The sequence below is a fragment of the Populus alba genome, chromosome 2 (assembly GCF_005239225.2).
Source record: "Populus alba chromosome 2, ASM523922v2, whole genome shotgun sequence".
Classification (NCBI taxonomy): Eukaryota; Viridiplantae; Streptophyta; class Magnoliopsida; order Malpighiales; family Salicaceae; genus Populus; species Populus alba.
Window position 1 is genome coordinate 9,860,372 of NC_133285.1, and position 59,672 is coordinate 9,920,043.

At 34.3% G+C, this 59,672-nt stretch overlaps 6 protein-coding genes, 1 long non-coding RNA gene and 1 pseudogene across 14 annotated transcripts; 4 read left to right on the forward strand and 4 right to left on the reverse strand.

Moving 5' to 3' along the window:
* Positions 1–4,177: 4,177 nt before the first annotated feature.
* LOC118063517 (uncharacterized) lies at positions 4,178–8,685 on the reverse strand (annotated as a pseudogene).
* A 3,629-nt stretch (positions 8,686–12,314) lies between these two features.
* On the forward strand, positions 12,315–18,646 carry LOC118063433 (U-box domain-containing protein 24). Of its 2 annotated transcripts, none has more exons than XM_035077461.2 (5): positions 12,315–12,481; positions 13,302–14,546; positions 15,303–15,606; positions 16,082–16,572; positions 17,169–18,646. In XM_035077461.2, exons 2-5 carry the CDS (start codon positions 13,311–13,313, stop codon positions 18,162–18,164), a joined length of 3,027 nt encoding a protein of 1,008 aa, XP_034933352.1. In that variant the 5' UTR covers positions 12,315–12,481; positions 13,302–13,310; the 3' UTR covers positions 18,165–18,646. The 2 variants fall into 2 exon arrangements, with proteins under 2 accessions (XP_034933352.1, XP_034933351.1); XM_035077460.2 differs by having other exon boundaries at positions 12,316–12,481; positions 13,197–14,546.
* Positions 18,647–18,770: 124 nt separating this feature from the next.
* Positions 18,771–21,238, forward strand: LOC118063495 (pentatricopeptide repeat-containing protein At5g08510). The gene is made up of 2 exons (XM_035077547.2): positions 18,771–20,391; positions 20,496–21,238. The coding sequence occupies exons 1-2, from the start codon at positions 19,465–19,467 to the stop codon at positions 21,111–21,113; spliced, it is 1,545 nt and encodes a 514-aa protein (XP_034933438.1). The 5' UTR covers positions 18,771–19,464; the 3' UTR covers positions 21,114–21,238.
* A 1,113-nt stretch (positions 21,239–22,351) lies between these two features.
* On the forward strand, positions 22,352–26,723 carry LOC118063498 (U4/U6 small nuclear ribonucleoprotein Prp31 homolog). Of its 2 annotated transcripts, none has more exons than XM_035077552.2 (9): positions 22,352–22,549; positions 22,713–22,788; positions 22,922–22,987; positions 23,097–23,237; positions 23,559–24,451; positions 24,540–24,610; positions 24,994–25,096; positions 25,263–25,338; positions 26,256–26,723. In XM_035077552.2, exons 2-9 carry the CDS (start codon positions 22,786–22,788, stop codon positions 26,361–26,363), a joined length of 1,461 nt encoding a protein of 486 aa, XP_034933443.1. In that variant the 5' UTR covers positions 22,352–22,549; positions 22,713–22,785; the 3' UTR covers positions 26,364–26,723. The 2 variants fall into 2 exon arrangements, with proteins under 2 accessions (XP_034933443.1, XP_034933442.1); XM_035077551.2 differs by having other exon boundaries at positions 22,353–22,549; positions 22,749–22,788.
* A 197-nt stretch (positions 26,724–26,920) lies between these two features.
* LOC118063497 (putative pentatricopeptide repeat-containing protein At5g65820) lies at positions 26,921–30,254 on the reverse strand. The gene is made up of 2 exons (XM_035077550.2): positions 27,656–30,254; positions 26,921–27,331 (listed from the first exon to the last, which is right to left on the reverse strand). The coding sequence occupies exon 1, from the start codon at positions 29,697–29,699 to the stop codon at positions 27,765–27,767; it is 1,935 nt and encodes a 644-aa protein (XP_034933441.1). The 5' UTR covers positions 29,700–30,254; the 3' UTR covers positions 26,921–27,331; positions 27,656–27,764.
* Positions 30,255–30,409: 155 nt separating this feature from the next.
* On the reverse strand, positions 30,410–34,485 carry LOC118063499 (uncharacterized membrane protein At1g16860). Of its 6 annotated transcripts, none has more exons than XM_073407534.1 (6): positions 33,772–33,951; positions 33,550–33,662; positions 32,968–33,025; positions 32,331–32,486; positions 30,797–31,005; positions 30,410–30,711 (listed from the first exon to the last, which is right to left on the reverse strand). In XM_073407534.1, exons 1-6 carry the CDS (start codon positions 33,859–33,861, stop codon positions 30,498–30,500), a joined length of 840 nt encoding a protein of 279 aa, XP_073263635.1. In that variant the 5' UTR covers positions 33,862–33,951; the 3' UTR covers positions 30,410–30,497. The 6 variants fall into 6 exon arrangements, with proteins under 6 accessions (XP_073263635.1, XP_073263636.1, XP_073263637.1 ...); XM_073407535.1 differs by having other exon boundaries at positions 33,790–33,949; XM_073407536.1 differs by adding an exon at positions 33,123–33,216 and having other exon boundaries at positions 33,550–33,915.
* Positions 34,486–35,182: 697 nt separating this feature from the next.
* LOC118063500 (homeobox-leucine zipper protein ATHB-12) lies at positions 35,183–36,795 on the reverse strand. The gene is made up of 2 exons (XM_035077557.2): positions 36,179–36,795; positions 35,183–36,083 (listed from the first exon to the last, which is right to left on the reverse strand). The coding sequence occupies exons 1-2, from the start codon at positions 36,533–36,535 to the stop codon at positions 35,724–35,726; spliced, it is 717 nt and encodes a 238-aa protein (XP_034933448.1). The 5' UTR covers positions 36,536–36,795; the 3' UTR covers positions 35,183–35,723.
* A 15,774-nt stretch (positions 36,796–52,569) lies between these two features.
* LOC140955224 (uncharacterized) lies at positions 52,570–55,735 on the forward strand. The gene is made up of 2 exons (XR_012169024.1): positions 52,570–54,330; positions 54,933–55,735. It is a non-coding gene; the product is annotated as an uncharacterized lncRNA (long non-coding RNA).
* The last annotated feature ends 3,937 nt before the right edge of the window (positions 55,736–59,672 follow it).

Genomic DNA, 59,672 nt, shown 5'->3' on the forward strand with positions numbered 1-59,672 from the left:
TAAGACTAAAATAACTTCATAAAAAGCAAATCGAAATAGATTACGAAGTTTAATTCTTAATCAGACCAATATTAAAGGATGAGATTACAAAAAGAACATGAAAAATGATCTAAGTCAACTTGTCAAACCCATGAGACGAAAATAACCTCATCAAAAAGAAGAAAAAAATGATATGATTTAACTTTTCAAATTTGTAACTCTAGTCATGAGACTGAAATAACCTCATAAAGAACATATCAAAATCAATTATGAAGTTCAATCCCCAATTGACCTTCTTAAACTCAATGTTAAATGATGAAATTTGTAAAAGTTTTAATTTAAAAAATAACAAAATAAATAAGTTAAGTCAATTCGGGTTAACCTATTAAGCACTATTTCTAAGTCATGAAGCCAGGATAACCTAATAAAAAGTAAATCTAAACAAATTATAAAGCCTAATTCCAAATGAAACACAATATTAACTGATGAAATTAAAAGAAAAAAGTCAATTAAAAAAAAAACTGAGTCAATTGAGTTAACTTGTTAAACTCACGATCTAGGTTATGAGAGGGGGACAACCCAATAAAACAAAAATTCAATGTTTGTGACCCGGGTCATAAGATGAAAATAACTTTTTAGAAATAAATAAATAAAAACAACTCAATTTAACTAGAATTAAAATGCCAAAACTTGCTTCCCTGATTACGAAATTAAGATATCTTCATAGAAAACAAATTAATATAGATTATGTAGCTCAATTCTCAACCGATCTAATATTGAAAGATAAAATTAAAAAAAAAAACTCAATAAAAAAACACAAAAATAAACCCAAGTTAGCTCAAGTCAACATGTTAAGCACTATTCCCGAGTTATAAGGCTGAAACAAATTACTAGAAAGCAAATAAAACAAATCATGAAATATAATTTTCAATTAATCTAATGTTAAATGATGAAATTAAAAAAAAATTAAAAAAATTGAGTCAATCAGGTTAGTCCATTAAATTTATTATCAATGTAATAAAAATAAAATAACTCAACAAAAAAATAAATATAATATTAAATAATAAAATTTTAAAAATATGATAGAAAAAATAGGTCTTCTACAAATAAGTTAAAAGTGGATTCCAGCCGTTAAAACTACACGTTTTTTGTGTGTTGTATAATAATAACAATTACCCGCGTCTGCTTAGTGGGAACTTCTTTAAAAAAATCGAACGCGTAAAACGAAGGTTGATTTGAAAGATGATTCCGGAGAAAACGACAGTGATTTTACGAGATAGCTTCGTTCGTGGACACGTGGCAATAAAGACTTCTGGTACATAAATCCCCAATAGCTCCAGTATAATTGCATTGCATGCCGAGATATTTATTTCAACTTGTGACGTGCTGCTAATAACGTGAGCCACGCAGTTTGCAGCAAGGCAAGCGTTTTTACGTGGATATTTTTTATTTAAAGTGTTTTTTTTATTTTAAAATAATATTATTTTATTTTATAAATTTATTTTTGCTATTAAGATGTTAAAATAATTTAAAAATATAAAAAAATTAATTTAAAATAAAAAAAAATTCAAAACTCTATGAAAAGCAGTGCAACGACCATCACGGATGTTGCTAGATATTGATCTCTAGCCAATTTGCATATCAAACTCAGACTAAGTTTTTTTTTAATTATTAATCTAAAAAATAATAATAATAAATTATCACAATAAACATAAACTAATTAAAAAATACCCTAATTCTTGAAACGAATAGAAAAGAAAAAAGCATTGACAATGTCAAGCATGTAAAAATTAAAAATTAGAAAACCTAAAGAGCATTGATAAAAAGAAGAAGAAAGAAATAGAATAACCAAAAATAAAAATGTTTAAGTTGTGTTTCCTATCTCTATATATAGTATTTTTATTTTCACCTCTGATTTTATTATTTATTAAGAAGATGCAAGAAGAATCATGAAGACATGTTTATCAAATATATATAAAGTTTTCAAAATAGAAAACAAGAGCTTTATTTGAGTTAAATTGAAAATAATAAAATAAATAATCATAAAAAAAGTTTTACATCTACCTTTTAGACCTAGGGTTTTCTTTTGGGGCCCACGACTTTCCTCCTGTTTAGCAAGACTTTTCAAGAAGATCATCCATTACTGCCAAGTGCGACCTCGTCCAATATTCCCAGCTGTAACGTGCGTGCATTCCTCAAGAGAAAAGACTTGGTTCTTTCTTTGTAATTGAATTGGTCAATGCACTTGTGGAATTCAAGGGGGCACCTTTCCGGTGTCCAAGAGCTTTTAGGATGCCCATGTTGACCCCATCAATTCTCAGTTTTTTTTTTTTTAATTACTCGACGAAGTTATAAAAAATTGACATTGTATCTAGGCTTTCATGGTTGCGTCTGAGTTGGTGAGACATGTAAAATATGGTTTTTTTTTTTTTATTATTAAAACAAGACCTTCTCCAATGTTTAAATTAATAAATATAAAAGGAATAAAATGAGAGAATGAGTAGTAAAGAAAACAATGTTGTGTTTGGAACAATAAAATAATATAGTCAAGTGAACTTTTCTTAGCTTTTGACTTAGTGACTTATGATATTTAAATATACCTTACTTCTCGAAAAGAGAGAAATGATGAGGATTAACTGATTTTTCTAAAAAATTGAGTTATTGATTGATATATCTTGCTTATCATTAGGAGAGTTGATGCAAAATTAGACTTCAAGATAACTATTGTTTAAGAAGTTGGCATGAGATAATTTGAGAGATGTAATTATTGACAAAAAAAAAATAGTTATTGTAGGTTAAGAGTGTTAGTATAGGAGTCAGCATTATTGATAGCTATTGGTTAAAAGATTGGCCTAAGATAGTTTGAGAAAGCTTTTATTAACGAGAGAGAGTGGTCATTGCAGGTTAGAAGCGTTAACGTAGGAGTCAGAATTATGGATAGTCATTGGCTAAGAATGTAGCCTAAGATAATTTGAGAGAGGGTGTTATTGGTGAGAAAGGGTGGTTAATACAAGCTATGTGCAAGTTTTAGTTAGGTTGACATTTTATATTTTTCTCCTTCTCTTCTCCACCTTTGGTTGGGTTTAGAATAAAGGTCGATTAGGCCAAGACTAAGCAACCAATCTCGTCCTTCTCATTCATCCTTTTTTGCCCATGATTTGGCTAGCTAGGGTTGGTTGGGCTTGCATGGAGATGGTTTGGTTGGGCCAACCCCTTTTCTCCTCCTCCCGGCCTCGGTTGGATCTTTGGTTTTGGTTTTGGTTTGGGTCAACCCCTTTTCTCCTCCTCCCGGCCTCGGTTAAATCTTTGGTTTTGGTTTTGGTTTTGGTTTGGGTCAACCCCTTCTCTTCTCTTTTTCTTTTTTTCTTCTTCCCTGGTCTAAGCCTCAGTTCGACCATTAACAAGCAGCCTTAGTTGAGCTTCAAAAGGGCTCAACTCAGCAATTCTAGATCTTTTTTTTATCATCATCGTCATCATTATTATTTAATGTAAAAATTACTTTTGTAATTGAGATTATTTTAAATGCATAGTATTATTGTCAAGTGTAACTTTTACTAGCCAGCAATCTCCCTTTCACTTACTAGTTCAAGGGTACAACAACTTAATTAAGAGCTTGTTGGTAGTGTGGTTTCAGTTGCTTTTCAAATAATTTTTCATGTTAAAATACATTTCAATGATATTTTTTATATTTTTTAAAAATTATTTTTAATATCAGTATATCAAAATGATTTAAAAACATTAAAAACATATTAATTTAAAATTAATAAAAAAATTAAAAAAATTTATTTTTTTAAATACTTTTAAAAATATAGAAACAAACAACCCCACGCCAGATGAATTGATGTTTATATTTTCCTTCTTCCCAGGAAGAGTGTCGGGATTAAAACTAACTATACTAAGAGAGTGTTTGTTTTTTGCTGGAATTGTTGTGGTTGCGGTTGGAAAAAAGTTATTTTTGAAAAAAGTGCTTTTTCTGTGGTTTGTGTATATAATTTGAGTGTTTGGTTAAAGTTGTGGTTTGACTTTATTGTGGTTAAAAAGATGTTTGGTTAAATTGTGGTTGCGGTTGCTTTTGGAACTAAAATGACTAAAAAGGACATAAATAAAATAAGTTTTTTTGTTAAGAGGAAATAAAATATTGTTTGCACATAAATACCGGCTAAATAATCAAAGTTTGTTTTGTTATTACAATTACATATTATTGCCCCATCAAACAATTTGCAATGCCATCACGAATATCATCCATACCCGACGCCCTCTGGTGTGAACTCGTTTGTGATTGTGGAACGACATCGGGAAAAATATCTTGAGGAACGAAATCAGGGTGGTTATCAAAGTTGTTGAATGCAACATCTTGCCTCGACTTCCGTCGAATATAGTTGTGCAGCGCCATTGATGCGACAACAATTTTAACCTGTGATTCGTAAGGAAACTCAGGCATGGTTTGCAAGATTCGCCATATTTTCTTCTAAACTCCAAATGTACGTTCGATCACACATCGTAATGATGAATGGACTCGGTTAAATAGTTCCTTTCGACTTCGGGGTTGTCCTCGTCGACGAAATTCTGGAAGATGATATCTTTCCCCTCTATATGGACCCAAGTAACCGTACTCATTCGGATATCCCGAATCAACAAGATAATACTTCCCTGCATAGATGTCAGAATTTTTTCCCACTTACAAAAAAACTTCATAAAAAAAAAATTAGAACAGCTGAACAAACATATTTTTTTAAAGAAAATCTACCTTCCGGTGGCCTCGGAAATTGTATGTTTGTATTTCCAATCGCCTCATAAAATATTCTTGTATCATGAGCACTACCTTCCCACCCAGCCCAAACAAATGTAAATTGCATGTCAAAGCTACATGCTGCCATTACATTTTGCGTCGGTATACCTTTTCTACCAATGAATGGTATTTGATTTTCTTGTGAAACACATGCACGTACATGTGTTCCATCAATCGCTCCAATGCAATTCTACAAAAACATAAAGTTTATTGCCGAATCAATTTAATTGCACGTAAATATTTGATTATAAGCTTTTGAAATATTCAACTACTTGTACACAATATTGCTTACCTTGAAATAGGGCATGTATCTCGGATTCATTGCAATTTCCAATGGAGTTGTTTGTGAATTCTGGATCGACTGGTCTTATTATATGCGTTGCAAGCAAGCACACAGAACGAAGCACCTCATTGAAATTTCTTGAAACAGTTTCACCTGAATGCTGAAAACGCTCCTGCACTTTCCCTATTCGATGCTCCTAGAGCTAAAGTGTAGACAAACATGCCTAATTTCTCAATAACACTCATCCGTCTAGACGGTTTCAACCCATACATCGTTTCCAACTCCAAAGCCAAACTTTTTAATGTGTCAGAATCCATCCGAAACATGTTCACACAACGTATCCAATGACCATTTAGAATTTCCATCAACCATCGCATGCCAGTGTTATATGAATTCATACATGGCTCTTTATAAATATACGCTTCGTGATATAAAGCCATTGCTCCTGCAGTGCAGATGACTAATTTTTTGCGATCACACTCTCTACGCCAAAATAATTCTCCACTGTCATCGTCATCCTGTTGATTTATGTCGTCATCCTGAACCTCACTATTGTAGTTTCCATAACCATCACTGAAACTTCCTCCAAATCCACTTACAGAACTTGTACCAGCAAACCCATTGGACACATGCCGACCAACATTATTCATAACATTTTCGTAATGTTCATCAAACAGTGCATTAAACCAGTTCGCATCCATATCTACAAAAAAAATTTTGAATCAATTTTTAACCTGCATTGTACCGATACAAAATAAATGTTCATTGACTCAATTATTTTGAATTTTTTTGTCGTTCATGACAGTCTTAACATAAAACATCTATATTCGATCAAGCGGTACAGATCGAGCATCTTTAACGTATACGTAACGCATCCACTATTTTTTAACACAACAATAATTGTAATGTACACGATTATCACCGCCAGGGTAATATCAAATTTTTTCAATTAATATATGAAGAATATAGAATATCTTTTCAATTGATAGCAGAAATTAGCCAACTTTTCAGAACAGTTGATGCAAAAACATTAGAATCCCTTTTTATATAATTAAGACCTGCACTATATAGGGCCTATATTCATATCCCTTGTATCCTATCACAGTGTTCCTTTAGAGTAGTATGCATTCAGAGAACTTGGTTCTGATTTGAAATGCCATGCAATCCCGAATTGGTAGCAAGGTGTAAAACATTACTTATATAAGAAGAGTCTTCAGCTACTTTCTTATAAGCCATGACTTTTTCTTTATGTTAATGCAGTATTTTCCATTTTCATATTACAACTTAATTATCCATGACTTGGCCAGAAATTAGATAAGCTTGTTATGTGAAAAAAATGTTGCTGATTCTGCAATATAAAAAGACCCAAAAACAGTAGGGAAATGCACTAGCAGACAAGAGCACATTGCGCATGTGTATAATCTTTCCAAAGAGGCTTCAGAACTGCCTACTCTCAATGACTCAACCTTAATATCAAAGCACTTTTGACCACTTGAACTGCACATTAACATGCACATGCATGAAAAAAAACTTAAGGATTTTCTCAAGTACATGCACAAGCAAGCTCAAAAACCATAAATGCACTTATTTAATTGACAATGACAGCAGCCATAAAGAGAAGGGGCTGCTGTCAGTTGAAAAAAAAACCATAAATACACTTGTTTAATTGCAAGAGCAGCAGCCATACAATTGTTTACACCAACATTCTGCTAACAAAACATAAATGTAAAGCATTATTAACTAAAAAGCATCCATAAAATAAACAACCAACCTTCTAAAGTCAATGCACTTCACGTTGCAGTGTAAAAACAGCAACAAAACTTCCTGAAACAGCCCTCAATACACGTTGGAATGCTTGCAAATTTTGTGTCCAGCCAATGAAAATGCAAAGAAATTCTAATGCATCTTAAATAGAAACACACACACCAACATATATTTACTGCTGCCAAACCCAGCAGCAAACATTTTTACCATCACCAACCATTCAAAGGTACCAACTCCCATTCAACCAACTTTCAAACAGTCATGCAAGGAACTATAGTGCAACCATTTAGCTACCTTTCAACTCAACATACATTCAACCAATCAGCAGCCATTCAACACATAAAACACAATGCAATCCATTACGTTACAATATAAAATTCAAGGCTGAAAAAAGCCAACTGAAAACAGAATTATCCAGCATTGAAATTAGACTATTAAACCTACAATAACAGCTTCTAAAAGGAACAACAATAGCTGTTAACAATTTCTCAAACATAACAAACAGCCGACAACTACAAATACATAAAAAGTGTTCAACATATGATACGTTACAAGTTACGAAACCTGGGAAAAACAGCAAAGGCAGAACCGTTTGCATAACCCATTTTACAATTCTATAGCCGTAGCAACACCTCATGAACCTCAAATTTGAGCTGCACTTTAACCTGCGAAGAAACACATAAACATTGAAATTTTTTTGACACAAAACAGAATTTCATTGCTGCAATATACAACATACATTAATGTAAGTTTTCCATGTATGAAATGTAAACTTACTTGAAGGTCGGTAGTTTGCCCTTCGATCGAACATTAATTTCAGCCACTGAAATTTTCGGTCCATATCACCAATTGTTGCCCACATTTCCCTCCTACTTCTAACCATAAAAAACTCAGTTTCAAAACAATACAACTCACTACCGAACACCACTTCCTCAATGGAGTGAAACTCCTTCATCACCTCTTCTATGCTACAACCTTTTTTATCTAAAACACTTGACGTGCATTCACTCTTGGTAGAAACACTATCCACTAACTTATCTAATCGAGTAAATAATTGAGATCCCCTTCCGGCACTCCTTTTTTTTTTTTTTTTTTTTTTTCTCATTTTGTCTAGAACTTTGTTGCACACCTTTTCTTTTCCCACTACTACCGGTGGGATTGCTTGTGCTATTGGCAAAAGTCACACCAGCCACCATATTCTCCACATCGGCAATGAAATTGGGAAGACTACCCTCCTCGGAATCTCCACTACCTTCATGAAGATGAGGGTCATCATTCATTGCGTTAGTGTGCATTTGACCACCACCATCTTCATCAGAATTCAGACCCTGCGATGGAGCCCAAGCATACTGACCGGTTGCAACAGTGTTTGTAAACATGATATCATATTTACAACACAAAGCTGGATCGATCCCAGCATGCCTAAACTTTCTTGCCCCGCGTATCTCCTACAACACGGGACAATGAATGAAAAAATGCATAAAAAATTATGTGAAAGCATGCAACCAAACAGTAAAGAACAGCTGTAAAAATACAGAAAAAAACAGACCTGGTTCTTAGCTTTCCACCATTCATCAGGAGCTGCAATTGTTCCAAGTTCAGCACTCCATCCTACTCCTGTTTCGGAAATCAACTTTTTCCATATTCTCCAATCCTTTTTAATTCCATCCCACTTATTCTTTAATTGTGCTTTCGTTAATGCATGGCCAGTTTGATTCTTAAAGCTATTCATAACAAACTTCCACCCAGCTTTGTCGAAATGGGTGTTGGGTCGCATACCTTACTCAATTGCTTTAATACATATGTCACAAAAAGCATGCAACATCTCTCTAGTCCAACAAGCCTTATCTTGTGATTGAGAATCATCCATGTTCTCGTTTTTGCCTAATTTGTGTACATATAAGAGGGTGAGATTAGTCTACAATTGATCCCTACATCCCTAATTATGTGAAACCTTGTCATCCAAAATGACAGATTTTGGACATGAGAGTCATGTATGAAATCTAAATAAAATGTTAATGACAAAATTACCACAGCTCGTATGATATGCATGAGCTATAAAAAGAAAATACATCATTTTGATTAAACTAAAAGAAATGGGAACAAAAACAGGGTTGCCTTCATCCTGAAAGTTGCAGCCTCTTTTACTAACAAATTGAACTGTTTTTCACCACCAGTTCAGACACCATCAATACAAAGTGTAAATTCCTCTAATAAAAAAGACATTTCCTTTAAAAGTGAGGATAAAAATAAATCGTAAGTAGCTATGACTTAAAGAGACCAAAAGTAGAAGGGACAAGCAAAAGAGACAGGTTTCTGTGGAGCAATAAACCAAAACTTTCCTTCCTATTGTATTTTGGATTCTGACTTGATAGTAAGAGAATTATTCAGTACAGAACTACAATAATTGTATCAAAGTTGAAGATGATTACTTCTAAATTCTACATGTACTTGACATATTAATAATAATAAAAAAAAAACACTCAAACTCATGAAATTAATGTATTTGTGGAGATAGTGCAAATGAATTGTAACCATAAAGCATACCTCCAAATTCTTAATGCTGGATGCAGAGGAAGTATAATTGAACTAGTTGTGCTTTACAATAAGATATCATAATCTACACACTTTTTAGGTCATGCCAAGTGAAAACTATGTTGAACACAAATAATCATTCTAGTAATGCTAATTGCAGAGAACACACAAGATAATACTTGAAATCTATATGTATGATCCATAGAAGCATAGCATTGAGGCAGGCACTCAGGGACTGCAACTGCCAGTAAGAGCACTTGGTTGCATCAAAAATAGAATTGAATTTCAGCTTCAAAACAAATTCAATTCGGAAGGAAATCTAACTAACAACAGATAAGACTGTATCTCAATTGTGTTTGGTGACAAGAAAACAAAAAAATAGTGATAAGAGATTCAATAAATAGTCAACTCGGTTTTTAGTCTAAAACTACAGCAAAAGAGACTATAACTCCTAAATAATGGAATCTAAAATAGTAAGTTGGCTAAATTAAAAAATATATATATATACTGAATTTGAGCCAAACTAAACTTAATCCATGAATTTATTTTTTTAATTTGAGTACCTAAAACTATTTTTTGTTAATAAAAAATAGATCCTTATGTTAATTTTGACAATATATATTAGTTTAGGAATATGACACATTTCGTAAACACAAGTAATTTGAAAAAACAAACAAAAACCTGGAGAAAAATAAAGTAATGCATGACAGAAGAGATTAAAATTGAATTTTAGCAGAGACAATGAAGATAATGACCGGGTAGCTCCATTTAAAAAAAAAAACCCACATCAAAACCAACAGGATATCAAATGTATTTGTGCTTATGTATGCATAAAAGTGTAAGCAAATATTCACATGTCAAATTTTAACACAACGCAGAACCACAATCACATGCAAAATTTCCAATGAGACAGATACAGTAATTGTTGAACCAATACAGAGCAACTAACCTGGTAATTTCGTGTGCAACCGAGAATGAGCTTCGTAAGATGCTTCTGCTTCAGCTTTCCAGGAAGATAATATTTCGATGATCTCGTTGGTTCTGCAAATAAAAGTCACAGGAAGAGATAATTTTTGTTAGGGAAAACAGTTAGTTTAAGATGATACAAAATGATCTAAAAATTTTTTTAGGTCAAGTGGGAATAAAATTACCTGGGTCAGTGCATGTCTTCTTCAAACGCGAGATGAGTTCCTCACGACAGCAGATCGGTGGCAGATGGGCTTGATTTACAGTCGGCTAACAACAAATTCGGTGTCTTTGTTAGAGAATGGACGACGCATCACAATCAATCAAACAAAAGCAGGATTAAGTGATGTCTAACCTTGTTTACAACAGCAGTAAACTGTCTCTCTCCCTCACAGCCAAGAGAGATGATGAGGAAGAAGCCCAACTCTCTCCTTGTCTCTCTGTCTCTCTTTTACCTTTTGTCTTGAGAACGAGTGTGTGGGTGTGTTTTGTGGGTGTGTTTTGTGGCGAGGAGGAGAACTAATTTTTTGAGAAGAGGATAGCTGTGGATCGAGAGCTCAGGGACGAATATTGCAGAAGAGGGGAGACGATGGTGTGTAGTTGAGGGCAGATAGGGTGGAATTTAATTTTTTGGTGTGAAATTAATTTTTTGGTAAAGTTTGCTGCGTTTTCTGAACAGCAGCAACGGTAAAAAGCATGTGAGACATGCTTTTGTTTACCCTGCGTTTGAAACTCAATTTCTGTGGGCCCCATGGAGTTATAAAACGGTGGTTACAGTTGAACCAAACAGGTTGCATCAACCAAACGCTGGAAACGTGGACGCTTCCACGTTACCAAACGGGTTCTAAATTATTTACATAGTCAGAGGTTTCAATAGGTTATCTATATTTATGGGTTTGTGAACAAGAACATTCATTTGATACGCATCAAAAGGACTGGCACCTCACGGCTCAACCAGAGAATTAACAAGTACTTATCTTGCTTCTAGCAATCTCAAAACTGCTCCTCGTACATCAAAAAATTAATTTACTTTACACCATTTCGTCGTTTTAACCTAATTTTGCAATAGCTGTTCTCTCTCTCTCTCTTTAATTTTTAATCAGCTTTCAAAATAATTAGAGAAAAAAAAACAAGGCATCCGTTAAAAGATGAGAAAAAGAAGAAGATTATAAATTTGAAATGTGTTGTGCGTAGAGAAAAGGGGTTAAACTATAGAAAGAAGACAAAGAGTGAGTCATTTTACAAAGTCAAACCAAAAGACCACCAAACGAGTAGAGAGACGCATGATTTCAGATAGGGAAGTGAGAAGGAGAGAGAGTCTTTAACGTGATAGATAGTTTATTAATTATTGTGTTTTTTTATAAATGTATTAAAATAATTTTTGATATTAATATATTAAATTGATATAAAAATATTAAAAAATTATTAATTTGAAATAAAAAAATTCAAGTTTTTTTTTAAAATACTTTTAAAACACAAAAACAAACATATTTTGTATAAAAAACTAGAGTAACAGTTGCTTTCAAAATAAATTTTTGTTTTAAAATATGTTTTAAATTTATTTATTTTTATTAATACATCATAATCATATGAAACATCAAAAAATAAAAAAATAATTAATTTAAAATATAAAAAATATAAAAAAAAAAAATTTTCAAAAAAAATTTTTAAAATAAAAAATAAACGATCACTCAAGCCATTTTATTTTCAAAAACCTAAAATTAGTTTGGTTAAAAATTAATATTTTTAAAATATTTTTTATTTAAAAAATATTTAAAGAATGTTTTTTTTTTAATTTATTTTTTATATTAATATATTAAAATAATTTAAAAATTCTAAAAATAATTAATTTAAAGTAAATAAAAAATTAATTTTTTAATTTTTTTAAATACTTTTAAAATACAAAATACATGTACTCTAATGCTTTTTTATTTTCAGAAACCTAAATTAGTTTTACCATAAACCAATATTTTTAAAGACGTCGTCTTTATTCCTTCTTTATTTTGCTTCCTTTTTCTTCTCTCTCTATACACATGCTACCTCATTTTGTACCATCACTATTGTTTTCTTTCGGGTCTTTCTTATACTTTCCCCGCAAAATCCGTGCATTTCCCGGAAAATCGATCCTTCTAGTGAACTTTCATGGGCATTTACTAACTAGACAGGTCCTTCTCCTTCTCCCTCTGCTTCAAAGATAATTATAGTTGGATCTTTTTTTATATATCTAATTTAACGTTTCTTTTGACTATGTTTATTTGAATTTCATTTTGAACTTTTAATTGATTACAGAAAAGATTAGCTGAACCTTTCTTTATCTCCTGTTGTTGAATTTTGTTTAAAATTGGTCACATGTTCCTGCTCCAAGGCTATGTCTCAACTTCAAAAAATTGAATATTTCTGTTTGGTTAAAGAGATAATGTGGGAAAAGATCATCAATTATGATGGAAACTTGCATTTTGTTTTTCTGGATTTGCCATGGAGGCTCAGCTCAGTGAATTTAAGCACTTTATGTGGTGGCTTAAATAGAGTTGGGGAAAAAAATGAATGGAAAACACCCATCTCAGATACTTTTTGAATAAAGAAGTTGTCTAACCTAAATTCTAATAATGGATTTAAGCACTTCATGTGGAGGCTTGAAGGGATTTCAAATGATATAAAAACTAGTATAATTGAATCCGTATTTCACCCAACCAAACAGATTATAGTCATATGGTTTAAATTTGTCTGCATTTCATTTCTTTTGTATGCTTAGAAACCAAGTGGAGGCCATGATTTCAATTCCTCTGAATATTTGTTTTCATTCTGTTCCTTGTCAATATGGGCTCTAATATATATAGCAAGTAGTTCTGTTGATCTGTGCATAATCTGAATTGAATGCAGGCATTTTATGAAACCTGATCTGGATCAAAATGTCTAGACGGTTGCTATGCAACTGGGTTTTATTACCTCATGGGAGTAGAGTGTTTTGATTCTTAGCTTTTGTAGGAGTGATACATGATGGCACTAGATGTTATTACTAGTGCATGTTCTTTTCCAGCTGATGAGTGCCTTTCACAAATTGTGGAGGGGATGATGGAGGTTGTTTATGCTACAAACAATGTCCTTGTTAAGAAGGAGAGTTTTAAGGAATTTTCTGTCTACTTGGAAAGGGTCGCACCTGTTCTAAAAGAGCTGAATAAGAAAGACATTAGTGGTTCTAGGAGCCTTAACAGTGCCATTGAGATCCTAAATCAGGAAATTAAAGCTGCAAAGCAGCTGACTGCTGATTGCACCAAGAGAAACAAAGTGTATCTCCTAATGAATTCTCGGACGATAATTAAGAACCTAGAGGACACCACAAGAGAGATAAGCCGAGCTCTAGGTCTTCTTCCTTTGGCCTCTTTGGATCTTGCAGCCGGTATAATTGAAGAGATTGAAAAGCTTCGTGATAGTATGCAGAGAGCTGAGTTCAAGGCTGCTATAGCAGAAGAAGAGATTTTGGTGAAAATTGAGTCCGGAATACAGGAGAGGGTTGTTGATCGTTCTTATGCCAATAAGTTACTGTTTCACATAGCTGAGGCTGTTGGGATCTCAACTGACAGGTCTGCATTGAAGAAAGAGTTTGAAGAATTCAAGAGTGAGATTGAAAATGCCCGGTTAAGGAAGGATCAGGCTGAAGCTATACAAATGGATCAGATAATTGCTTTGTTAGAAAGGGCAGATGCTGCTTCGTCTCCTAAGGAAAAAGAGATGAAGTACTTCACCAAACGGAAGTCTTTGGGTAGTCAACCATTGGAACCTCTCCAGTCTTTTTATTGCCCAATTACACGGGATGTTATGGAGGACCCTGTGGAGACCTCTTCGGGACAGACATTTGAGAGAAGTGCAATAGAAAAATGGCTTGCAGACGGCCATGAAATGTGTCCTCTGACCATGACCCCTCTAGACACATCAATTTTGAGGCCTAACAAAACTCTTAGGCAATCAATAGAAGAATGGAAGGATAGAAACACCATGATTAAAATTGCTTCCATGAAATCAAAACTAGTATCTGAAGAAGAAGAAGAAGTGCTTCAATGCCTAGAACAGTTAGAGGATCTCTGTGAACAAAGCGACCAACATCGGGAATGGGTGATATTGGAGAATTATATACCACAATTTATCCAGCTTCTTGGAGCAAAAAATCAAGATATAAGGAATCGTGCTCTAGTCATTCTTTGCATGCTTGCAAAAGATAGTGATCATGCCAAGGTACTTCAAGCTTGATCTATTATGGTGTCTTCTCTCTTTCTCTATTTATTTCCATTCCTGATGAAGGACAGCAAGATACTTAAATAGTGATTATTTGCAACTGCAAGTTATAGTTTGCTTATTTCAGCTCAGCTCAACTTCATTCAACAATACCTCTGTATGAAACTAGCCGGGTTGGCTACATGGATCCATCACCTCCAATCAGTTCTTATAGAGGCTAAACTTTCATTGCAATGATAGATTTTCTTTATCCTTGCGCTCATGTTATTTTTGTTCCACCTTCCCCATCTTCTCTCTTCTAACAAACATAAATTATGTGCACAAATACTGCAAATATGTGGCTATCAGATACAAACAAATGTGGACAGAGAACATGGATGCACATGCACAATATGCATATACGGAAATAGGAAAATACAATGCAGGCTTAGAGCCACTTGCTTAATTAAAATTCGGATCAGTTATGTGTGTGTGTGAGAGAGGGAGGGGGAGAGGGAGAGGGGGGGAGAGAGAGAGAGAGATGTTATAGCTGATTTGTTCATTGAATTGAATTAAATTAATTGATTTATTCTTGATAATTTCAATACTTCATTAATACTAAACATAAAGAAACTTTTCAATTTAGATTGAAATCACACTCATAAAATTATTCAAGGTATTGACCAACCTAATTATATTTGACATATAAACTTGGTAGATAATCAAGGAGGTGTTTCTTGATAGCAATTCTTTCCTAAAATCTGAAACATGTTGTAGGAAAGAGTTGCAAATGTTGATAATGCAATCGAGTCCATTGTTCGATCTCTTGGACGCCGTATTGGGGAAAGGAAGTTAGCAGTGGCATTACTGTTGGAATTGTCAAAGTGTAACTTGGTAAGGGATGGCATTGGAAAGGTTCAGGGTTGTATTCTCCTCTTAGTGACCATGGCAAGCAGTGATGACAATCAAGCTGCCACAGATGCCCAAGAGCTATTGGAGAATCTTTCGTTCTCTGATCCCAACATCATACAAATGGCTAAGGCAAATTACTTCAAACATTTGCTGCAGCGTCTATCCACAGGTGATTTGCATGTGACAACTGTATTAATCTTCTTAATGTAATTTTGATTAAGCCTGTCATCTATTTTGCCCTTCACAATTTTTTTTTTTTTTAATTCTTGTTGGTGCGAGATCTTCCTAGAATAGTTGCTGCCCTTTGTAAAATGAGCTGAAATCTTTGTCACAATATGGAGTCAAACTGGGCCTAATTAATCATGCTGAATGTGTTTGTGTCAATTCATACAATTCTGGACGTGTCAATTCATACAATTCTGGATGTCCAAGTGACATTTGACATGCCATATTAACAGCATGCTGGATGTGTGGTCACCAACGTGCTATGTATGAATTCAACAATGTAACCTGGAGTTTAAATTGTTTCTGCCAATGAATGCTAAGTGTAATATTTATATGATAACAATTTATGTTCTAGCCTTGGAGTGATTGAAGAGAGACATATTCATATTTCAAAAGTGCTTATTGACCTGTTTTTGCAGGACCAGAAGATGTGAAAACGATCATGGCATCAACTCTGGCAGAATTGGAGTTAACTGATCATAACAAAGCATCTTTGTTTGAAGGAGGTGCTCTGGGTCCTCTTCTTCACTTGGTATCATGTGGTGACATTCCAATGAAAAAGGTGGCTGTCAAAGCTCTTCAGAACCTATCAAGCTTACCTGAAAATGGCCTGCGGATGATTAAAGAAGGTGCAGTTCAGCCATTACTTGGCCTTCTCTTTCAGCACATCTCTTCGTCTTCAAGTTTACGTGAGCAGGTGGCTACCACAATCATGCACCTTGCTGTATCAACAGCATCTCAAGAATCCAGCCTGACGCTGGTTTCATTGTTGGAATCTGATGATGACATTTTCAAGCTCTTCTCATTAATTAACTTAGCAGGGCCTGATGTGCAGCAAAACATTCTTCTAGCTTTCCATGCCTTATGCCAGTCCCCATCAGCATCAAATATCAAGGCCAAGTTGACAGAGGTACACAAGAAGTTCTGTCTGTGTGTCCAGTTCTAGGATGATATTACTGCATATTCAAAGGAAAGAAAAGTCGACCATGGCTATTGTGCATAGTAGCTATTTACAATTTCTGTTAATATAGTAATTACTTTCGCACAATCCACATGCAATAAAATGTGCTAAAATCTAATACCAAAAAGATTGTGATAAAACTAGATGTAATTTCTCCTGCAAAGAAAACAAGAAATGTCGGTGCATAAATGTAATTAGATACATAGATGCAATGTTATGGCCAGAGATTGGCTACTAACAAATTTGGCTCTACACTGCTGGTGTTCAGAATGCCATCAAGATCCAATTTCTTAATAATGTTCTTAAAAGATGAATCTATTCTTGCTATGAACAAAGTACCAGATAAGATAATACATGGGATGATTATTTACTGTTTAATAAACCTGTGTCAGACCAGGAAAATTGCCAAATGCAAGCACCTGAGATTTTTTTTCCATCTTTTATTGTCTTATCCTGCCATTCAGTTCCTCCAGATTCTTAAGTTAATCTATAATGTTTGTTAGATAGGGTTTCATCATATTGTTACTAACTTGTCTTGATAACAGTGCTCAGCCATGCAAGTTTTGGTCCAGTTATGTGAGCACGACAACCCTAATGTGAGAGCAAATGCTGTGAAGCTGTTATATTGCTTGATAGAAGATGGCGATGAAGCCATCATACTAGAGCATGTGGGTCAGAAATGCATCGAGACCTTGCTCCAGATTATCCAATTTTCTAATGTTGAAGAAGCGATTACTTGTGCGATGGGCATTATCTCAAACCTCCCAGAAAAGCCCCAGATCACCCAGTGGCTTCTGGATGCTGGGGCACTTCCTGTGATCTCTAAATTTCTCCCTGATAGCAAGCACAGTGATCCCCGTAAAAATCACTTAGTTGAAAACGCTGCTGGAGCCATGCGGCATTTTACTGCTTCAACAAATCCAGAATGGCAAAGGAGAGCTGCAGAAGCTGGCATAATTCCTGTGTTAGTGCAGCTTCTGGACTTTGGAACTACCAGGATGAAGAAATGTGCTGCAATTTCTCTTGCTCGTTTTTCGGAGAGCTCACTAGCACTTAGTCGCCCAATACCCAAGCACAAGGGATTCTGGTGCTTCTCTGTTCCACCAGAAACTGGCTGCCCGATTCATGGGGGAATATGTGCTGTTGAATCATCATTTTGCCTTGTGGAAGCTGATGCGGTAGGACCCCTTGTGAGGGTTCTTCAAGATCCAGATCCTGGAACCTGTGAGGCTTCTTTAGATGCCCTACTGACATTAATTGATGGAGTTAAACTTCAAAATGGTAGTAAGGTGCTTGCAGAAGCAAATGCCATACCACCAATTATTGGATTTCTTGGTTCGTCATCCCTCAGACTGCAGGAAAAGGCTCTAAACACTCTAGAAAGGATCTTCCGGCTGCCAGAGTTAAAACAAAAGTATGGGTCCTCTGCGCAGATGCCTTTGGTTGACCTGACACAACGGGGTAACAGCAGAATGAAGTCTCTTTCAGCCAGAATACTTGCTCATTTGAACGTACTTCATGAACAGTCCTCATACTTCTAAAGAAATTCAATGTTTAATGCCTCAAAATCATACAGATCTACTCCAGGTCTGACAAGTAATGACTAGGAATGAATCCCATCTTGATTCTCTAGCAAGAAGCTTCTGCATGGCTATGATTAAGGCTTCACGTTTTCAATGCTGGATGGAAAGTGGCTGTAGAAGGGCATCTTCTCACTTCTAGATGATGCCAGATAAGTTGTCTTGTGCTGAATTCGTAACATTTTCTATCATTTTTTTTGTGAAGATAGAATATTGATAGAGAGATGGATTTGTAGAAGTGGCTTATGTTAAGTGCCACATAAATTGTTCACTTTGTACAGTTGAAAGTTGAATTAGCTATTGATTTGTCTGCAGGAGAAAGTGACAGATCAGGATTAGGTAACCATTGATAGACTGGTTACTGTACCCTCCCCGATCATTTTTCATTATTTTCCCAACTAGAATTGAATTCTTTGCACGTATTTGTGGCATAGCTTCTGATATTCTTGGTTGCTATTTTATTAGACAGAAAGAGTAGCAGTGAAATAAAGCCTTGGGTGGTCCAGCTTCTGCTGGGAATAGTGATGCACCTGTTTATGTTTACCTGCAGGAAGTCGCATCATTTGGTTGCCTTCTTTATCTTGTTCGTTTTGACAGTTTAGTGAAGTCTTCTTCGAAAAACCATTTGGTAGTTTTTGTTTTTTCGACTAACAACTTTGGTTATCTAAATAACTGTTGTTTTATTTTATTTTTTAATCTTGTTGGTTTTGTAGAAGTTAAAATAACTTGTTTTTTTTAGAGATTTTTACTTATTTATTTTGCAAGTAAAAATTTATCTTCTTTTCTACAATATCGCAACCACAAAAACTAACTACAAAACTAAACACTAACTAAATCTTTTCTCTTGAGGTTTTATCTAATTATGTATGTGAATTTGATGTATTCATAAGAAAAAATAAATTATAATCATGTTTTTTCTTTATAAGCCATGTATCATGAAGGCTAACAAGCCCCTTTCATGGTGGATTCTTTGCTTACCTCCTTCACGACGCCCCACATTGCCTAATCAAACTAACGTAGTAGTGGGCAATTGGGCATCACCAACCCTGAAGTCGCATGTTAAACTCTCATTTTCAGCCCTTTTCGAAAATTTATATGTTCCTCAAACTCAAACCACTGTTTTTTAAGGACCTTGAAATAATCAAATTCCACATTTTAGCCCCAATCTATATAGTATATTGAGATTCTCATTGCTGTATTGTAATTTGCATCCCCTGATAAATGCTGTTTATATATATATATATATGAACACTATCTTGGCATGAGCCAATTGAACAGAATTCATGCCCATACCCTTAAAAAAGGCATAGATTACTCGAAAAGTCTCATAGTAGAGCTCCTCCGAATCCCTGACATCCCTTATGCCCACAAAGTGTTCAATCAAAGTCCTTACCCCACCGTCTTTCTCTATAACAAACTCATCAAAGCCTACTCCTCTCAGAACCAACCTCGCCAATGCCTCTCTCTCTACTCCCAAATGCTCCTCAAAGGCTGCCCGCCAAACGAACTCACTTTCACTTTCCTCTTCCCCGCTTGCGCTTCCTTTTATTCCCTTCTTCATGGCAAAGTAATCCATACCCATTTCATAAAATCAGGTTTAGACTTTGATGTCTATGCCTTGACTGCTTTGGTTGACATGTACGCAAAATTGGGTGTTCTCGTGCTGGCACGCCAGGTGTTTGATGAAATGATTGTGAGAGATATACCCACTTGGAATTCATTAATTGCGGGTTATTCGAGGAGCGGGGATATGGAGGGAGCGTTGGAATTGTTTAAATTGATGCCTAGTAGGAGTGTGGTCTCTTGGACCACAATGATATCTGGGTATTCACAGAACGGAATGTACACCAAGGCATTGGAGATGTTTTTGAAGATGGAGAAGGATAAAGAAGTTAGGCCAAATGAAGTGACCATTGCTAGTGTATTTTCAGCTTGTGCAAAACTTGGTGCATTGGAAGTTGGGGAGAGGATTGAAAGTTACGCAAGAGACAATGGGCTGATGAAAAATTTGTATGTAAGCAATACTTTGTTGGAAATGTATGCTAGGTGTGGTAAAATTGATGCAGCGAGGCATGTGTTTAACGAGATTGGCAAGAGGAGGAATTTGTGTTCTTGGAATTCTATGATGATGGGCTTGGCTGTCCATGGAAGAAGCAATGAGGCCCTGCAGCTTTATGATCAAATGCTGGTAACCATGGTTTTTCTTTGTTAGCTCTTTGTATTAGCAGTTTATTGGAAAACACAATTTCGGATTCTCGCTGACTTGTTCCCATGATGTTGATGTCATTGCAGGGAGAAGGAATTGAACCTGATGATGTCACATTTGTAGGACTTATTTTGGCGTGCACTCATGGAGGCTTGGTTGCAAAAGGCCGGCAACTTTTTCAGTCAATGGAGACAAACTTCAGTATTGTTCCCAAATTGGAACATTATGGCTGCATGGTCGATCTATTAGGGCGTGCAGGTGAACTGCAAGAAGCTTATGATCTCGTTAAAAGGATGCCAATGAAACCAGATTCTGTAATCTGGGGAACACTTCTGGGAGCCTGCAGTTTCCATAGTAATGTTGAATTTGCCGAAATAGCTGCCGGATCTCTCTTTCAAGTTGAGCCGTGGAATCCGGGAAATTATGTAATTCTTTGCAATATATATGCAGCAGCGCAACGGTGGGATGGGGTTGCGAAGCTTAGAAAGCTTATGAAGGGTGGGCAGATCACGAAGGCAGCAGGATATAGTGTTATCGAAGGAGAAGGTGAAATTCACAAGTTCATTGTGGAAGATAAATCACATCCAAGACATTATGAAATATATGCATTACTGAATGAGATTTCGACAAAGATGAAGTTACAAATAACCGAGGATGATTTTGAACCTGAACTTGAAGAGTTATTGTTAATGGAAGAGATGTGATATGTTTGTCATTACTCCCTCTTTCAAGTGAACCATGAATTGTTGGTTCCTATTTGCTGCATACCTGGTGGTGTATATTAGCGACAACTGCAGCACGATATTCTACATATTCCCCACTGCATCAACTCGTTATCGTTATCATTTCATTATCCATTATCACCAGATAGGATGTTCACGCATTGCTACGGGTTATTTTTTAAAACAGGGTACTTTTGAAAATACTTTGTTGTTTTTAATTGTTTGACAATTGAAAGATAAAAAGGTGCCTTTTGAGCCTGCAATCAAGAACTGACACTATTTATTAAAATGTATATGAATTAACTTTTAAGCAACGGATAAGTAATATGTAAAAAACTTGTTTAGATTGTTAGAATTTTATATAAAAATTAAATTATAGAATATTAAGGGATATCAATTTAACATAAATATTATTTGAGTAACTAAAATCAAAAAGTCGAATGATGAACTAAAAAAGTATGAAAAATCTAATTTTTAAGTGAGAAGTAAATTCTAAACAACTATTAATAAAAAAAGATTAATTTAAAGTTCAATCACTAGCAACACAAATATTGAAGGATTAATTGAAAAAAAAATATAAAAAAATCCAACTCTAGTTAGCATGACAAACATATGATCAACTTATAAAGACTAAATAGCCCTATACAAAAGAAATTAAATAAAACAAAAGACGTCAATTCTTTGGCAAACAAAATAAATAAAGGCGAAACTCGAAAAAAAATCAATAACAAAAATAAAAAAAATCAAGTCAATCCACATTAACTTTGATCAGCCTGTGACTCAAGATATAAGATCATAATAATTCTATAAAAAGAAAAGAGGCAAAACTCATGAAGCTGAAGGTCTAATAATATAATACCGAATAATAAAATAATTATATATTTTTTTAAAAAAATAAAAAACCAAAGTCAAACTGCGTTAATCTTTGAAATTTGTGTTCAAGGTCATCAAACTAGTTAATCCATAATAAACACACCCAAAAAAATCACAAAGAAAAATTCCTAATCATCTAAAATAAAAATTAAAAAAATAATAATCAAATTTAATATAAAAATTAAATAAAATAAAACAATAAAAAATGAAATTGAAAAAACTGTCAAGAAGTCCAAGTTATAGTGATCAAAATATCTTGGGCCATCGTCGCTATTTGCATCATCACAGGTCACATTGTGGGCTCTTGTCCCTATTTCGATCTGCGCCAGCACGATCCATACCGTTGCTTTAACGTATGCCCGTGCTCTAGTCTCTCTCTTTCAAGATTTTTCTTCCTGAAAATAAAAAGAAATAAGCCCAACCTTTTCTCCACTTCCTTTTTAAAATCGAAATATATATAAGTGCTCCACCGATTTTGAATTTCTCTTACTGTAAAATCAGGGCAATCTTCAGAACAATCACTGCTAGTGGAATCAAATCACTAGGCTAGTATCAAAGAGAAGAAGTTTTTCTTTGCGATTTCAAGGCTTTCCTATTTTCATTTTTTTTCTTTTACGTTTTAATGACATATCTTTTGTTTGGGCAATTAATATTTGTGTGTTTGTAATTGCAGCCTGCTTTACTATTTATCTTGTTTTGATTCTCCAGCTTAAAAAAATAAAATTAATTCCTGTTTCGTTACAGAATATTGGACGAAGGCCGACGCGATTACATCACAAAAATGGTATTGGCAGCTTTCTCCTTTCTCCTTTTTTTTTTTTTTTATTCTTTTTATTAAAACTTATAAAGAAGAAGAAGAAGAAGAAGAAGATTACTGTAGTACTTAGTATCTGTCTGCTAACTGCTTTCTTTATTAGGCAACACTAGCTGATTCTTTCCTTGCTGACCTTGATGAGTTATCCGACAACGATGCTGATATTGTCGTAAGTCTCTCACTCTCTGTGTGCCCGTGTTATATTTTTTATTTTTGTTAGTTAGAGAATTAAGTTTGTATTTTAGTTGTTTGGTTAACCTTGTTGGATAATTTTGTAGGATGAAGATGATGATGTAGAGGCAGGAAACATGGAAGAGGATGTCGATGGAGACTTGGCAGACATTGAAGCTCTTAACTATGATGATTTGGACAGTGTGTCAAAATTGCAGAAAACACAACGATTTAATGATATAATGCAGGTTATCATTTTTTATCCATTTATATTCACTTCTCTCTCTCTGTACTTGTTGGTTTGGCTAAATGGTATAAACTTCTCGTCTGCTCACTCTATGCATGGTTCTGTTGCCTTTTCATGTTCCTACCTTTCCCTTTTATTTGTTGTTGAAGGCTTCTCTATAAGAAATAAAATTCATGTTGGTGCTCTTTTCTTAAAAGAAGTTTTTCGATCAACCACTAATTCTTCTAAGGCTACCTCTTTTTTTTTTTTTTTTCATTTGATTTAATTTGATGCTGTCCTCAGTAAACCTGATGTTGTGTTTATCCTGTTGTTTAAATGGTAGAAAGTGGAAGATGCACTTCAGAAGGGCTCAGATGTCCAAGATCATGGAATGGTATTGGAAGATGATCCTGAATATCAGCTAATAGTGAACTGCAATGCATTGTCAGTTGACATTGAGAATGAAATTGTTATCATACACAATTTTATTCGTGACAAGTACCGGCTGAAATTTCCGGAGCTTGAATCACTTGTCCATCACCCAATTGATTATGCTCGTGTTGTGAAGAAGATTGGAAACGAGATGGATTTGACCCTTGTTGATATGGAAGGGCTTATACCTGCTGCTATCAGAATGGTGATTTCTGTGACAGCATCCACAACAAGTGGCAAACCGCTTCCTGAAGAAGTCCTTCAAAAGACAATTGACGCATGTAATCGAGCTCTTGCACTTGATTCAGCAAAGAAGAAGGTCCTTGATTTTGTAGAAACTAGAATGGGTTACATTGCACCGAATCTTTCTGCTATTGTTGGTAGTGCTGTTGCTGCTAAACTTATGGGGATGGCTGGTGGTCTCACAGCCTTAGCCAAGATGCCTGCCTGCAATGTTCAGCTTCTTGGTGCCAAGAAGAAGAACCTTGCAGGATTTTCTACTGCAACATCCCAATTCCGTGTTGGTTATATAGAGCAAACAGAGGTGTTTCAGTCCACACCACCTTCTTTGAGAATGCGTGCTGGTCGACTATTGGCCGCAAAATCAACACTTGCTGCACGAGTAGATTCTACTAGAGGAGATCCATCAGGAAACACTGGAAGAACCCTTAGGGAAGAGATTCACAAGAAAATAGAGAAGTGGCAAGAGCCTCCTCCTGCAAAGCAACCTAAACCACTTCCAGTTCCTGATTCTGAACCTAAGAAAAAGAGAGGTGGGCGGCGCCTAAGGAAGATGAAAGAAAGGTAGTGTAGGTTTTTGTTTTTATATGTTTGTTATTAGGTGGGTTTTTTCTTTGAATCTTGGGTAACCTCATAGTGCATGGTTTTCCAGATATGCGATAACAGACATGAGGAAGCTTGCCAATAGGATGCAATTTGGGGTACCTGAAGAGAGTTCTTTGGGTAAATTCTTCTCTTTAGCTTGTTGAGATTCTGAAATAGTTGTGAATCTATACCTTATAATATATTCTGATATAATTCTGAGTAGCTAGCTCTTTCGTCACTTTAAGTGCTCAATAAGCAGGAAAATAGACCTTTTGCCATCACTGAAATATATACAAACATAATACCTCCTCCTTTCCACCTACTGGTTTGTTTTGGAAAATTATGTTGCTAAACTTCCTACATATCGTATTCTTTATTTCTTTCAATTCATTGTAAGAATGAAAGTTTCAAGGAAAACTAATTGGCAAGGTTTTTTTTATTATTATTATGTCTGTTGTTATAGATCTAGAATATATTTTAAATTCTTTTCTTTTGGTTTGCAAATTCTCCTTGACACTTAGGTGATGGGCTGGGGGAAGGTTATGGCATGCTTGGTCAGGCTGGGAATGGCAAGCTGCGTGTATCAATTGGTCAGAGCAAACTCGCAGCGAAAGTTGCTAAGAAGTAACCCCTTTTTGCTTCTTTTAAATCTTTATTCTTTTTCCATCAAAGCTGCAGTTTTATGAGTCTTAAAGTTTCTCTTTAATTTTTCTTAACTTTAGCTTGGAACTCAAATTGGTCAAACTTGTTTGCATTCCATCTCAACCATTCATGGCCCTATTGTTTTTAGGTTCAAGGAGAAGAATTATGGAAGCAGTGGTGCTACTTCTGGCCTCACCTCAAGTCTGGCATTTACTCCTGTTCAGGTTTGTTGTATTTTTTTTTGTCTATTTTGATTATGAATTGCTTCTATCAATGGTAATTTGAATAACAAATTCAAGCTGGTGCTGCTGGCACTGATGAGAAAGATTTACGAAGGAAGGAAAAGTGTATTTAGCCCAGACTCTGCAAATTTATCCCCAAACTTGACAGTGAACATAATAGTTCACCGGACCTTTTGCAATAGTTTCTGGGTTTCAATTCTTGGAATGTTAGTTGACATTGGGAAATTTCTCTTTTAAGAATTTTAAGTTTCTATATGAGATTGAATAATTTTTAAAAAAATCAAGCACTATATGGCTTTCACCTGATCCAAAAGAACAGAAATCAAGTTATGAAGCATTTTAGAAGTAGAAATCTGTACTTTCATGTTGATCCTGTGTAATACTTGTGGCCAGATTTGCCTTCGAAATTCATTGCTATTTGTTAGAGCAGTTAGGTGATGAAGCTTTGGATCGTAGAACATTGCTTCTTAGATTGGATGTTGCATGGCTTTCCGCTTTCTCTTGTCCTCTTGCCATGTATAAAACGTCATTTTTTTTCTCTGGGCATTAGGTTCTAGTGGTGACAGGGAATGGGTTCAGGGTTGAATCTACCTATATCAGAGAATTAAAGATTCCAGAGTAGTCATAAAAGCTGTTTAGATTTCTCATCCTCATAGACGTCAATAGAACAGTAAAATTGGTTTCATCTTGCATCTGAAGTTGAGGGTTGATCATGGCCTATTTCAATTAAGATTTGCCAGGAAAATTTTCCGCCATGCCTCTTGAACTTTTTACTACTATAAATTTTTTAAGTTTGCTTTACCATATGTTCAAAAATCCAGAACAGGCCTTACATAACAAAACTAAGCTCATAAAATAGTAGATAAGTGCTTACTACAATTATCATCTTGTTTTAACAGGGGATTGAGCTCACAAATCCACAAGCTCATGCGCACCAACTTGGCAGTGGGACACAAAGCACCTATTTTTCTGAGAATGGAACCTTTTCAAAGATCAAGAGGACCTGATTATGCAAAATCTCACGTCGGCTGTTTTGTATTAGTGTGTACATTAAATCATGTGCAAGGGAGATGTTTAGATGAACTTGTAACTAACCTTGTGGATTATACTTCTTTCACCACCAGTTTTGTTTATCAACATGAGGGGTATCTTGAATCTCAAAATCACTTGGCCAGATATGACAGTCTTAATGTCAAGATTACGCGAGCTGTTCCTTCTTATTCACTCGCATCATAACAGAGTAACGATAACAACCTTGGATACCAGATATCATATGCTCGCCAAGTTATACCTCCTGGCTTTGGAACTTTACATAAATTGTGATTTGATTTTTCGTTTCTTATTCTTATTATGCTTTGATTTTTCAATATTGCATGTTTATGTTGCTGGTCAGGTTTTAACCATGTGTATGCATATCGCCAAGTTATACCTCCTGGTTTATGCATATGCAGGAGTGTAGATCTTTAAAGAGACAGATAAACATGATGGGCATTGTCATCAACTTGAATACCTACCTTCCTGTACGCAGCAAGCTTTTCTGAGAATAGTTTATCCAGAAAAGGGATGTGTAACAGCAAGGAACAAATCGGGAGAATTCAATTGTCATAAATATACAAGACTCTAAAGCGCACCAAAAGCATAGTTGAATTGGGGAAAAAAAAGAGTAGATCATATCATCTGCCTTTCGGGCGACAGCTACATAAACAGCCACTGCCACTGAATTCAACAGAATAGTAAAGATAACCAGAAAAACATTTGAAGAACCATTATCATATTGGTAATACTGATAGCGTCTTTTCCAACACTTGAGCAGGGGAAGTCAGTCACAAACACGAAATGTCTAATTTAGAAGCAACATCATGTACATTAGATGCATGTATGTACACTTGATATTCTTCACCAGTCCTAGTCTGGAGTGTTCTCAACTGTCACCTTTCCTGGAGCAGCATATTAGAGCCCTTGTTCCATTCGCATGCTGGACAAAAGATGAATGAAGTGAGATGCGAACTATTTAAAAACAGACTGGGTTAAGATGTTTGCACATGCACATGTGCAATCCCATGACACTACTACGTTTGTGTCCTGCAAAAGTGATAGACAAGATACAAATTTGCTGGCGCCCATTTGTTAGCACATCTCCCCTAACCAAAGCAATGACACTTAATTCAGACATGGAATATAGGGGGAAAAGTCACCAGGGGACTCATAACTTGTCTGGTTTACTACCTGCTACCCAGAAGAAAGGGAAAACAAAACAGAACAGAAGAATAAGGCACCGAAGAAGGGGCAAAAAACATACTTTGATGATTGAAGCAGCTCCATGTCACACCAGGGCAAGCAAGCACACAGACTCGAAAGCAAAATCCAATAAAACAATCCAGTTGCTTGATAACAGTCCAACACAAAAGCTACAAAATGCTAGCTCTATTATGACCCCCACCCCACTGGCGTCTGCGGGCCCTTCTTTTTCTCCCATCCTTTTTCGCCTTGGCCTTTTCTATCAAATCCCTCTCCCCTCGTCGTTTATACATTTTGAAAGTCACATGTCTATCTGCAGCCATCTTCCTCACCTTCTCTGTGATCTCTGCTGCAAACTGTCTGTTATACAATTTCCTTAAACCACGCATGAGCTTAGCAAAAGTTTCTGGTTTTGGCATTAAATCAGCATCCATCATGTCCAGACAATAAGAACATGCTTCCTTCACATGCCCGTTTGAGAACAGTGCATGAATCCAAATTGTCCATGAATCCACATTAAGCTCACATCCTTTATTCACAATGCAACTCCAAAGATCTTTAGCCAATTCAAGCTTCTCACCTCGCAGCAAGGCATTCAACAAATCCTTCAGTATGCCATATTGACGACTAGACAAAAGACCTCTCTCAACCATTTCTTTGAAATACTGACAAGCCTCGACCAGGTATCCATGCCCTAGAAACCCATTAATCATAATAACAAAAGTATCAAGTCCTGGACTAAGGCCACTTACTTCCATTTCATTCCAAGCATCAACACCAGCATTCACCTCCCCCAACTTGCAGGCCAATCTAATCACTACATTATAAATACTAAGATCTGGAATACAACCAATCTTTTGCATCTCCCCCATCAATTCCCTGCACTCTTCCAACTCTTCCTTCTTCTCATGGGCCAACATCAGATGCAAATAAGTCAATTGATTGGGCATGTGCCCTTTCTGTATCATGCTTTGCAAAATCTGATATCCCTTATCTATCATCCTCCACTTGCAAAAGCCACTTACCAAAGCAGTATAAGTCACAACATCAGCATCGCAACCACTTCTCTCCATCTCAACAAATACTCTCATCGCCTCATCCATCTTCTCCTGCCCACAAAGTGCCTGAATCAAAATGGTATAAGAAGTCGCATTAGGGTCGCATCCTTTCCTCCTAATCTCCTTCAATAAATCAAAAGCATCCCCCATTTTCCCAGCCGTTGCATACCCACTTAACAAATTGTTATACACCACAATATCTGGCTCAAACCCCGCTTCCCTCATTTGTACCAGCACATGTTTAGCCTCCAATAACTTCCCTTCCTTGCACCAACCATACAACAAACATGTAAAATGCTTCAAACTTGGACTAAATCTCACTCTCATATCCTCAAAAAGAGAAGCAGCTTCCTTAACACTACCGTTCTTACACAAAGCATCCAATAAACAACCAAACACATACTCATCAGGTTCACATCCATACTTTGGCATCTCATCTAAAACTTCAATTGCCTTGTTCACCATTCTAGAAGAAGCAAACCTCCTCATAACAACAACAAATACTTCACTCGTTATTAACACACTATTATCTCTCCTCATTTCCTCCAGCAAAGCCCAAACAGCACCAAATTGTTTCATTTTACTCAAAACCTTAATCATAGCCTTATAATTCTCATAACAATGTCTATAACAAGGCTGCTTCGATGCCCAGACAAAGAATTTATAAGCTAAACTCCCAGCATCGCCGCAGCGATTCAAGACACGTTCAGTGAGACCATTACGCAGTACAACACCAGATTCCTGTAAAGCAAGTTCTAATTTAGGAACTCTAGAGTGAAATTTCCTGAGTAATCTATATACCTTCTCGACATCGCTTGCAAATTCATCGACTTTGTTGTCCTGTTCGTGTGGTTGTGGTTGTTGGGTTTTAAGAGAAATAAGACCGAACCCATTGGTTGTTTTGTTTGATATGTTGTTGCTGGGGTTTTGGTGCAATTGTTGTCTGTGTACGAGGAGAAGGATGTTAGAGTGAAGCGAGGCACTGTAATTATTCTTCGGCCCTTTAAGGACAGAGAAGAAGATTGTCTTTGAAGAGACCCTCTGCATTATTTTCCTTCTCCTGATTTTAATTATTGTTTCTTTCACCTCCAGGTTTTCCTTTATGTGTCATTGCTGATGGAGTAAGAGACTTGTCGCTTAAACATTTTGGGGTTCTCAAAGAACGACTTGTCTTTTTACTGCGTTTACCTTGAAAAGACGGACAGACTCCTGTCCTACAACTAGCCTTTGAGAAGCAATGTTACTGAAGATTTTTGTTTGATGCAAGTTTAGTTTTTTTATTACGAGGATTTCGTCTTCATTTGTTTTCTTGGAATACTAAGAAACATTCAAGCAGGCACCGGGGGTATCCTCGGAGATCCTGCAGGTGGGCACTCGTCCCTCACATTGATCCAGCGAACTCCGGAGCAACTTGGTTTACATGCTACTTGCTCGCGAGCTATGTTGGGCAAGAAGTTTACTGCAAATTCTACGAATTTTAATTGCTAAGAATTTCCAGTGACCATATTCAATGCTGTTTTTTTGTTTTTTTTTTTTATTGAAAATTATTGTTATCCGGTAAAGGGAGTTCAGGCCACCCATGCCCTGCCCACGGAAGAAGTTTCTTCCAATCCCTGTAAATCTTCATCATTTCATGGTGGTCTTTGAGGGGTCATTTTTAGATGGTAAGCACAAGAATCTTTGGACCAGGGAGCGGCTAGGAATGAAGATCAGAAAAGAACCACCTAGAAAAACGTAGAAAAGAAATCGCACTGGTGTAACAGAAAGGATAAACTTCTAGGAGAAATCAATTTTATCAACAAGATCCAAAACCTACATATTCCTAATTTTCTGAGAGGTTTGACATTATTGTTCCAAGTGTTGTGTGTAACCTGGGTTCATGTTAGGGCCAGCAGTGTCAGGGAACCCCAGGATTAGCCCATCAACATCCACAGGGAGTAAAAGCTTTTGCCACAGGCATCCTGTGGAGAAAAGCTCTTGTGGCTGAACAATCATCGAAATATCATTATTTCTACGCAAAACACCAATCACGGTAACAAAGCTGCCTTCTTGTACGTACCTGCCGAAACAGACAGAAATTTCCAGCTCGTAAGCTTCTGCAAAGCATGCACAAAAGCAACAGAAGACCTAGGTTAATAGATTACCCTTCTTCCAAACGTAGTAGGCGGGCCTCGGCTGACAGGTTTCTTTCTTGCAACCATTTCCTCAAGTGAGAAGATAGGGTTCTGCATTGCCTTGTAGTCACAAGTTTGCTCTCAACAATCAAGGGAACAACTTTACAACCAGAACCAGCTTTTACCATGGCTCTGATACCAGACTTTCGATCAGTTATGTAGAAGTCTGTGGAGAACCTCTGTAAGGTAGAAATTCCAAACAGAACAACATCAAACTTCCAAAAATAAAAACGACTCGCCATGATTTCTAGATTCAAGCACAGCATTAATATGTAACTGAACTAGTGGAAAGAGCCACGGAGCTTTTTTATTGACATACATGCCAAAAACATGAAATTGATTTCATGATGAATTTAACAATAACATGTCGCCTCAAATCCTGACAAATGGATGGTCTATTTCTTAAACCAAGCATCAACATATATTATATTATACAGTCATGCTTGTCCAATTTTAATTGCTGCATGAGCAAGATCCAAAGAAGATGTTAACCTGCTTTTAATACAATAGGCAAGTGTCAAATATCAGACCTATATCAAATACTGTAAGTGACTCATCACCTGGATAAATTAATTATCTGATCTTAAGATTTCATGTTTTACAAATTGTAATTCATAGTCGAATGATTTATTGAGGAGGGCACTACAAAAATGTAGTGAAATGTTGACTGACAGAAGAGCAGCAACCCTGTGGTCTCTGCATGACCATCAATTTACACTATCAAAGATATCTTGACTGCAAACAGAATTAGGTCAAATTAAATAGTTTGTGAAGCATCAGAGACGGGAAAATCTAGGGGAGAGGCCAGAATCTGGGAAGTTTAAAAAATGCAGAAATTAGGGAAAGAAAAGAAAAAAAAAAATGATAAAGCAGGAGAAATTCAACAAGGTGAAGCTAGCTATCAAAACAATGGCACAGCATTCATAACTGCCGCACGCTTTATCATAAAAATTGCAGCACGAGAATCAAACAACATGTCCATAGACTGTGAAACTAATTAGAATGCCAATTTCTTGATAAAAAAAAGAGTACAAATAGGGAAGGTGGAATTAGATGCTGAACTGATTAAAACAATGAGCAATATTATGCTAAGATTTTGTTCTTCCATTTATAGGGTGTCATTGCTTGGTGCAAGAGTTGCAACCATAAGATTGTACGCTTGAGCCTTAATAACAGCCACTTTGTGCATAATGCTGAAGTAAAGAATTGTTTCACATTTTCTTTCTCTAAGCTCCAGTTTGGTTTATCATAGCTTGGTAATCATCTTTTTTGCAAAAATTAATAAATGTACACAAATAAACTAAGATCGAGAGACGAGTATATTCAATAAATGTACAAAGCATCTCTAGTTTTCTGCAGAGATAGACTGTAATTACAACTAACTACTTAAAGTGAAGTTATGTGAATCAGAAAGGAAACAGACATCAGCTATCAACCCAGTAGAAAATATAAATAAAGTAATCGTTCTAATTGTAAGAGTTTGTGAGTAAAGAGATATCCGTACCTCGCAATATTTTAGATTCCACTGTAAGCATGATGAATTAGCATTCATTGGCTTCACTCCAAACCCTCCATATTCATACAAAAGAGTAGATACGTAGGTACATCTGGCAGCTCTCTCATATGAAGATTCCAGGGAAACGCTTCCACAGGATACCAGCTAAAATCATGAACAAAAGATTTTTTTTAAAAAAATATTGATCCTTTGTCAGCCAGAAAATATTCTGCTAAGTGATATCTCAGATCAGGGTAATAAAGTCAAGATTAGCAGGACGGGCTCATCATGTTCCATCATGCAATGAGCTTCTTTAACTAATGCCTCCGTTATCATGACTTTCTCAGACAGCTATCTGTGCTATGAAAACCGCGTGCTTAATTTTCTAGACAATATTGAGTCATATTAGTTAAACTAATATTGGCAACACATACATAAAGTAGATAAATAAATAATCAGTGAAGTTTCCAATCATTCAATACTTGGCAAGTAATAAGGCAGCATTGTCATCATATGTCGAAGTTTTTACTACAGAATCTGGAATGTTTCATTAAATCAAAAAATTACTGATACTATTTTCTGTCAAGTGCCGATCAATCTGCAAAGGCAAGAAAGCTAAAAATCCAATTAAGATGTGATCACCTACATTCAAATATATAGATATAAAAGTTGCCCTCAACCTTGGATCCACATTTTCTGTTTCACTAAAAGTAATAACATCAAATCAGAAAGAGAATCCATTGGCATCCAATCTCACAAAAAAACAGTTACGGAAAAGCAAATTAGAAATAAGAAAATCACCCACGCTCCCAAAACAGATAGCATATCCTTTGGTTGCCATTTGACCTATTCACTTCAATTTGATAATCACCAGACCACATTCCCCATGCTTTTCCTTCAATAGCAACTCGTCCAAAACCAAGTGTTCAAAAACCCCATAAGGTATTTATGCTCAGATTGAACAATGCGACGGATTGAAACCCCTCAATTGAAACCATTTAAGTTAAAGACGAAGAAACGGTAACCTAGATAAAAGAAAATAAAAAATAGTACGCCAGTAATCCTATGTCTGTTTGCTCTAAAAATCCTCCCATTTTCAGCAAGCATTTCCCTTTTTTTTCTCGTTTTTTTCCCCCCTGAGCAACCACACCAAATAGCGAAACAACAAAAACCCACCAAAAACAGGCTCATGAAAGGAAGAGAACAGAGATCAAAAGTTTGGAAGTACCCCAGTAATCTTAACAAGCTGTCCTTCAGTAGCAGCAGCAAGGTCAGAATCAGGAAAAGAACGAAGACACCAAAAGACAGCAGCTTTACGTCTCCAATTAAGCTTATTCCAAGCTAAAAAGGAAAGAACCAAAGCAAAGAGCAAGATAAAAGAAAGAAAAAAGAAAACATTATGGACCACAATGAGTATAAAAACAGAAACTGAAAGCCCAACAAAGAATACAAGTAGTAAAATGCAGACTGCTAGTCTTGGTATTGGCTTGCAACTGTGGCTGTTATGTTCTCTCAAAGTTGTATTGGACAGGTCGTTCATCACTCTCTCTCTCTATCTGTGTCTGTACGGCAACCCACTTTACTAAACCATTGAGAGGAGGAGAGCAGAGTTTTCAGCAGGTCGAATGGGGAGATACATACATACATACCTTTTGTTACAAACGACATGTTGCTTGTTGAATCTCGTTTTCCTTAAACGGTCCCGTTTATTGGTTAGTGGGAAGAAAGTGGGACCCTTTTATTGACCACATCATCCCGCCATAAGCTCAAATCATGCATTGCCAGCCGCCTGATTGGCTCTAATTCGTTTTCAGAGATGTTCTTCGAGTAGAGAGGATCTCTTGCCGATTGAATTGACGATTTTTGGATTCAAAATCCGGAATTGAAGGTGAGATTGTCTGAACTGCATTGCATTGATTTATGGAGCATCTCTGCTTGTTGTTACCATTCTTTGAGGTGACGCGATGCCATAATGGAGATGGCTGGTTGCTGTGCTTAATTGATTTATTTTCCCTTTTAAAGGGATCTTAATGTCTGATTTGATTGAATTGGCACAAGAATTTGAAGTGAAGCTCTTTGATCTTTGAATTTATTGGCTTTAGGTAGCATTAAAATAATTAGATAGACATTCGCGTGATTAAAATCCTGGTCCATAGTAGGAACTTCGTTTTTCTTTTAGGTTTTTGATATGGTGGGGGGGGGTCTAGGAGAACGGAATGTTAAGATCTTGTCGTACCCTCTTAGAATAAGCAAATAGCATTAGTACAAGGTTAGTACGGTATGCGTATGAAAACATTCTGCTTTCACAAGATTCCCTCAGCATATGAGAGCTTTAAGTCAAGATTACTGCCCACAACTTCTCTACATGATGGATAGCTTAGGGCCAATTTGGTAGCGTCTTTCTGGTGTTTTGGAATGTGCTTTTGGGTTGAAGAAGCATCAGGTTGATGCTTCTATAGGTGCTTTTTGGATGGTTTTATAATAAAGATGTCAAAAATCATTGAATAACACTCAAAACAGCATCTTTTTCAGCACTTGAAATGTAACACCTTAGTGTTGCATGCTCCATTAAGGCTGCCTTTTTTGGCATGAACTGCAATTATGCAACATTTAAAGGCTTTGCTAATGTCCTATAGATGTTATTTAGCCATTCTCTAGAGATGCATCTAATGTTCTTTAGTTTATTTGAGTGGGATATTCAAATGTTAGGAGAGCAATTTGCAAAGCAGGCGGATAATTCTCCTGAAATTGTATGGTTACTTCATGGCTGCTTTTTGTATATCTCCTGAATCACCATGTACCTTTGATTTCAACCCTATAGTTTTCATTACTTGTTTTTACTTGGCGCAATTCACAATATGTGCACTATAATTTGGGATCCCTCTGATCAAATATTCATAATGAAATTTATCTACAAACATTGAACCACTATTGGGAAAAAGAAAAACACTGAATTGCATATAAGATAGCACAACAGCAACTCCTTTAAAGATTGGAGAGAACATGTCTCTATATCGGAGCTCCAATGCAGCATTTCTCTCCGTCTCCCCCCCACATAAAAGCAACTCTTTTATGCACACTAGCTTACTACTTACACGGCTTCCTTTATTTTCTCCATTTTTTATGGACATCATCTTTCCAGGCCCAGACGAGTAGGGACTCTAATGTGGGACAGATTCGGAGAGGTAAGATTAGAGCGGAAGCTTTTCTAGTTGCACCAAGAAGACAATTTGAATCTCTATACTCACAACGAAATCCAAATTTGTCACGTCAATTGATGCATTCCTCTGAAGCTTTCCTCTCCGATGGTCTCTCTGAATTTTGCCTCACCAGGAGCTGGAGTTCATCAATACAAGGACAATTGATAAATTTGTTTCAAGCTTCATTGAGTTTCCTCTTCAATCAAGCCCAGAAATCCCACCACTGATAATCACTGCTTGATTGATCGAAGAGGCCATCAGAGTCTAAACTCCCCCAATCTTCTTGTGATGTCAATGATCCATCAGCGGGTTCCACCATACTAATTAGGTTCGGTTCTTCTTCGAGTTCAAAATACTCTGCTTTTATGCTGCTATCTTCATCTGAGAGGACTCCTAATCCATGTTCTGGTCTTTCAATTGACAATCTAGGATTCGTTTCTGATTCACCCATAGTTGTGTCTGCATTCTCTGATTTGCCTTCGATACTGTTCACAGCTGGTCCTTGGCCACAACACTCTCCTTCCTCTCCTGGCTTCTTCATCAAATCATTAATCTTCTGTAACTGTCAAATTTTGGAAAATTCTTGGTTAGTATGTACACGAATGTTTCTGTTTTTCCCCCAACCAGGTGAACACAAAAAAATTATGAGTATAGTACCTGTATTACCAAAGCTTGCTTCTCTTTCTTCAGAGTCTCAAACCTGGAAGCCAAGCTATTGTAATTGGCTCGTAGTATGCTGAAGTCTCTTTCAAGCTGCTTAGACTTCCATCTAGCTCTCTTATTCTGAAACCATATTGCAACCTGTCGTGGTTGCAATCCAAGCTCTTTTGCCAGCTGCATCTTCTTTCGAGGCTCAAGCCTTGTTTCTGATTCAAACATAGACTCCAACGATTTAATCTGCTCATCACTAAACCTCCTTTTGTTCTTGTTCTTCTTCTTTCTGGAGGTTGTGACACCGTTCGTGCAGCTAAAAGGCTCTGTCGCCGAAGGTGAATACTCTCCTCCATCAAACATCTTGTTGTTGGGATCTTCAACTGCCTTCAGGAAATTCTATTTCTTTAATTCAAATATCAAATATGGTTTGTCATAGGAGATTATTTTGGAACTGTTAAGAGTATTTGTGAGCTAGAGATGAATGTTATTTATTAGCTAAGTTTTTGTGTGTGCAAGTCTTGGTTCCTGGCCTGACTGCAATGGCTTAGTTGCTGCCTTTATCTTCAGTTTGTAGGGCTTTATATCCAGCGTGAAACCTACAGTGCTTTTCTTATGGCACCTTGGGGACATTATATGTGCTTCAATTTTTTTTTTTTCATTTCTTGGAGTAATTTCATGGATGGGACTTTAGCTTAGGTGTCCTATTCAAGCCGGCTTGTTTATTCTTATCAATGACTTCGTAATTTCTTGTATATATTTATAAATATCTAAAATAACACAAACTTCTCCTATAAGTTACGAAAATAAATTTTTAGAACTAATCATAGTGGTTATTTTTTTATATTAAAATATATTTTTTTATTTTTTAAAATTATTTTTAGTAGTGATGCATCAAAATTATCTGAAAATATCAAAAAAAAAATTATTAATTTAAATTAAAAAAGTTAATTTGTAAAAAAAGCTTGATCGCAAAAGTTGTAATCTGAATTTATAACTTTTGATTGGAGAATCTTGCATGATTCAGGCTTTGAACACATTTCAAGATGAAGTCTTTATCAGTTTCCATTACCTAAAATAATTAATTGAGATTTTCTCGCGTACACACAGTGTGAAACCTTTTTTTCTGGGAACCAAAAAGTCCAAATGACAAGCTATGTCGATTCTAAATCACTTTGGATTTATTTATTTGTTCTCTTCTCTCTATTGCCTTTGTCTTTGAAGAAGAAGAACTGGAACCTCGCTGGTTAAGATGTTAATAGATTGATTTTGGCATCTAACTGAACTGAATTGTCGAGGTCTGTTACTGCTCTCACTGAAATGTTCATGTGCTGCAGCAGGCATGCCCTTTATGTTGATTTGTAGAGATTAAATTGACCCACTTTGCAATTTTTTGCATTTAGATCGAACCTTAATGTTAATCAAACAGAAGAGTAGAGAAGAGGGCGATTTTTCCCTTTCAACGTCGATAGAAATCGAAGCACATTTTAAGTGATTTGTGTTAATACCGTACTTAGTTTTGTTTTTAAATAATTGAGAGTATAATAGAAGTTATTTTTTTCAAAAACATTTTAAAATGCTAAACCAAACAAGTTTTTTCTACCTTTCATATTGTTTTCAGCATGATGATGTCGGCAACGGGAGTCACATGGTGCCACTTAGCTATAAGCAGGCATTTATATTGTTCTCATAATTTTAAGAAAGCCTACATCAAATGTCTTCAGAGTTAGGATTACAGGTTCAGTCTCCAGATTTGCTAGACAGATTATCGATCTGTGACCATCTTTGCTGATGATGCTCTCCATAGTATTCAGACATGTCATCTGCCTTCTTCCATGTGCAGTTGATCAGTCGCTGTCTTGCCACGCTGGCATAGCTTTTACGTGTCATCTGCGAAGCATGGTGTGCTGGACACGCTCAATCTCCCCGGGAATAGAAAATAAACCGAATGCTTTGTCACTAATGGAGCTGTTATTACAGTGTCATTTCCAACACCTTTTGCATTCGCAGGATGTTTCAGGAACGTATAATTACTTCGGCTCTCTCTTCTTTCTTTTCAAGTCTATTTGATGGGGAAATGCAATCCATTACATCTTTTATTCTCCTTTCCCGTAAGAAATGAATTTCTTTCGCCGAATTTACCACTTTGACATAAACACACCTCCAATTAATCTGTATATACACATTTTATTGAATTATATTTGGTCTATTTAGTTTTGTATTTTAAAAACTGTTTTTAAAAAAAAATTTATTTTTTTTATTTGAAATTAATATTTTTTGTGTTTTCATATCATTTTTGATGTGTTGATATTATAAATAAATTTTAAAATAAAAAAATTATTTTAATTTATTTTTAAATAAAATATATTTTAAAAAATAATTATTACTATATTTCTAAACGGGTTACTCTTCCTATTTGAGAGTAAGAGATCGTAAAGGTTGTAAACAATCTATCTCCTTTGTTTTGTAAGAAGAAATTCAAATACTTGTGAAAGCTATGTTCAATCGTAAAAATAAATGGGGTTTTAAGTTTTTATTTGGAATTGCTATCTAGTTGTATTTTTTAAAAAGAATTAATTTTAAATTAATTTTTTTATATTTTTAAATTATTTTAATGTATTGTTGTTAAAAATAAATTTTAAAAAATAATTTTTTTTTAATATATGTTTATATATATATATATATAAAATAAAAATAAAAATAAAAAAGTAATTCACTACAATAGTTAAGAGGTTTGGGACCGCTGCTGTTGGCATTTGATGCAAACAAGTCGTCGACTTGAGCCGTATTTAAGAAGAGGTAGGTGAGCGAGCGAGGAAGTGAGTCCCAGACTCAGCTTAACGTGCCTGACTTTGTTACCCCACCAAACATCAATTCAATATCTTTAGTTTTATCTTTCCAAAATAACATTAATTTTTTTAAAAAAATGGAAATAGTATTTCCAACCCCATCCAATAGGATTAGTTGCCTTGGAACAAGTATCTTAACACGTCACCCAATGATATTATGCCAGCTGCAAAGGGTCAAAACGGAGCGTCCCTTTTTTTGTCGTCATTTTCTTTTGGAGTTTGGGTGGGGGCTTCAGGTCAGTAGGTACGTGTCGAGAGCTCTATGGTTCAAGGTAGAAACTAGAAAGACTGTTTTAAATACAGGCGACACGTGCTCATTGTTGCTTCCGAACCGGAGCCCCCTATCTGGGTTTTTTTTTTGCTTTTTAATTATTGTTTTATTTTTAAATTGTTTAAATATATTAACATTAAAAATATATTTTTAAATACAAAATATTTTAAAAAACAATTACGCAAAAGAAAACGGACTCTAGAATCGTCAGTGGGGGCAGTTTTTTTTTTCTTTTAATTTCAAAAAGGTTTTTGTCCTATTCTGCTTTTTTTTTGTTGCCTTCTATCTGCCTGACACGTAATGCTGCTGCCCTCTTACAAGTGTATTCAGAAATCCAACTGACAAGCTAAAACTAGAAGAATTTATGGTTTTAATGTTCCTTATTGTTCGCATACTTATTAATTATTGTTGATGTTATTGTTCAATCAATAATGCTGATTTCCATTATTTTATTTTGGCCAATTGAATTTTTTTTTTAATTTCAACATTTTATGTAATGTTTTTTTTTTGATAATTTATACGTTGATAATTCCTTCTTCTTTTTTTTCAATTTAAGGTTTTTAATAAAATTTCAAATTTAAAATTAAGACCAACTTGATGAAATAATATTTAAACTTATAATGTAAAAAATTAAAGGAGAATGATCAAGATAAAAAAAAAAACTAGTTTTTTTCCAATTCATCCAAAAATGCTTTATTTACTCATTTTTTGTCCCTTTATTTCTGGATTTCATATTTATATCTTAAAACATAATTTTTTTCTTCACAATCCCTAAGTTCCTAGAGAGAAAGTGATCGGAAAATGAAGAAGAGAGAAAATGATTGATTGGAAACATTTCAGCTATATAAAAAAAAAATTAATCTTAGTTTTATTAAGATTTTTTTTTACAAGAAAAGTCATATTAAAGAATTTTTAAACTTTCAACTCCCAAAAAGAAGTTAATCGGGGCTAGGAAAAAAGTTTCTAGTCATTTCATTTAGTGTTTTTGTTTTTTTATTTAAAGGCTTTTTTAGATCAAAATTGATTTATTAAGATATTTAGGTTATTTTGAATTAAAAAAAAATAGTTAAATACAACTTTTAAAACCAAAGTATTTTTAAGGTGTTTTCAAATAAAAACTTTTTTGGCAAATGGTTTTGTGGTCCAAGAAGTTGGAAGCTCGAGTTTGCTTCCATCTAAGATTATTGGTGATGAAATAGACGATATATATATCGTTTGTTACATCAGCATCATTCGTGTAGTCTAAGAAAAAAAAAAAAAAAGCCTAAATGTGCTGGCTTGAGTTACCAAACCCAAGTGCATGAATTTATTTTTAAAAGCTCAAGTGTTCGCCCACCCAAGGCAGGATGCTTGACCTAGTTTTAATTTTTTCTCTCTTTACTTAAAAGTATATATATTTCATTTTTAAATTTTTAAAAATATATTTTGTATATTATTTTATAAAATTATTAAACATATTAATATATTATTTATTTATACCATTCATTGTTTTTAGTATTTTTAAAATAAGATCATCAAAGTTTTTTAAAATTAGAAACTATTCTTTTTATACAACCCGTCACAATTGTTTTTATAGTTTATTCAATTTCTTCGCCTCGAGCTTCCGATTCTCGCCATCATATGATTAGATAAAAAAAGCAGGGTAGGGTTTTATTAAACCTAGCCGAGTCAATAATTGAAGCCATGAGTTTGCAAATTAATTAGGGTTATCTTAAGTAGATTAGAGATTTTGTTGTCTCATTATTAAAAATTTACATCTCGGAACATTTTTTTTTAAGTCAATTGAGTTTTGATCGATAATCTAACGCACATGTGAAAAAAGTATATTTGTCTATGCATGTCTTTTTATTTTTATGACTTCGTATTTGGTTTGTAGTAAAATCTTTTTTTAGTATTTATTTACATATATAATCCTCAATTTATTTTATTATACATATACATTATATTTTGAGTTCATGGCACATTTTTCTTTCATAGAAAAATCATTGGTCTCTACCATATATATATTGCTTGAAGTGTCCCAGAGAATAGTGAAATTGATTATAAGACTAAGTGCATTAATGTGTCATGCACACTGTTTTCAAATTGAACTTTTTTAGTTGGAAGGAGTAAGGGGAAGCTCTATCCAAACTGTTATAATTCAATTTTGATCCTTCTCTAAAACCATCATTTTCCTTTTAAATTTCATGTTTTTACATTTTAATTCTTAAACTTTATTTTTATCATTTTAGTCCTTAAGTTATAAGAGATGACAAAGAAAATTACTGAAAAAATAACAAGAAAAAAAAAGAGGAATTTAATTGGTCATATTCTGACAATAAAAAAAAATCAATTTTGATATTGATGAATTTTTCATAGGAAAGTTAGTCTATTTTGTAGTGTTTTTGCCCATCAACGATATTGAAAAAAATATATATATCAAGTCCTATTAATATTTGGTTTGATCTTTAACTTTTTTAAGGGATTTTAGAGAAAAAGGATTTTAAATTCTTTTGAAGTTTGAAAGTGGGTGATTTAGGTTTGTGGGAGGGTTTAGATGGTTTTTTTCATGTTAAAAATGGCCTTAAAAACTATTTTGCCCGATTTTCCAACTACTATAAATTATGAGAAAAATTGTCAAAATAGAATGACACTTCGTCTTCTATAATTTTTTTTTTCGTTTTACATTGGATAAATAAATGCATTGTCTACTCTAAAAAAAAAAAAAAAAAGATGCAAAGCACATAGACTAGGTCTAGGAGCATATCTATCAAGGCCATGTCCATGGGTGCCTACCTATTGTTTTTTTTAAGGTCAGGCATGTGAGCCTAACCTTCAAGGGCTATAATATTTTTTTAATAAATTCTTAATTAATTTAATAATTACAATGCTATTGAGCAAATCACTTTTTTATGTGATGCTTTTTAAATGTTAGATTTGTTATGCTTATATTTGCTTCATTTTTTAAATAATTATATAGAAGCCTAATATGTTAGAAATGGAAAAAAGTTGCGCATTAATATTTAATGGGAGTTAAATAATCTTTTTATTGTTGGTTCTAGTATTCTTTGATTTTATCATATAGCCACAGAAAAATTATGATTTTTTTTTGGGTTGAAACTTGTTTTTAATATTATAATGAGTTTTTTGCTTAAAAAAATGTTACTAATAAAAAAAATATTTTCATAAAAGAAAATAAGTTAATAAGAAAATGAGAGTATTGCTTCTATAAATAAAAAATTCCACTCATTTATATAAATTATTGAGATTCTTGTGAATTTTATATCTCAATCATCTTGGATTTTTAATAGAAAAAAATGTTAATAATAAAAAAAGAAGTTTTTTCATAAAAAAAAAATGAATAAATGAAGAATATAGGCTTCAGTTTAATAAATGTATTTTCTTTTCTATATTTACTTTTCTGAAGCATAATCTAAAAACCATATCTTCATTATCTAAATCTAAAAGAATCCATAATATATTTATTGGAAAGTTATTAAAAAAATTAAATCTTTCAAACTCTTATGAGCATTATGATGAGTTTTTTGCTTAAAAAAAATACTACTAATGAAAAAAAGATGTTTTCAATTAAATAAAAGTTAATAAGAAAAAGGGAGTTTTGCTTATATAAAATAAAGATTTTCACTCCTTTGAACTATCGAGATTCTTGCAAATATTTCTCTTAATTATTTTGATTTTTTTTATGAAAAAACAATGTTGTCCATAAAAAAAATATTTCATTATTATTTTTAACTGCTATATAATTAAATGAAAGTTAGATTAAAAATGATCAGTAGCATCGTGAGGGCACAAAAGGCTAAAAGCTAGCACACACTCTACTTCATGTCTAAACACATTTTTTTTTCCTTCTCAGTTAATATCAACATTCAAGATCCAGGGAAGTTCCTGCAAGATTGTCCTCCTACATTGAATTTATCGATCGACCAACAGCTGGACGGTGCCGCATAGTAAGCTTTCACGGATTCCATTTTCAGCACTGTTCTGACATCGACTACACTATCTTACCAAAATGCAAGTAGAGATAGAGTATTAATATAATTTTTATTTTATTTTTGATAACTATAAAGTTTACAAATGGGAAGTAAAGGAAAAACGGGCGACAAAAGTGATGGAGACACTTCGGTGACAGTGACCACCATTTTTATTTGTATTAGGCGGAGGCTATCATTAGCATTTCTTTCCGTATGGGTAAGAATGGAACAATGGACCAATCTAAAATGGCGGAGTAGCAAATAAGCTACACGGGGAGGGACGTTGAGCAGTCTAATATACGGAGAGAGAGAGAGGGAGAGAGAGAGAGAGAGAGATAGGCAAGTGGAAACTTCAAGCCATTCGCAAAAAGAAATGTCCAACACAAGGCAGAGACTAGAGGCCAGAGAAGGGCAACCTGACCTAAAATGAAGGCGACAGGGGGTTGAACACGTTGGATCTACTAGGTCAATTTTAGTTTGGTACGTGGAATCTGGGGGCCAAGCTGGCAGAGAGAAAGGATCAACTCGAAGTCGCTGTCGTGAATTCTTGTCGTTTTTCAGGACATGTTTACAAATGCAGCCAGTGTTCTTGTGTGAACTAGAATCTGGGAAAGGATAGAGCATTGACCTTTGACAATAAACATCAAACTCATCAAATGTCCTTGTAATAATCATTACATCCCAACCTCTGTTTACTTGGAATTTGGAGGTGCCGGGATGGTTTTTTGATGTAAGGTAACGTGACGGATTTGAGGTGGTAATGAGCCGGACAACGCCTTCGCCAGAGCCTGGGGCAGTCAGGGCTGGGTCCAGCTGGGGTTGTTTTCTTGAAAGGTTCTGACCGCTGAGTCCTTAATTTGGGTCCACAGGCTTCAATCTACAAACAGATAGTTCCTCAGTGGGCGTCCGAGTCGGGCCTCGGATCCACTAACTCTTTAGTTCACTTTAACGGGGCTAAGTGGCTCCTCGATCCTCAAACAGGAAAGAGATTCAGAGTTGGGCCCGGAAGTTTGATCGCTTGATCTTGTCGCAGAAATCTTCCTAAGATAAAAACTCTAAAAAACAATTTTGAGTACGGTGGAGAAGTGAAGGAAAGAATTGAGATGGTTAGAGACAAGTCCATGTTTTTGGAGAATTTCTTACTGCTAATGGCTCTACGAATCTAGCTTGTTATTTTTACAGCGGTTTTGTTGACATGGGTTTGTGTTTGGTCGTTATAAATTCTTAATTAATTGTCTCTTCTTTGAATTTTTTATGGTTCTTTCATCTCAACGGGTAAGAAACAAAATAGTGGGTATTCCATGGGAGTATTATTGCCATCTAATGAAAGACACCAAGACTTGTCCGGTTCCCTTAGCCTTTCAAGTTCTTAAAGCTAAGCAAGGAGTGGCTATTTGTCACTGTCTAGCCGATGATTTCCTTGTTTGGGTTCATGTTAAAGTTGCTGGTGTTGCATAAGCTGGCTATCCCACTTGCTATTCACATGGATTATACTTGCTTTTGATGAAGCTCTCTAGATTAGATGATCATCTAACATTAGATGAAAATTTGATAGTAGATAGATGATCTATCATATACTTTTAAAAACTAATAAAATAAATCTAGATCTAAGAAAATGTATGAAACAATCATGACTAATTAACTTCTTAAAACTACAATGATAATAATAGATCTAATTGGTGAGATGGATTTAAATTTTTATGGGTGATTTTATATGAAATTTTTTCTAGAATAGCTACTATATTGCAGAATGAACAATCGGATCTTTCAAAATCATATTTTGAGCATTAATGCTCTTAATATGATAATTTTTAGTATTTTTCTATGTTTTTTTGGACTGTGATTTAATTTGGAGTTTTTTTTTCCTTTATGATTTTATATTCCTTGTTGTTTTATAAGGAATATAAGATTTTCTGATTTATTTAAAAGTCATGTAATCTCCTCTTAAGGAGATGGCCATCCTATGCTTTAATTTTCAGAAAATAAATTACGAAATCAGGATTCACGTTTACAATTATCTTCGCCCATTAATTTTTTGCCTCTTTCCTTGTGATTCCTTGTCATTTTTGTCCAATGTAGCTTCCACCCGCATCATAAGTTTTCTTTGGTTTGTTCGTACTTCTGATATCCAGTGGCTCCACTTAAGCTTATGAAAACTCCAAGTACTTTATCTCCGAAGACCGACCAACATTATTGGAAACAGAATGTGCAAAATTAATGATGTATTTGATAGCTTGATTCTTGTTGTTCATGGAGAAGAACAAATTTTTAGTTTGTATTAGTTCATACTAGCCGAGTAGCCTGTATTGTTTAGTAGAGAATGGAAATGCATTGAAGGAAGCGAAATGATTACATGCACGGATTGTAAGCAGATCAAAGGATGGTGATGTTGCTATTTGCCGCTGAAGTTAATTGCTATCTGCGAGTAGAATAGGTTTTTGCAACTTCTAAGATGTAAAGTTGGCAGGGTTGAAGAGTGAAACCTGTAGATACAGTGCTTTGGTAATGCCCATCACATGTTTGATAAAAATTCAAATGAAAAGGGCGATCTTATAATTATAATTTGTAATTTTACTAGATGTTTTACAAATATCATGTTTTATATAGTGGTTAAATTTCACATCAATCCTAAAAACAAGAAGGTGTTGTAATAAGGTCCAGGAAATACTTTTTGAGATTTATTTTAGTTTTTTAGAAATATCATGTTTTAGAATTATTTAGAAAGTTTTTTTTTATCTATTATAAATTAAGTTATTTAAATTATATTTATGTTTTAGTTTTTCTATCATGATATTTTGAATAAACTTATATTTTGAGTAATGTAATATTTTTTAACACATGTTGCATCAAGAGAAAGAGAATTCGGCGACACTTCCATGTAGGCATTAAAGACAATATTGAAAAATATTGTACAACACCCATGCTTTATCTAAAGGGAGCGTTCAACGTCTACTCGCTGACATAATTTTTTTTTAATATTTTATATATTGTTAAAAGATAAAAATATCCCTGAACTCATATGAAATAAGAAAAAAAACCTTGATATTAACACTAAAATGACCCTAAAAAAGCTTTAAAGCTATTTTATATCACGAGAGCACTTTTAATGTTTATTAAAAAATAAAATGACCACGACAAAAACTAAATATATATATATATATATATATATATATTTTTGTCTAAAAGGTTATTTTAATAAATCTATTGTGAAAAAATTTAAAAAAACGTCTGTGCACCCAATGTTTTTTTAAAGATATTTATGCCCTTTTAAAAGATAAAAATACCCCTATTCCAGGACTTTATTTCTGTGATGAGAGGGGTAAAATAGAAAAAACAATGTAGACTCACATGCATAGTGTTTTCCCACTTCTTTTAGAGTTCTTACGCTGATAATTATTTAAATGTTGGAAGTTAAAAATAGTCATCTCACTCGTCCTTTTGACCTTTTTATCACTTGGTACGACCATCAAGACAGAAAGTCCAAGCTCAAACTGAGCTGAGTACGTACCTAAGGGTATAGCTTACAGGCAACAAACATAGCAGGGAGCAGTAAGCAGTGCTGTATCTAAACTCAAGAGGTGGAAGGATGACCTGGATTCTCTTATTACAGGGGAAGATGTGAACAAGAACAAGACATAAACAGAGAAAGAGGTCTCACTGTACTTGTTGCTCTCACTAATTACAATGCTACAACCTATACTTAACAAGTTCTTAGGTGCTTAAAAAGTCCTCTCCTCGGTGATCATACAGCATTAAATTATAGTAAAACTTTGAGGTGTCAAATTATATATAGGAGAAAGTGTACAATGACAGATGGGCTGTCTAGAAAAAAAATTCAAAAAATGGAGAACGTTACCCACGCAAGCTCCAGCATGTGTTTGTTTTCTTCACTTTACAGAGAGAGCATGACTGTATCAGTATCTCCCACTCTTTCTCGATCCAGTCACCAAATTGACTTGAGTATCAAAAAGCTGCCTTCTAAATTATAATAAAGTTTGATTAACCCTTTTTCTTCCCCGCCTTTCAACTGCTCCTGCAATTGACACGCCACCACACGAACCCCGTGTAGATGGAGATAGGTGGCACGTGACCATGCATTTTTAAAGCTTGAGAATCCATGTGGGTACAACTGGACACGATGGTGCTTGCTGGAGAGCAAATTAAGATGAGAAAACGTTGATTAATTTAATACTATTACTGTTGCGTTTTATTTTATTAGCAGCTAGTGTTTGATTGGTAAATTATTATACGATTCAGAGGGCGGAGTCGACAACATGGGTTGCAGATGCAGGATTTGACATTTACGTGTTGTTTCTATCGATCTCACTTCTCGCGCGCTCTCTCTCTCTCTCTCTCTCTCCCTCTCCCTGTCTATATATAGAGACACAATTTTCAAGACTGTGAAAGCGTTGAAATATGGAGCCAGTATCGTCCTCTCCGTTTGTCACTCTGATATACAGTAGATAAAGAGAGAGAGAGAGAGAGAGAGATGGTGGGGGAGCCTTGGTTGTGTTATAGAGGTGATAGCAAACATGGCAGCACGTCTTACGGGCACCAATCCAGCTCAACCTCAACATTGAAAACAAAAGCCTAGTTGTTTTCAACCGAGTAAGGCTGTGCAAGTTCCATTATCTACTAATCCTCATGGCTAATTAATTGTGATTAATCATGTCTGGAATCAAATGGCCACAGGTAATACTTGCAGGAGAAAAAAAAAAAAAATTGATGAAAAGAATCACCCTGCATGACCCCTATACCTAATCAAGGCAGCTGTGACGATTGAGGAGCAAATCACAGCGGCATTCTGATGAACGGCAATATAATTATCCATCGCCATACTATTTTCTTTGACTTGTGTAAATGTCAAATGTTAAGAATCTCGTCGCTTGATTTCCCGGTGGAAAGTCTTGTCCAATAAAGTGCTAATAAAATTCACATTTGTCAAGAAAGCAAAAGCTAGATGACTCTGAAGTATGAACAGCGCTGGGCCAATCTTTACTTATCATTGAAATAAATGTTAAAGAGACAACGTTTCAGGTGAGGTATCTTTCAGCACTGCAACATGCATTGACAATTTATGACTCCAAACCACGAGTGCCCAGCGTCGTCTCGAGCATGATTGACGTGTGACCAAATAGGTAATTAGATCCTCATGATCCATTTCCCCTAACAATTTCAGGCTCTGGGGGCCAAGAGGAGGAGACATGCATTTAAATTCTCAGAGCGACGACACGGGGAAGAAGATGGACCCATTTGTAAATGTATTAAGGCGATGTGCATAGGAAAGATGATGCGGGACGATGCCCAAGTCTCTATCTGGACACCAAAGAAAGTAGATGACAGTTTTTTAATAAGACCAAAGAAAATCTTTATTTCAGGGTCACGTCCCGATTTGTTTCCTTTCGTCAATAAATTATAGATTTGATCAATGTAGTAATACAGCTAATGGTTGATTGATTTTCTTAAGGAGCGCAAGTAACCCACGTAATTGGATCACAAAGCATGGAAAAACTCTAGTGGTAAATCAAATTTAAAATATTTAATTTCATCTAGAATAGAACAACGCAATTATAAGTTAGGATGCTGATGGTGTTTGATGCAATGCTTGGATGAACAAACATGATCAATACATATTGAAAAAACATAGTATTTTTTGCCATTTGTCTACAAGGATAATTAATTTTTTTAGTTAGAAAGATAAAAAAAAAATTTTAAGGTTTGGCAGATTAAGTCAGTTAATTTGAATTTTTTTCATACTTTAATGTTGGGTTGATTGAGAGATTAAGCTTTATAATATTGTTAATTTGGCTTCTATAAAGTTTATCATGGTCTCATTACTTGAAGTCATGGGTTATGTGGTTTAACCCTGATGACTCAAGTCTTTTTAGGTTATTTTTAGTTAATTTTTCTTAACTTTTATCATACAACATTATATTTATTAAGAAATTAGGCTTCATAATTTATTTCAAGTTTGCGCATTCTTATGAGATTAATCTTAGACTCATAACCCAAATCATGATTTTAGCAAGTAATTTTTTTTTATCTTTTTTTAATTGATTTGTTTTTCAATTTTATATTTCAATATTAGATTGATTGGGAATCAAATTTCATAATTTGCTTTATATGAGATTATTACGGTCTCATGACTTGGGTAATAAAGTTGGTAGGTTGACTAAGGTTAACTACGTTGATCTAATAAAAATATATTGTCATCTCAATATTAAAAAAAGATATCATCTTAGATTTTTCTTAAGTCAAACTATATTTTTAATAGTTATCAAAATTATTTTTTGATCCACCAAGTCAACTGGATCATATTAAGTCATTCTCTAAACAATTTAAAATTTTTTGTTTACTAAAAAATACAATTTCTTGAAGTTTTTTTTTTAAGTAATTACCCTAAAAAAAAAACTTGTGGGGGAGGGGTAAATAAGTCTTATTGTTTGTTAAATGTCTAGTGAATTGACAAGTATGCTTAGAGTGAAAACAAGAGATTAAATCATAGGGTCGAGGCCTATAGGTTTTTTTTCCATTGTTTTTTTGGTAATTATTGGGATTTTTTTTTGGTAATTGACGGGATAATCAAGGACATATATGTCCTCTTATTAAAATTAAATATTATTTAATTAAGAAATGATGTTGTCGCATGAGAGACGTCCATTCATTTTAGGTAACACGTGCGGCGCTTCCTATTGGCAAAAAATATTATTTCATCGTGTCATCGGATGAGCTATAGCATCCTATTCCTCCTAATATGTACGGCGTGTGGTTGATGATTGTTGGGTGGTTTTCTTGTTAGTGATGTATTTTTTTTCATTTTCTTTTCTCTCTCCTACCCAAAAAATACAAGTTGATCCTTTTTTTTTTTTGTATTTCAACTTCAATTCTTATTCTTTTGATTTTTAGTTTTGTCTTTTGTATTTTTGTTAAAGTTTTTATTTATTTTCAATTTAATCATCTTAATTCTAAGTTTTCTTTTTAAATTTGTGAAGGGTAAAAATTTTGGTGGTTTTCAATTGTCATTCTTAAATCCAAGTTTGTGGTGGGTTTAGTTTTTTTGTAATTTTGATTCTATTCTTTTTATTTTTTTATTCTTTTTTTTATTTTTATTTTCAATTTAACCTTGCCGATCAATAAAAGGTTTATTATTTTCCTCTAATTTATTTTTAATTTTGATTTTCACCCTTATTGTTTTAATTTTAATTTTTTTATTTGAGATATTCTTGTGTAATTGATTTTATTTCCTGGTATAATCCTTCAACATTTGATTTGTTGAGGATTGGACTTCTTTGGTTTTTCTATGCATGGTGTTTCTAGTTTAATGATTTGTGTTATGGGTCTTAAAAGTTTTCTATCACATGGTTTTCGAACTCGACTCAAGAGTCAACCCACAGAAAGTCTTCGGTCACCAGTCAGGCATGTTAACCCAGGTCAATCTAATTTTTTTTTTGTTTTTATAAAAAATATAAAAATGATATCATTTTGAAAAATAAAATAAAAAGGTCAATAGATTTTGATTGGGTTTCCCCATGGTTAATTGGGTTATGGGTTAACCCTTGTTTTTAATCGAATCATACGAGGTCAATTCTCCTATTTTTATTGAAACCCAACTTGGCCTACGCCCGGATCACCTAAATCATGAGCCAAACCTTCATGAAGGGTCAATTTATAAAACAATTACATGTTGAGTTATCCTAATCACATTATTGGGTTACAGATTTTTAGGTTGACCTGAGATGATTTACTTCTTATTATGCATTTACATATTTATCATGCAATCTTGAATTTACTTGATTCATTTTTTTTTTTATCTTGTTTTATCAAATTACATATTTTTAGAGGATTTTTTTTCATGTTATCATGATTATTTTGTAAAAAAAATTATATGTTTACTATTGTTGCTAATTTTTTTTATCTTCTTATTAAAATAAAAACGATTTATTCAAAAAAAATATATATTTTCTCTGAAATGGGCAAACAGTGCCTCAACGTTGCTTTTTTCACATAAAAATACAGAGCGGAGCGGCGGCCCATAGCTAGTTTTGACCTAAAGAAGAAAAGAAACGTAGTGTCGCCGAGGAATTGGAATGGGGTAAAAAGCCAAAGTGAAAAGGAGAGCGTGGACCCCTGACTCTATCTGTCGGTCATCGCCTTGAATTTCTCGCCTTTGTCTCAAAAGTGACACGGCAGACGAGGGTCCATCTTTCATGAAAAACAAAAACCTTAATTTTTTTAAGAAAACAATTCTTCTGCTTTCTATATATTACGGAGTATATGTATATTATATTTAATTTTCTTTTTCACTGTGTGTATATTTATATTAAATGGGCTTTCCATGATCGGGCAGCTCAATAACTCAACCACTCCTCTGACCCGATTCTAGGCCTCCTTTACTTTGATTCCTTTATATATTATTGACAATTATTTTATAATAATCACATATATAATAACAGCTTTTGTTTGCATGGTACGAAAGTCTCGCCTTCCTGTGGATCCATGGTGGTATTTAAGCCACCGTTAAACATTATTGTACTATCTTTTTAAAAAAAAAAATTAATTTTTTTTACTTTGAAATTATTTTTTTGTATTTTTTTATATTTTTTATGTGTTAGATTTAAAAAATAAAATTTAAAAAATAAAAAATATTATTTTAATATAATTTCCAATAAAAAATATTTTAAAAAACAATCTTAAATATAATCATGGAATAAACATTTAATTTCTAGATAGGTTACATATTACAATACGCAGAACAGTCACAGTAAATAGTGTTCATGTACGATAACACCATCCAGCGATCCTAGCTAAAAATCTAAAGGTGGGTTTCACTTGTGTACATTTTCAAACTTGTACGAGGTGTTACCATCGCAGATATATGGCAAATCCAACGGTGGTTAAGGGCTTAAACGACAAAGATGAATCTATCATGAAGTTCACCATTAAAATAATATATTTTTTAAAAAAAATTATTTACATCAGAAAAATAATTTGAAAATAAAATAATTTAAAACGCTATTTTTGGAATGTAAAAACAAACGACAATATTCGTAGAGCATTATTTGAACGAAAATGGAATGAATGACTTTATAGTATATAAGTAGTATTTTGGGAAAAAAGTTGTTTTCATATATATATATATATATATATATATATATATATATATATAATATTATCTTAATATAATTTAAAATAAAAATATTTATAAAGTAATTATTATTATATTTTTAAATATGAAAGAGAGAGAGAGAGAGAGAGAGAGAGAGAGAGGAGATGCATGGGGTCGTGGTCATTTCTGGAACTGAGAAACCCCAGCTGGTAGGGTCGGGTCTGCGTCTATCTTTTGTCGTTTTAAACGTTTGCTTTCCACTCGTTTTACTCTTCTTATAACCCTCATATCATTCTCTTCATTATCTCATTCATCATCCACAATCTCTCTCCCCCCCCAAGCCCCCCTTGAAGATAGGCGAGACTCATGGGGGATAGAGAGATAAGAGACTAGTTAGAGAAACACCCACGTACCCGCACGAACAGAGGGAGCTTCTTTTTTTGAGGGGAATGTTGTCTGGCTCGAGGACTCTTTCTTGATCAGTCCAATCAAGTTTTCTATCTTTAGATCTAACATCTTAGATCATGTGTTAGGGTCGTCGGACCAGGCTTCATTCCCCCCAATTATTGCTTCCATTAAAGGTTTCTTCGAGGATTCGATCATGGTTTGCATGTAAGGGTTTTGTTTTTATTTCTTTTATTTCTACTTCAATTGCTTATTTGTTTCTTAGTCTCTGCAGATAGAATAAGCAGTTTTTTAATCATTGGTTTTTCGTTTTAGGCTTTAGGGTTGGTAGTATGTATGCAGATTGGTGTAATCATGTTCCCCCCCTACCAATCTCCAATGTTGAGAACTAAAAAGTCTCATCATTACTCTTTTTTCAGGTTTTCTTTTTCCCTGATCATGTAATGATGGTTTTTTCTTTTTTTCTGTCAGTCTAAAAGCCTCCTGTAGTTCACTATTAGGTAGATTTTTGCCATGATGGCTTTGTGTATCTGATCTGTCTGTTTGTGCTATTTTCAGATCTGGCTTTGAACTTTTTGGAAATATTTCTTCTATTCTTCCTTCTTGCTTTATAGGGTCACATGCTGCAGCTGTGGCTCCGATCTCAAAATGAATATATTTTACAAAGAAAAGGTCATGTGCAGTGTGAAGATGTACAAGCAAGAAAGGGATGCACTTTCTCTCCTTGTTTGCAAGTCTCTCGATTCTTTAGAGAAAGAGATACAAAACTTGATGGCACTAAAGATTTAGATATGGTTTTTAGATTCAAAATCTTTGCTCGGATATTTGAAGTTTTCCACAGTCGTGCCCTTTCTTCCCTTGATTGTGCTTTCAGAAGACTGTTATTTTCTCAAATCTAAGCTAAATATGTGAACATGGGAGGCTTCCTATGCATGGCTGCCCGCAATTTGAAAATGCGTTATCTTCTACCTGGCCTTCTTTTCTCTGGGTTCGGTAGTAAACATTATACCTCTTCTTTTTCTTTTTCTTTTTTTTTTTAAAAATATATTTATGCTTTCCCTTGAAATGCTATTTATATGGCAAGCTAGAATTATACTTTGAAACGAGAACAATTATGTCATTTCCAGGAGTTTGTGCCCGAGTGTTGTGTGTCATTGTCAGTCACGTCATGGAAAGAGGCTGCCTTGGCAAAGTTATCTCTCAATTACAATCCTAATTCTTTTTAAAGACGAGCTATTGGCTTAAAGCAGTACCTCCCATTTTTTTATTGCTCAGAAATTCTATTTTTGTTTTTTAGTTTTTACTTTACTAGATAGGAAATGGTAAGGAAACGATATTGGCGAAATTACAATCTCCTCAATTAAAGCCCTAATTCTTTCTCAAGACGAGCTACTGGTCCAAGGTTATAAGTTCCCGTACCTTATAGCTCACAAATTAAAGTCTCTTTTGACAGATCAATACTGATCTCAATTTGATTTTAGATGTTATGTGTTAAACAGCAGGTTTATGAAGTCTCCCCTCAAAGCTTGGTCGGTTTCTAGAGGAGCATTATGCGGGTAAGACCTCATGTTTTCAGTGAGTTTTTCTCTATTTTTTGTGAAGCTATTGTTCGTTTTTGGGAGTCAACTTTAATGGGAAGCGATGACATGGGATGTTGAATTTTGGTGAGCATTTTTGTTCTATCTTGCTTGCCTCGTTGCCCATTATTTTCCTTACTTTCCTCATGTGAGCTTAATAGATGAGATCCTTGCTAAAAGATGAAAACAAAAACCGTAAAGTAAGATTTGAAAGATGGCAAAAGAGTCGCCCTATACTGTAGGCAAACACAGGTATATATGCCCAGTTATATATGGGCCTAAATAATCTTGTTTCTCTCCCTCGCACAAGCATACATGGGAGCACAAAATGAAAGAAAATCACAGAGCAAGAGCATGGCGAAAGGTCACGAGGAGAAAGAGCCACATGAATACCAGTTTATTCTATGTCACTGAGTAACCTAGAAAGCAAAGTCCATTTTTTAATGTTTTTACAGATGTCAGCATTTGTACCTTGAGATCAGCCTGACCAATCTTTATGATTTTACTCCTGGATATGGGTGCTTAATTAGACTTCTTTTTCTGTTTTTTTGTTTTCTTCTCACCATCTTTTCCTGTTTCAGAATTTTTCCTCTAGCCCTTTGTTGAAAAGGGGATTGCATGTATGAATGCTGTCTCGCAAAGCTCCACCTTTTCGGAAATTGAATCTTTTGACCTTTGCAAACATAAAGTATCCCACTTTCTGCTATGCTTTTATCCATTTTTTTCCCCTTTAGTCTTTGATTTTATGGAGAGGGGCCATGCTGATGAATTCCTATGAAAGCTTTAAGACCACAATATCTTTCCATGGTGTGATTGGTATGTGTACAACCTGACCAAAACTTTATAGTAACTTTGTACTATTGGAGCTCCACGGTTATACTACAAAACTAGTGTAACCTAGACCTTCAAAATTAGTGAAGGATCCAATGCACGCATACAGCTTTGTCTTCGCCCCTTGTCCCTCAGCAGTCAAGAGTCAGGATGTCGGAGAGCATTAATTCTCATATGAACCTTATGTTGCGTGAATTGGGCCAATAGCAAAACTACAGTTTTTTTTGAAGCACTACAATCTTTCCTGCTGCAGACATAAAGTATAATGACCCCTGCCCTTTGAACCAAGACTGTCTCTAGCTATGATTTTTCTTGTTCACAGCATCACTGTTGAATAATTTTTTTAATGGGCAGCAAGCATCCATATATAGACTCTCATTGACAAGAACTTTGTGGAACAAGTTCAACGCATCCGAGAACTCTTCGGATGCCTTCGGTGCGGGAGCCTCTCAAATTCTTCTAATCTAAGAATAACACTTGTTTTTTATATTGAATTTAAGTGAATCAGTGTTCTCTTATTCTTACTGATAAGAACACAACCGCTTTATTTTTCGTTATTGAATAAAACATCATCCTTATATTTGACAAATTACAAAATCACGCGCTAAGATCGAAAAGTCTATGGTCTAGCCGTCAAGAAACGTAAAACCTTTCTTTTTTACATTGATATATAGGCGAGAATGAGTTCAATCCGAGAAATCATTCTTTGCTTGTGATTAATTACAGAACAGAAGTACGTAGTGGTGTTGCGTTTAGGCACTTAGCATTAGGGTACTTGTTAAGATTTGATCGAACCTTAGTTAATTTAACCTCTATACTCTAAATTAATGAATCTCAATTTCAAAATCCCAACTTCTGAATTCCTTCTTTAACTCGACAAGGTGGTGCTATCTCTAATCGAAACAGGAGTAACAAAAAAAGCGTCATCTGTATATGGCAGATTAGAAACACATGATTCTCAGTCACCTGAATTCTTTGCATTAGATTCTTCAAGTCTGAAAGCTCGTCGAACCAGTTTCGATAACCCTTCTGCTGTAGTTTTGAAAAGAAAAGGAGATGGAGAATCGCCTTGACAGATACCTCTAAACACTTGGAGCTCTAAGATAGGAATTTTCAGAGAGTTTATACAACATTAAGCAGCTTTTCCCAGGATCTAATAATTACGCCGAAGGGAAACCCTTCTTATCTGCAATGTTTTCGTGAACCATTGGATTGCAAGTTACTGTGTCCTGTTTCTTTTCATAAAAACATTTTAGATGTTATCCTATAGTTTTAAAAACATTTCAATGTCACACGTCTATTCATTAAATAGCCTACAAAACTGAGTTTTCCACTCGTTATTGATAGTTAAGGGTAGAATTAAATCTTAGAAATTATAATAAGGATAGCATTAGGAAAACCTGAACCATGGGGGTAGAAACCATAGATTAAAGAATCTAGAGGGATTCATCATTTGATGGTTCAATCATTAGATCTCAGGTGGCCAAGTAGCCTCGCCATTCTAATCATACCATGATCATTACAGACTTAGCTTTGACCGGTAGAGATAAGATGGAACCCTGCGGATATGTTGAATCAATGGAGTCCTGGTATAAGCCCTAGACCCGCTTCTACATTTTCTGTAATTAACAAAAAAGAAAAAAGAATAAGGAAAAGAGTCCGATAGAAGCACTAGATTCAGGCCCACTACGAGTCGAATCTATAAATTGATTTTAAGCTAGCAATAGTGTTGGGCTCAGCAAGTTTGTGGATCGGTGTTTCCTTAAGAAATATGAACTGAACTCCACAAAAGTGTAAGTCGGGCCCAAGAAAAAAAACACCGAGGTTACAATAGAAGCCCATGGGAAACAGAGTAAAAGACCGTTAAAATTACCGATCAACGAAGAGCGTGTTTGACACCGTTGCTTTTCAAATAACTTTTCATGCCGAAATGCATGCCAGTAATATTTTTTTTATTTTTTAAAAATCATTTTAGACATCAACACATCAAAACGATCCAAAAAATACAAACCGTATTAAATTTTAACAAAAACAAAAAAAATTTCAAATTTTTTAGGAATGCGGTTTCAACCGCGTTTCCAAATGCTACCGAATTCCTTTGACACTTCACGTAACCATCAAAACTAAAATCTCACTGGCTACGTGCAATGGTTCGTCAAAGCAGTATTTTTGGATCTAAAATAATTTGTCTTAATAAACAGTAAAATCAGTAAAATATTAATCTCTTTTAGTATATTATATAATTATTATTGTTTTTGTAGACATTGTAATCGAAACGGTTGCTGCCATGCAGCAGCAGCAGCAGCAGCAGCCATTATGTCATGGCTATCGTGGATGCAAAAGCCATGTCATGGTTATCTCTTCTTTTTTTCTTTCTTCAAAAAGCAAATCACACTCCTCCACTTCGGATGGTTTTCCGGTCTCCACTTCCTTGACTTTGCATCTTTCTGCCCTCATGGGTCTCCCTCTACTTGCTAGATAATATGTGTTTTCACGTGAAAAATATATTAAAAAACACGGTTTTACAAGAATGATTCGACTTGCTCTCGATTCAAAGAAGAAGAAGCGACGACAAAGTACAAGATATTCGATATACTATTAATTTCTCATGTAAATCTTTCTCATTTTGTGCATGTATAGCACACTACACCTATTTTTTATTTTATTTTACTCCCTCCCTCCAATGAAATGCAGCCAGCCTGATTACGGGACCCGAGGGTTATATTATCCTGTGCCTGATTCTGTTCTTCCCGACCATGTTCGAACCAAAAGAGTTGAGCTCGTGCAAAGGACGTAGTCCCAGGATTCTCATTCTACTCTCAGTTGTTTTTCACCAGTGGACGGTCACAAGCATCCAAAGATGAGATAAAAATATAAGAAATGTAATTCAATCAGATCAAGATTGAATATCATATGTTTATCAAGACAAAATACTTCAAGACAATCAATCTTTCCATCATATTGACATTAAATATCTTTTCAGATGAGTCTCGTACAAATTATTTATGTGTGAATAGGTGATTTTATTATTTATTTATTTTTATAATTTCTCCATCCAAATGATAATGTCCGAAAAAGAATTTCTTCAACCAATACCTTGATATAACTTAAATTGAATTAATAATAACAAGTCATAAGATAAAAAGCTGTAAAAGAACGTAATTTATGTAAATCTAATTGTTATTTAGACCAATTTGTTTACTTAAAAATAATTTTTTTTTTAAAATTAATTTTGAGAAAGTAAATTATAGAAAAATGAATTATTTTTTGATATTCAGTGGTGTAATGAAAAATAAATTGAAAAATATTTTTTAATATTTAGTTATGTCATGAAAAATAAACTGGAAAATAACTTATTAATATTTTATTTTTTTCATGTTTATTAAAATAATGAGGAACAAATCTTCCAAATTAAAAAGTTGAATGAGAATGAAATTGAAAAAAAAAATATAATTTTATAAATTATTTCAAATAAAATAAATAATAATTAAAATTATAGAAATCAAATCTAAAAAATTTAAAATTTAAAATAATAATAAAATATCTTCCTTCAAGTGAGAGAAGCTAGAAAGCAATATCTAAGATTTAACGTGTGAAGAGGCTACAACTATCACTACAGCATTAAAGGTATGTTCACTAACGGAAAATAATTTTTCTTTTCTAATAAAACATTTAAAAACATGTTTATTATTGAGAATGAAAATGAATTTCTTGAAAAATATAAAATAAATAATAAATAATAAATAAAGATTACAACTATTATTCATAAAAAAATTAAAAAATAAAATTTATAATAAGATAATCTACTTGTAAAATACTATTTTTATTTCATTCAAATAAAAAATTATCACAAAAAATTTATATTGTTAACTCAAGAAAAGAGTCTTTATAGTAGATTTATAACAAAACTTAAATTGATGACACTAAGTATGAAAATGTACAAAAACATAATCTTTTACATTACTAAAAAGTGTTTGTATACAAGTTATGAAATAATAGATGGGTTGGTACGGGGATAGAATCTGATAATGATCATATTTGAAACAAAATTAATTAAATTAAAAGATTTGAAATCTAATGATAATATTATTATTTGATCAAATATAATATTATATGAATGTGACAAAATATATTTAAAAGCTAGTAAGAATTTTTTCTGGGGCAGGGTCCACCGTCCCTTTTTAAATAAAAACAAAAAACCGTTGTTCTTTAGTTAGAAAAATAACCTCCTTTTATGTTCATTAGTTACTGTAATGGGATAAAAAGATTAAAATTGTTATAGTGATGTGTATGATGTCGAATGACAAATCAACCTTTAAAAGCGTGAAAAGAGAGTTTTAAGTTTAATTATAAAATTATATTATAAAGTTTAGAAGTAACACCTAATGTTATGGTAACTAAAAATCTAAAGGTTAATGAAAGTCTAGGTAAGGAATGATTGTGTAAGGTAAAAAATACATCACCCCAGCACACCCTTTTATCTACAATAA

Bases quoted from the DNA above. Each gene is read 5' to 3' on its own strand.
- LOC118063495 (XM_035077547.2), top strand. From the start codon at position 19,465: ATGAGCCAATTGAACAGAATTCATGCCCATACCCTTAAAAAAGGCATA. The intron at 20,392-20,495 runs GTAACCATGGTT...ATGTCATTGCAG, and splicing joins AGCTTTATGATCAAATGCTG to GGAGAAGGAATTGAACCTGA.
- LOC118063499 (XM_035077553.2), bottom strand. From the start codon at position 33,861: ATGAACGACCTGTCCAATACAACTTTGAGAGAACATAACAGCCACAGT. The intron at 31,006-32,330 runs GTACGGATATCT...TCTACCTTACAG, and splicing joins GGAATCTAAAATATTGCGAG to AGGTTCTCCACAGACTTCTA. The intron at 30,712-30,796 runs GTAATCTATTAA...CTGTTTCGGCAG, and splicing joins CTACTACGTTTGGAAGAAGG to GTACGTACAAGAAGGCAGCT.
- LOC118063500 (XM_035077557.2), bottom strand. From the start codon at position 36,535: ATGTTTGATGGAGGAGAGTATTCACCTTCGGCGACAGAGCCTTTTAGC. The intron at 36,084-36,178 runs GTACTATACTCA...AAAATTTGACAG, and splicing joins AGCAAGCTTTGGTAATACAG to TTACAGAAGATTAATGATTT.
- LOC118063497 (XM_035077550.2), bottom strand. From the start codon at position 29,699: ATGCAGAGGGTCTCTTCAAAGACAATCTTCTTCTCTGTCCTTAAAGGG.
- LOC118063498 (XM_035077552.2), top strand. The intron at 23,238-23,558 runs GTTATCATTTTT...TTTAAATGGTAG, and splicing joins GATTTAATGATATAATGCAG to AAAGTGGAAGATGCACTTCA. The intron at 25,339-26,255 runs GTTTGTTGTATT...TTGTTTTAACAG, and splicing joins TGGCATTTACTCCTGTTCAG to GGGATTGAGCTCACAAATCC.
- LOC118063433 (XM_035077461.2), top strand. From the start codon at position 13,311: ATGATGGCACTAGATGTTATTACTAGTGCATGTTCTTTTCCAGCTGAT. The intron at 14,547-15,302 runs GTACTTCAAGCT...AACATGTTGTAG, and splicing joins AAGATAGTGATCATGCCAAG to GAAAGAGTTGCAAATGTTGA. The intron at 16,573-17,168 runs GTACACAAGAAG...TCTTGATAACAG, and splicing joins TCAAGGCCAAGTTGACAGAG to TGCTCAGCCATGCAAGTTTT.